This window comes from Acomys minous, assembly GCF_964271855.1.
Source record: "Acomys minous genome assembly, chromosome: 1".
Classification (NCBI taxonomy): domain Eukaryota; kingdom Metazoa; phylum Chordata; class Mammalia; order Rodentia; family Muridae; genus Acomys; species Acomys minous.
Window position 1 is genome coordinate 123,547,012 of NC_140483.1, and position 72,089 is coordinate 123,619,100.

Genomic DNA, 72,089 nt, shown 5'->3' on the forward strand with positions numbered 1-72,089 from the left:
GCACTGAGGAATTTGACTTTTTTTTTTTTGCTGGGTTTGCTATGTAGGCCTGGCTTCAAACTGTTCTTCTTTCTCAATTGCACCCACCCCCACTTCTGACAATACAAGGTGCATGCAACCATACCCAACTACTGCATTTATAGTTGATGAACAAGTAAGATATGAATTGGAGTATGTGATGGTTGTCTTGAGACCATAATGCTAGTCACTGAGACTGCTGATTCTACAATTGATACCTGAATTTCAATCGAGGTCCCCTGCATCCTTTGTGGTATAAGGAGAGGACTGCCTCTTACAAATTGTTGTTTGCTGCTCATGCAGAGAGAGAGAGAGAGAGAGAGAGAGAGAGAGAGAGAGAGAGAGAGGACTAAAGAGTTGAAAATACATGTCTGCTGCCACCCTCAATGCCAGAGTGTCCACTCACCTTCTACTAGCTTGGTGACCTCCTGTCATGATTGTCAGCAGCTGAGTGACTACAGGCCTTCATCAATAGGCTACACCCAGGGAACTGGAAATAGCCAGGTGTCTCATAATAAATATGCAGAGCTGCTGGCCATCATTGAAGAGTTAGGGAAAGAGATCAGACCCAGGTATACAGGGAGCAAGAGCTCCATGGAGAGACTAAAAAATAAAAAATAAAAAATAAAATAAAATAAAATAAAAAACAACAAAAACAAGGCACCACTCATGCTCGAAAACTGGTTCAGGAGTGCTTGGCTGAAACGGAACTTAATGCCAGGTCCTAGCCCTGGCCAATCTGAAGGCCCATCCTGCTACCACATGGAAATGAGGGGCTTTGTTGAAAATGGCAGTAGTTTTTCTACCTCGGTCTTTAAGCTCTGAACCTACACCCAAAAGATCAAAGAAAATGTTTTGCAGTTATTGACGATGTGCATTTTAAGTTTTAAGTAGTTAGGAATGACGCAGCTCTTTTTTTCCCAAGCACTGGAGAGAGGTTTGTGAAGCCACTTCACCACAAGCTATTGTTTGCCCCCAAATACCAGGGGCCCTTTAATCTCCCTTTGGATTCATTTTTCATTTGCATCACCCCAGTTGACTTCCATGAGCTCACCTGCCTCTGAGGACTTGAGTGCAAACCACAGGGCATTTGTTTAGTAGCTGGCCTGCCTATGGGCAGTGTAGACCCTGCTTCACAGAGCTTTCTGCTTAAGTATTTTCAAGACTGAGTGCTTTGAAGTCAATCTTTAAAATGCACAGGTTATAAATGCAGAAGAAAGAACAAGCTACCCAACCTACCAAGCACCCTGCAAAATGTTCACCCTGAGACTGTGGATCTCAGTTCCATGTTTACTGTGAGCCGATCACAACATTTGGAAGAAAACAGTGGGAACTGTTGCATCTTTGTATTTATTACTTGATGTAATAAAGCTATTTCATTAACAACAACAACAAAGAATTGAAAATGCAAAACTAAACCTGGTCAGGACCTTACCATGTAAATAAATGAATTCTAGAGGTTACACAGCTAGCTAGTAAAGGCAGAACATGAAAATCTATACGTGGTAACTTAGGATGACTTTTTTGCCACTGTGGAAATGATTTTATAAATAGTACCCAAGTTTGACTGAATATAAAAGAACTTCTTGATATTTTAAAGTTCCTGGTAGGAGACTTGGTATGGCCATAGTGAGGTGTTGGGGACACACATGTATATAATTGACTTAGCACTTCCATGCAGAACACATGAATATGTACAATCAACAATTATTCATGCAAAAAAAAACCTCACAGGTTAATAAAAAAAATATGGACAACATTCACACAAACATTTCCCCCAGGGGAAGTTTGCCAACCATCTTCAAATGTGGGATTTAGTCACATTCAGATCATGAAAAATATAGAAGCCACAGTAACTACCACTGCTCCCTACCAGATGACTAAAGTTCAAAAGACTGATGATCCCCACACTTGTGAGATGTGGAGCAATTAGACACTTATGTAAAGTTTCAGGGAATGTTAATTAGCATAATTAGTTCTAAAATCCATTTGCATACTTTCTGCCCCAGCAATTTCTTTCCCGAATATATACCTAATAGAAATGTACACAAATTTGCTCCAGAATTACAACGCAATAACACTCTGCACAGAGCTAGTCGTTAATAGCTGCAAAGGAAAACTGTGAGATGCTCTTGAGTAGAAGAACACAATCACAATAGGGACCATTAAGTGAATTATTATACAGCAATGAAATGTAAGCAAGCATCGCTGCGGGCAGCAGCACAGGTGAACTCCAGAAGGAAAGACGGAAGGTAGAAGCAGCAAAGAGTGAGCAGACTGGCTTCCAGGATTCAAAACTAGATGAAACAAATCTGTGCTGTTAGAAGGCAAGAGAATGCTTCTATAGGAAGAGGAAGGTTTCTGGGGAGCTGAGAATATCTTATTTCTTGACAGGCGTTGCTGGTATTTAGCAATACAAATTCCCATGTGAGCATTTTCTTCAGTAAATCTTTGTTTTGGGGGATGCAAGCATATCAAAAAATAGGCTATACTATTGTGCTTTGTGACCATATGTGCATATACCTATGCCAGGAGATAGAGCTTTCCTTCTTTTCTTCTTTCCTTCCTTCCTTCCTTCTTTCCTTCCTTCCAGTCTTCCTTCCTTTTTTCCTCTCGCTCTCATGTTTTCTAATTCATCTGCAACAGATATAATTATATAATAAGATAATTATTTCTTTTATAACAACAGCATCCATAAAAGACAAAAAATAAAATGAAAGTAGAAGACAGCCTTTCCTTTTGCAGATGGGTACCTGGGGTCATTGTGTACAAAACACAAAGAGCTGGGAGGCAGTAGGGTGGCTGGAAGATGTTCAGTATGTTCTGCTGTTCCGCAGACTTTGGCAATCCCTTCGTTTGTCTGTACTCTAGGGCAGATTTAATCTTTGGTTATGTGGTTTGCCGGATTCAGCCATAGACAAAAGCTGCTCTGTTCATTAGCTTGCTCTTCATTTCCAATATGGTCAGGAACTCCCAAACAGCACCTTTGAGAAACAGACTGGGCAAGGGATGAAAATAAATACTCAACAGCAAACTAAACCCGCCTCTGTCAGTGGTGTTTCCCTTTGCAGATAGCTTCTATGCCAGTAACTTCAGCACGATGCTCAAGTCCCTTGTACCACAGCATCAACTGTCTTTCCTCGTCCTGTTTTCTGTAATTCATACAAGCCCTATCCTGCAGTGGTTGTGGTGAGATTCTTGCTGTGTCTCCCACAGTATAGTGTGATCTAGCCCTCCTTCCTATGTAGCAAAATTGTCGTGGGGTTTTAGGTTTCATCTCTAATAACAGAAGTCTGGGGAAAGTTGGCTAAATCATCCTGTTGTACCAGCAATCATGTCTCTATATGCTACTTTTTAAAATATGAGAGTCACATTTACACACCAGAAACCAGGCTTAATATTAATATCAGTAATCTTCAAGTCTATCTAATAAGCATCTATGATTAGGCTTCTGTATCAGACACACACACACACACACACACACACACACACACACACACACACACAAACAAACAACAAAACCTGCCCAAGATCCCATAGCCAGTAAGTACATGACTCAGGATCTGACCTTGAGCTGGTATCTCGGAGCAAACATCTTTTCACATGGTGTATTTGAGAGCACATGTCAGTGTCCGCACAGCAGGCATGATAAGCACCTTCTTGGGCTGTTGACTTGACTCACTGGGTAATGGAGCTTACTGGGCAAGCCTGATAACCTGAATCCAGTCTCTGGTATCCCCGTGAAGGGAGATGGGAGGCCCTAACACTCCAGCAGTGTCTCCTGGGTTCCGTATGCATTCAGGGGCTTCCACTCAGACCCATCATACCCACATGAGCACATGATAAGAATACATTTTTTAAGTTTACTACCCTAGATAGTAATAAATGCTCACAGAATTTAACAGAATTAATTTCAATTTGGTGTCATACCAGGAACCAGTACCACGGGTTTAACTTTATCTCTCATAAATTTGAGTTTTGCGGTCTTATCATCTGCATCCTCAAAATGTGGTGATGCTGGAGAAAGAACCTTTCCAGAGGTAATTAAGGAAAAATTAAGTCTTCATGTGGACTCTTGGCTATTATGACCTATGTTTGTGTATGAGCAGGAAGCTGGGACACAGACATGATTACAGGGAAGGCGCATGAAGATGTTTAGAAAAGATAGCAACATACAGGCAAGGAAAGTTTCAAACAAAACCAACCCAGCTTTTGATTTTAAATGTCTAGCCTTCAGAAACACAAGGAAATGTGTTTCTGATGTGTGAGCTTCTGGCATGTGTGGTGTTTTGCACTGACGGCCCTTGCACAAAAGCACATTTGCTGTGCCTCTGTTGCCCTGTTATGTGCCTTGTCTGAGTGATTTTCTTCTCTTTTCTGAGTTACTTTGTACTTCCTGGTGTATGACGTCCTGTTTCTTACTTTTTATCACCAACCACTCCCCATGTCTGCCATACTTGATTCTCTATTTACAATTTGTTTCCCTGAATATAGCCCTTTTGTGGTGACCTCTGTCCAGTTTTACTTTTTCTTTTCTTTTCTTTTCTTTTTTAAATCAGCACTGTTTCAGATTTGGTAAACCAGTTTTGTTGTTGTCTTGTGGGTTGGTTTTTCAAGACAGGGTTTCTCTTGTCTCTTCTGGAGCTCACTTTGTGACAAGACTGGCCTCAAATGCACAGAGATCACCTGCCTCTACCTCCAACTGGTGGGATTAAAGGTGTACACCATCACTCCTAGCAGGTAAACAACTTTTGCCTTGTGATTTTTGTTTTGTTTAAGATGGCTGTCTGCTGACCAGCCACATGGCTCAGTGTGTAAAATTGTTCACTACCAAGTCTGGTGACCAGTTTGAGCTCCAGAACCCACATGGCAAAAGGAGAGGACCAGCTGAAAGTTGGCCTCTGATCCCATGCACAAACCTTGGCATAGTTGTGCTTACACACACACACACACACACACACACACACACACACACACACACACACACACACATAAATGTACACAAAGTACCTAGGGCCAGAGAGATGGCTCTGTCCTCAAGAGAGCGCATGCTGCAGTAAAGGATCAGAGGTCACATCCCAAAAACCATATACCTACCTATAAGCCCAGTTCTAGGGACTACAATGCCCTCTGTAGGCACTCGCGTGCGCATACACACACACACAAACACACACACACACACACACACATACACAAATACACACACACACACAAATACACACAATCTAAAAAGATAAATAAAAGCATTTCTGAATGACTTTTGTTTGGCTAGGGTCAAGCTTAGTAGCATATATATATATATATCATTTACTTGAAATTCAAATTCTCCCACGTATTTTGTAAGTTATCTGCTAGCCCAATGTCTGTTTCTTTATTAATCACTAAAGTTGTCAGGGCCTTTATGGAACAAGATAGTTAAGAAATAGAGGGCAAGTTAAATATGAAGTTTAAAAAGAAAAGACTACTAGGATTTAGAGCAAGACATTGTATTCATATCTTTTTCTCACCAGTTTTCCATATACTAGAACAAATTATTCTACTACTGACAGTCTTTTCTAATCTGGAAACTTTTAATGTACAGAGGCTCAAACCCTGTCTTCCAAGCTCAAGGAGACACAATCCCAATCTATTTATACATGTCCAGCCAAATCCTCTATCATTTTTGGATCTTGGTTATGCTTGAAATTCTTCACCATGCTTCCTCCATCTAGGACTGAAGCCATGTCAAAATGACAGTTGCTTTATTCTTCATCTTCCCAATCCCCATCACATGCAGTTCTGAGGAGCAGTTTTATCCATATTCATTCCTTCAGTATGAGCCATTGGAAACTTGTTTGCAAAGCATTCACAACCAGCACCACCCTCACAACCCTGCTCCTTACTCCGGCCTTGGCATCATCTACAAACAATTCTCCTGGAAAAAGAGACCAAACTGTTTACCAACTTAATAAAGCTCTCCTGTAAATAAGGCCGTTTGTGTTTTGCTTGTGCTCTGCTTTTTTATTCAAGGGCTGGATCAATAGTATGTTTTGTGACGCCGTTTAAAGCAGACACAGTTAAGAACACTAATGGAGACAACATGGCCATGCAGCGGTTGCCCAGGCTTGGTAGATGTCGATTAACTCCCCAATGTTCCTTTTAGACAGATGTTCCCCAAGACTCCTGCCAGAACACATGCATATTCTGTTAGCAGTGAAGAAGTTAAACACAAAGCCACTTCCTTCTTTCCCTGAATGCATGCCTGAAAAATCAGAAACCATAATTGAATGCATATGTGGCATTTTTTTTTCACAATATGTTAGGCTGGTGGTTCTAATTATTATCACATGTACCACATTTGATCTGGTAGAACATGTGAAAATGTTTATATACTTTTACATTATGGTTTTACAACACACATAAACATTTAGGTACAAAAGGATTATAAATTTTGTTAAAGGCATTGAATTACTGTCAAAAAGAGAGAGAAACGTTAGCTATTATCCCTGCGCTTTTTGCAAACCTTTCTTCATAGAAAAACCTAAAAAAGTAAGACTGCAAGAGAGCTCAAATTGGAGAAATGAGGCTGAGATTCATCTAATAAACAGAATCTATTTTTGTAGAAGCAGGGTTTTAGGACTCTACATTAACCTGAGAATTCAGAGCCTGGGTCTGGTCTTTATCTCATCTGTCTCTTGCTCCTTGCAAGATGAGGAAACGATGAGGTAAGGCATTGTCCAGTGTCAGGGGCAAAGTTGTCCCTGGTGATTACTGAGACACTGCTCTGGCCGAGGCACTCTGCATACAAGTATTCTAATCTTTGTAACAATCTGGCTCTCTCATTACAGATGAGGAAAGCAGTTCATATGCTTTAGGGAACTGTGCTGTTGTTTTTCTGTTGATTGAATGCAGAAGCTAGAATACCAGCCAAATCCAGAACTAAGGGTAAAGCTCTTTGCTCTGTATCCATTGGATGAGGTTGAGCTTTGTCTAAGATGTTCTTCTGCCAGTATCAGTGGGAAGACCAGAAACTCTACCCACCAACACTTCAGAAATAGAGCTGATATCAGCTCGGTGTTGCTCACTGGAGGGCTGGCAGTGTACGTGAATCAATGCTTCAGCAACTATGCCTGGCATCTGCTCATTAAATATCAAAGCAAGAAAGGCTGTTGAAGGGCATCTGGTTCGTCTTCTTCCTTTTAAAGATGAGGGGTCTGAGGTCAATTAGCTCTCTGACTCGGGACGAGCAGCAAAGAGAATTTGGAAACCCGGTCCTCTGACAGCCTTGTATTTCAGATTCTATGAGAAGGAAATGGGCAGACATAGCTAGAGAGCTGTTGGCCAGCTCTGAACTGTCATCTTCTGCTGTAGTCAATAGGCGTGAACTGGGTAGACAGCCCGTGGCTCCTGTAGAATTAGGAAGATATCTCTGCAGATGTGTGAACGTCTAGATCACCCAGCCAATTAGGGCTATTTCTCCTAATGTCTTTTTGCCTGATGCAGACCAGTTAATCAAGCTCCAGCTGCTCCAGCTCTGGTTAGCTATTTCCTCCCTAATTGGCAGAGCTGCAGTACCCACCGGAGGGAGCCTCTGCAATCCCCACTTGGGGCTGTAGATGAGTTTTGTGGTTGGAAGGAAGTTAAGATGCCCTAAAGTCTAGACATAGAGACTCACTTTTAAAGGTGGAATTAGGAGCCATGGAAGAGGGATAGTTATAAAAGCACAGGCCAGGAGTCTGATGGACTAATAATTTGTAGAAGTGACTGCCCTAGTGCTCCCTTCTGACTTCAACTATTAGTAGTTCACACTGTGATTTATAGAACCATGGGAGTAGGGATTGCTTCCTTCCTTCTTCCTGCCCATTCTTCTAATGCTGTTTGAAGCTGGAGATATAGGAGCTGTTTTTCCTTCATTTCCAGCTGTGAAGAAGATCACAACTGTTCATTATAACTACAAACAGCTTTTTTAAAAATCACATTTTCCTGAGGGATTTTTAACGCCAGATAATGGCGCATTGACAGAGTATGGCACAAAGACAGAAAAACAATGGTGGGGAGCAGAAAGATATTTGTTAAATACACCTTCCGGACTTCTACTCCCACTTTTGAAAGGCTCTTTAGAATAAGAATTAATGGGTCAGGTGTGGTGGTGCCAGCCTGTAATCCCAGCACACAGGGAGGCAGAGGCAGGCAGAGCTCTGTGAATTCAAAACCATCCTGGTCTACAAAGCGAGTCCAGGACAGCCAAGGCTACACAGAGAAACCCTGACTAGAAAAAAAAAGAAAAAAAGAAAAAGAAAAGAAAAGAAAAATGGGGGTGGGGTGCGGGTCAGTGCAAATGCCTAGGACAGGCTAGCACACTACAGATCTCTTGAGGACTGGATCCTATATAGCACAGGAGATCTGTAATATTCAGCACTGCCCCATCACAATAAAGAATGGCCTTTAATTTTCTTAACCATGCTGTTCTCCAGGCTGTTATTATTCCACCATCAAGGTATTCCCCCCGCCCAATAAATAGTGAGGGGAAGTTGATTAAAAAGTAAGACACAAGAAACTACCTCAGAAGGGGATTCACAGACTCTCTGAAGTCACCAAAGTGGATCTACTTAAGTAGCTTTTCACGGTTGACGAGAACATACTGAGGAGAAGTGGTCTCTAAAAAGCTGCGTGATGTACAAAAGAACCAGGCAACATGCAAAAGTATCCACAAGGACCCTTGTAGACATTGATTTGGAGTTAAGGGTCAATGACATGTGTACTGAAGAGATTCTAGAAGAATCTCTCCTCAGGCTACCAAGATGAGACTTGATAACTAACCTATGACCATATAGTCGGGGCGGAGGTTCCCCTCAGTCATCGACCTAGGGGAGGGGAATAGGGTGAAAATGGGAGGGAGGGAGGAATGGGAGGATACAAGTGATGGAATAACAATTGAGCTGTAATCTGAATAAATTAATAAAATTAAATTAAAAAAAAAGAAAATTATGCCACTGTTGGCATGGACTTTCGGTGCCTTGGCATTTCTCAGAAGCTATAGAGCAGTCCTACAAAGAACAGCACCATTTCTCTCAAATTAAAAGTTAGGAAACTGAGGATAGAAAGTGAGATGAACTCTAAAACTGTACCATCCTAATCAATGTAGAACCACAAGATCTGATTTCCCAAGTTATGATTCACAACTTTTGTTAATATGTGCAATTCTGAAGTACTGAGCAAGACACCAAGTAGAGTGCAGCTGTCTCATTATTCCCCAGTACCAAAAAGCACAAAAGGGAAGACCCAGGAAATGTGATGACCTTCAAATAAAGGAAGGAGGGGAAAAACAGATGAGCAGACCAAGTACCATATTAATAGGAAAATAGGACTCTCAGAAAACCATCTGGGCAAAGAATTTCTGCGAGGTTCCCTTGGGCTCCTTGTATCATCTGTTATGAAGCGGCAACACTTTGGATCAGAGACGCAGTTAGCTGCAAAGGTCTTCCAGTGTTTTGACTCACAGTCCCTTTCTATTGCCCTCACCCGCCTCCCAGCCCTGGCAACAAAATAGAAAATTTAGTTTAATTGAACCACAATAAACCTGGTTCACTCACCTCACTTGAAAATAAAAGAAGTGAACAGCAGCTCACAAGAATCTTAAGGTAAATTCTTTTGAAAAATCATTTTATCTTGGGTAAACAAAGACTGTTCTATGCGGGCATTAGGATGAAGGAATCAGTGTACTTCCTAACAGGCAGTTCTGAAGAGAGAGACAACCCCCAGGTTTTCATGGACATCTTTCTTTTAAATGTAATTATGCCGCAAAAACCTTTTTAAAATTTCTATTTAGGGTTAGTAAAAGAACATGAAATTATATGTGTCAATTTTCAAATCACATAGAGACAAGAGCTTTTGGAATAGAAAAATTATACATCAAACTCTTGAATTTATGATAAAATTAGTACTACGGTGTCTTTCAGTACCTATCAGATATAACAGAAAATATGCCTTGCAAAGCAGAGGCTAGACTGAATACTGTAGTATAGGATTTAAAGGAGCCAGGTAGAGGAACTCTCACTGAAAGGTGAGACAATGGGACCAGGTCCAGTTCATGTCATAGGTCATGAATATAGGCTTCTAGGTTCTGTGTGCAGCCACCTGGTATTTCAGATGTTCAGTGGTGTCAGAAAGCACACTGTTGTACTTTCCAAAAGTTGTTCCTGAAAACAGTTATTTGAGCACATGCTCTTACACATTCAGATTCAGATGAAGATGAAGACGTGGTATGTGGCCACAAGAATAGAGGTGAGCAGTGACGACACTTTTAAAAAGTACACTAGATTTTTGATATGATTATAAAACATAAGGAAAATGATGTATGAAGACTAAATATATAAACTAATAGTAGCATCATTTAAGTGACTTCCCAGTGGACATTTTATATATGCTAAGTGTAATTAGATAAATATACCCATCCACTTCAGTATCTGCTTCTAGCCATCTTGAGTTGGAATCCCAACTTTACCATTTGGTTTTGTGTGAGCATGGGCAAATGCCTTTAAAATATCTACATATACACACCCCTGAACCTACATGTACATTTTATGCACCTCCAAAGTCTAATAAAAGTTATTTTTAAAAAGCAGTTGTTAGCATTATGTAAGCAAAAATTTCTTATCTTACTTAATACATTTCTTGACTTACTAAAATTTGTAAACTGGGTATTTATGATTTTGATAGAAGAAAAATGTCATTAAGTACAAAAAAGAAGACACTAAAAGTTAAAATTATAGTGCTAGCTGGGGCCCTCTCCTCCTGAGCATCCAATCTGCAAGGTTAAGAACCTGTGTCGACTCTTAGTTAGATTCATATTATTAAGCCTATTATCCAAAGATGCCATTTGATGTTGAGATACAGCTTGGAATTTCAACGTGGCATCAATAGAGTTACCTACACAGCTGAATGTGTTTTTAACTAATAACATCGTGGAAATGTAGTGTTAGAGCTGCTGGGAGCATAGGCAGTACGCTAGCCCCTTCAGAATGTCTCCTGCTGTGTTCTTGCCCACCTTGATCATGTTACCCAGGATGAGGTAGACAACTTTGGTGCCTATCACTTTTCTAACCTGTAAACTCTTAAGGATACTAGTGGTCGTTGTATTGAGCACCCCAAATCTCCAAAATCTAAAACAGAAAATGTTCCAAGTTCCAAAACACTTAGGCAACACACAATAGCATGACATTATGGAAAATGTCATACCGAACCTCGCAATATAAATATGAGCAAACCAAAATTACTGTATGAAATTATCTTCAGGCCTTAAATATAAGATGTGTATGAAATGTAGTCAATTTTATATTTCCCTTGGATGTCACCCAAAATATTGCATTAAGTACATGCAAATATTCTGAAGCTCAAAACTGGGAAAACTTCTTGTTCCGAGCATTTTAAAGCTTCAGTGTGGGTCCACTGTGAGGAAGAAGCCAGCTGGTCGTCAATGGGCAAGGTTGGGGAAACTGAAGCTTGCTCTTGGAGTTAGAGCTGGCTGGCCCCATTGGCTCTACCTGGGCTTGAGGCTAAGACTCCTGTCATGTCTTCCTCTCTTTAACTAAACTGACACCATATCTAGTATTTTACTGACACCAGGGTCCTTCCATGAATTCATAGATCGTTTATGTGGGGGAATCATAGAAGATCTACCCAGGGCCCTTGTACCTACAATATTCTGACCTGAGGCTTTCTATTCAGGACAACAGCAATGCCTTCTGAATGAATTAGAGAGCAAATGTATGATTTCCGCCTTGCTCTCAGAGTGGTGTCATACAGACAGCTCCTCCTCAGGCTACATTAAAACACCCGCAATAGTAACAGACACTACATGCATAGTGAACAGACCTGTAGGAAAATGCAAGGCGAGCCCTAGTTGTGTCTGGCGCCCTTGGGGATTGTTTTGCAGCCATACAGGGAATATTCACAGTCCCTATTCCCTAAGTTTCTTTACCTCTTGCTCAAGTAGAAGCAAGTCCTGATACTAACTGCCAGCCAGTTTTAGGCTACAAATAGACGTAATTAATTTGAAGAGCAATCATAAGCCTAGTGTTATGAGATTGAGTTTATTTTTTATTTTAATTTTATTAATTTATTCAGATTACAACTCAATTGTTATCCCATCACTTGTATCCTCCCGTTCCTCCCTCCCTCCCACTTTTACCCTATTCCCCTCCCCTGGGTCTAAGACTAAGGGGGACTTCCTCCCCCACTGTAAGGTCCTTGGCTATCAAGTCTCATCTAGGTAGCCTGCTTATTCTTTCTTTGAATGCCTTGCAGCTATTCTTTCAATAATTGGGTGTATAACTTACCTGACTCAGATCAGGGAGCACCAAAGTCCCTATGGACTGTGTTAGTTGAAGACTTCAGTCTGGTTTTTCACTTAGCAGACACCAAGACAACCACTTTTCTCTTATTTTTGTCTTTCCAGGATCAACCAACTCCCAGGAACAATTAAATCCAAATAGAACTGGAAGAGGGCACGACAATTTTTCTCACATCAAAAACAAAAGAGTGTTATGATTGATCTTGATCATATAGGAATCACAGAATGCATACACTATGTTTAAAAAGAATAAATTTTATATCAAGGGCCTGCCTGATCAGATTTAAAGTTCTGTCATCTGTAAGAAGCACACCATCCTTACAATGTAGCTCACCATATGTGTTCACAGCATTATATCAATAGTTTTGAAAAATGATGAAATATGCAATCAGCAACAAAATATTCTTCAAGGACGTCCTCACAACAAGAACACCATATTTTCAAAGCTGAAACAGATGTGCAAGTACTCAAGGCACAGCTCCTTGAGGCCTTTTCTGTACGGTGAGGTATCACCCAGATGTTGCTACCTAAAGGCCTTCAATGACTTATATACTTTAACTAACATTATACAAGAATGACTGGGTTCCTTGGTTCATGAGGGCAGCACAAATGTAGCAGAAAATGCAATCGCACAGCATGGTGACCAATGACTTGTCTCCACTTTTACCTAAGTAATAAATGGAATCATATCATCTGACTAAGGATTGGACTCTTGTGCTCCATTTATTTTGGTCATACTCCAGTCTCACACAGTCAAGTGGACAGAAGTTCATTCCAACCTGTCGGCCCTCCAGCTCTTTAGTCCACCGCATGGAATTTAATCTCAGCAGGTATATGGTGTACAAAAGACTACCAACCCAAATGTTTGGAAAAAGGCACTGCTAGTTCTGATGAATTTAAGTTGTGGAGAGATGAACACCAAAAGTTTCACAAGATTGCTTCTTTTACACACACTTTTTTAGCCAAGAGCATCACATGAGGAGTGCATCAAAAGCAATGCTAACTACAAAGAAGAAAAGGGTTTGCTTGAAACACATTTCACAGCTTTGCCCTAGCCCCAGTTTTGAGAAGCACTTCATGTGCTCTCATTCTCTTCCTTGGCCTCAAGCCCAAACCTCTTTGATGATACCTTCTGTATCTTCCAAGCTTGAGATTCAGACTCAGAGACTGAAACTGAACATGGTGATGTGTTAATGTCTCGGCATAACCAAGACCTCAAAACAACCCATGGGGGTGAAGGACTCCTTTACGCTTCCTTTTAGAAAAGCACTTTGGAGTATTGGTTGATCTCCCGCTGACCCATAAATATTCTCTCCATCTCATTTTATAAAGTGAACGAGGTGAGAAAGGAGATGGGAAAAAAAAAAGGAAGAGGGGGAGAATTTTTGAAAATTGGCAGAACAAACTGTGAAGATTCAGTGGTGTTGATGGATAGAGAGGGGAATGTCACACTAAAGGAGTGGTTAGTGGTTAGAAAGTTTTATGGTGGGTGTGTGTCGATGCTAATTCCACTGAAATCTATGTAGCTTTCTGGAGGATGGATGGTTAAGGTTAGAGTCTGTGTGTTCTGCTAACCATATGTCACTGGTTTCTGACTAAAATAACTACCTCACTGCTTCCTGCATTCAGGAAAAGGGGGCTAGAGAGTATAAAGAGAGCATTTATAGATTTGTTATTTCATGAGGGGTTTTTTTTGTTTGTTTGTTTTTGTTTGTTTGTTTTTGCTGTTGTTTTGTTTTGGTGATCTTGTAGTTGCCGAGTTTGATTTTGAATTTTCCAAGTTTCCTTTCAATCAGTATTCACAACTCCTCTTATCTGTTGAGGAGAAAATCCTGTTCAGGCTCCTTAGGTAACAACAGCTGTGCTGGGTGTTATCATCTAATGGGCAGCACATGAGAGCACGCAAACACTTCATGGAGGTTTCGTAAGTTCACAGTTGCAGTCATCTTGTGTGGCACTTCAGTTTTTCCAACTTCTCCTTTGCTTTCTCACATCTCCAGTGATTCATGTGGAGATTCCAGTTCACGAGCAGGTCCAGTTGTGTGCTAGCCATGGGATTCTATGATGACCTACCACAGCAACTGGTGGGTAGCAGGGGCTCTTCACACTCTTGTAAACATGGGGGGATCTGTTTGTTGGTACTGCTGTTCTTCTGGGAAGCAAATCTTGCTTCCACTTGCAAGGAGCATCATCTTGCTCCTCAGATCCTTACAGCTCTGAATTTTCTTTCTCTCCCAAGAACTGGGAGGAGTTTTGGTTTTGTTTTCTTGTTTTGATTTTTTACTTTTTGTTGTTTATTTGTTTGCCAAGATTCTTCTCTAAGTCTTTTTCTATACCATGCTTTTGGAAACAAAATACAGTCATATTGGTCATAGTGAGGATAAAGTTTGATGAACATACTATTAATTTTATTAACTACATTCCATAAGATTCATTTGTCCCAGAAAACTGAGCTAGAAGTATATTCACGTGGCAGAAGATGTAATTAAAATATATGATATTATCAAAATTGCTACTGTTGGCGTTTGTCTTGCTCATTTGCCTGTTTTCTGTGAAATCTCTCAGCACTCCTAACAACATAAACTGCCCACCAGAGCTCTGGATTTGTAAGGAATACCTGCATTCCACCAGAAAACAGTTTCTTACATCTGCTCCTATACTCACCAAGTTTGTCCAGGCTATACCGAGAACTCTTTTAAAACTCAATCTATATTCGCCCCAATTTGAAATTGGACATCTTAATTAGACATTATAGCTTAATAGATTTGATAACCCTACATTGGCACCATTACAAAATATGAATTTACAAAGAAAAAATGAAAATCATCTTCTTGATCATTTATGTAGTCACTGAGCTTCAAGTTTAGATATAATATGACTACTGGGGAAGGAATTTTAAAAAGGAAATCTTTGGAAAGAATTATGGTGCTCTGTGAGCTCCACCATTCTGAACCCTGGCAAAGGGGGCTTCCGCAGAACCTCCAGAATAACTTGAATTGGACATCGTTTATAGTGGACTGACATTACAGCTTCCTTGTTTGATATTAGCACAGACAGCTAAACTGGTAATGCTGGAGTGAGAAGATGCTGCAAGCACAAAAAGGCTTATAATTCTATAATTGATTGAGTCTGAGTTTCCAAGGTCATATGAACTAAAGGGACATTTAAAAGAACAAACAGGTCTGTTAAGTGACTGAAGTAAGTTGACTAAATTGAGAAGACTCAAAGCTAATCTGCAGCATCACTGAGGAAACAAAAGCTACCCCTCAGCCCTTACCTACTCTGAGGCCACCTCTCTTCACTGGCCACCACTCTGAAAGTTGGCAACTACCAAGAGAGCCAAGAGAGGAGCCAAAAAGAGGGAAGGAGCTGCTCATACCTGTTTGCTGCTCACACTCAGAGCCCAGAGACTTACAGGAAAGATGGTTTGTCCTTGAAAGAAACACCTGAATATTATAACTTCTAAATTTAGACTGTCTTTTATAGCATGAATAGAGTAAAATGCCCCTGTACAAAGATTCTTGGAACTGCCAACATTTTTTTCAGAATTATGTAAATTTAATGCTGATAAGTAATGATACACTAGTGAAACTGCAAAATAAAAATAAACTTTCTTTTGAAAAGTGTTCACTGCTCATTTTGCTCACTAGGTATATCAATTGAAAATCCTATAGTATGCTTGTTGTGGTGGTGCACACCTGTAATCCCGGCACCTGGTTTGAGACCAGCCTGGTCTACAAAGCAAGTCCAGGACACCCAAGCTACACAGAGAAACCCTGTAGCGAGAAAAAAGAAAAAGGAAAAAAAGAAAAGGAAGGAAGAAAGGAAGAAAGAAGAAAGAAAAGAAAAAAAATCCTACATTCTGATAGGGTAAAGTGTCATTTTAGGCTCTCATGTCTTGTTGGATTATTTTTATTTGTTTATTTGCTTTTTTTTTAACACTATAATGTGATTATATCCATTATATCATGTGCCCTGCCTACTCTCTTTTAAATCTGTGGCCTCTTTTATTCATTAATTATTGTTACATCCACATATGAATAATCTACATGACCCCTCATGTTTCTACCCAGATGAGCTTGCATAGTATTTTTTAACTCCAGAGTTCATTCAAGAGGCTTGTGATTTTATATGTTTTAAAACTGGAAAAGAAAAAAAAACTTAGGAAGACCAGGTCCAGAAGTTGTGAATCCAAAGTGTACAAATGAATCACTTGTATGAAAACACAGATTCTAATTCAGTGTGTCTGAAATGAGTCTTGAAAGCCTGCATTTTATGTAAATTTATTTATTCATTCATTCATTCATTCATTCACTTTACATCCTGATCAAAATCCTCTCCCTTTCTCTCCTCTCCTCCTGGTTCCACATTCCCTCCCCTTTCTCCTATCCCCACCTCCCTTACTCCTCAGAAAAAGGGAGCTCCGACCACATACCCAACCCAACTCATCAATTCTCTTCAGGACTAAGCTCCTCCTCTTCTCCTGTGGCTTGGTGAGGCCAAAGCAGGCAAAAGAGTCCATGTCCCCATGCTGTCATCCCAGAAGAGTGTTATTGATAGTCTTAGGAGTTGGCTATCTCCCATCGGGTGGGTGACAGGACAGTCTAGGCACTGGTTGGACATTCCCTCAATCTCTGCTCTATCTTTATGCCTGCATATTTTGTATGCAGGGCATATTTTGAGTGGAAGATTTTGTGTGTAGGTTGGTGTTCCCCTCCATCCACTAGGAGTCCTGCTTAGTTAGAGAGTGTCCTCTTTGGTCTCTATGACCTCTGCTACTTGGAGTCTTATCTAGAGTCATCCCCACATCCTCCCAAAAGCCTAACTGTGCAGTCAAATAACAATGTGAATTCCACTTGTTATCAAGTAAAATTAACACTTGTATTCACACAAACACATGTATATGAAAGACCCTATTGTTTAATCTAATACACCCTGGTCACAGGATTGAGAACAACCAAGTTGGAATTGAAGTGGGAGCTTCCTCCCTACTGGATAACTTTCATGCTGCCAGAATGTTCTATACAGGGTACCAGCAGAGGAAAGTCATTTGCAGTCTTAGTGATCTACAACAATGATCTATCAGGCAAGATGTGCCCACGTGTGCAATGTAGTGGTGGCATGACTGCTACAGGGGCAACCAGCCACTCTCATTTTGGATTCAAGGTCCATTACAAAGGAGGGAACTCATGCCTCACCCTGTAAATCTGGTCAAGTGACTGTGATCATAGGCCATACAGGGGAACCTACTACTATTGTTTGCTAGTTGGACATGTTTTTAAACTGGTGTCTGCCCACATGGCTTAGTGACTCTCTCCATCTTGGTCAGAAAAGCTCCTTATTGTAGTAGTCTTTGATCAATGCAAAGATTCATAGATGGTCAATATGCCAAGAATAATGGATTGGAGAATGTTCAGCCCGAAAGAGGACACCTGCATAATCCATTCCAAATCTCAAAGAATTTCATATAAAAGGGGGTAGAAAGAATGCAAGAGCCAGAAAGTAGGAGACACACCATAAAAAGAATTCTGCTTGAGATATGATGACTATTGCACTCATGAACTTACTGCTGCTGTGCTTTGCTATATAAGACTGACAAGATTTGATAGCCAACCCTTCATAGTACAGAGGAGAAAAGGACACAACGCCTCACCACTCCCCCAAAAGACTAGTAGCAGTTAATGGGTGCTCAGTAAAAGGAGTGCCATTTTCTTTAGTGGTTTAACTACTGATAAGTTTCTCATGCTCCAGTAAATAATCCACACCCATGTTCATGAAGCAACTATAATTGAACTCAGCAAGTTACACACAGAACAGATATGGAAGTAGTGTGGCTTTGTCGGGAAGAAGGATTTCAGTGGGAACAGGAAGAACTGAGAGAGGATATTAAGGGTAGAACCAACTGGTGTGTGCATGTGTGCATGCCTGTGTGTATCTAAGATATTATTCCCCAAGGTACTTCCAAACTAAAATCAATACAAATATCCAGGAAATAGTTAATGAACAAATAAATCCCACAAAATAGAATAATATTCAACTACTACTGTGTAGCTTAAAAATATTATTCCAGTTAAAAGAATTCAGACACAGAATACAATACACTGTGTGCCTTGGCTTATATCAAGTGTTTAGAAAAACAATATAAAGACTGATATTAGATCAGTAGTTGCCTGGGGTAGTGGTGAGAACAGGAATAAATTGTAAATGAGCACAAGAGAAATTTGGAAGCTTAAGGCTTAGGAAACTGTATTGCACTGAGGTCACATAACTGAAAATCTGAATTGGGGAAAACTTTCAGGGGTAAACATACAATATTCAGATTGTTTGTTTGTTTTCCAATATAATATTTTTATTGATTATTTGGGAATTTCACACAATGCACCCCAATCATACCCACTTCACAATCCTCCCAGGTCTGCTCCCACGTTTGTGATCCCCCAAGATTAAAAGAAGAAACAAAACAAAACACAAACCAAAAGTCCAATTTGTGTTGCTAGATACTCATTGGAGCATGGTCAAATTCCCAGTAGCCATCCCCATAAAAATTGTGTCTTTCTCCACCTGCACTCCTGCCAGAAGCCTTCAACTACGGAGAGCTACACTTCAGCATCCTTGCCACAATTTTTAAGAGTTCTTTACAATGGTTCTGTCTAGGCTGTTGCTTTTTTGTGGGAGGTGGGAGGCAGGGGTAGCAATTGGTGCAGAAGCCCTTTATAACTCTTTTTCTCAACTGTGGGTCTACAGTCCTTGATACTACTACAAAATTAGCTCCTTGTCCTTTATAGTCAGTGGGAGCAGGGACCCAGACATCCACATGGCATCAGGTCTCAGCTCTTGCAAGACCCCAACATGGTCTCTCATGGCAGTAGAGACCAGAGGCCTCTGGGTCATGGGCCATGGACACCAATATAATCCTTTGTGGCAGTCCAACATGGCTTCAGGTGACACAATAGACCATGGACATCTACATGGCTGTAGGTAGTAACTAAGTCCATGGACACCAGGACAGCCCCTAGCTGTAGCAGGACCCCAGACCCAACATAGCCCTCAGCAGCAGATAGATCTCACACATCAACATGGCTTCAGGCCAGGCATCAGCACAATTTTGGCTTTTTTAAAATTTCAATGCTTCATCGTACTTTTATTACTAGACCAAAATATTCTTCATAATTATAAAAATATGTTGACTTAATAGACAAACAATTTTAAACCTGTGGTTTTACGCCAGAGTGAGTTAGATGCTTGCTATGTGTGAATTTATTTTCCATAATATTATGTGTGGCAGCTGTGAAAGCATTGGTATTTCTTGATGTATACTTTTATTGTTGCTAAGAGACTGCTGGTCTTTCCTTTTTCTATGGATAAGTGCAAAGGTGCAGAAGCTAGCGAGATTTAAGTGTTGAACTGTACCAGTCTCTAAGGAATCATCACTGCATCTTGGTACATCTTGAAGCAAGACTTTCAGTCACCTTTTGTGCTTTTCTGTGAGGCAGAGCTACCTATATTAGGTGCTAGATTTATGGGGATGGCTACATACATGACACCTGACACGTGATAGACGCCACTGTCCACAGACTGTACATTTCATGTACCCATTATGTAGAAAAGGAAGATGGATAACTCTACAGAGGCTGTATTTTATAACAGACTGAGTGATTAGAAGTTGGGGAAGCAGGCTTGGTAGTATCAAGACAAAGGAATGTCCGGGGATCCTTGGGAGGAGGAAATGAGTTTATCTGAATAACTATTGGTCAACAAGAAACTACATCTTGTTACTTGGGTATAAAGAGGAAGTGAACCTGGTATATTTGCTAGTGATTTTGTTTGGCTGAGGCTATTTCAGTCTCTGCCTATTTTACCAGATGTTGATGTATCCCATGATATTGAAGCTTTATTTTACTTCATAAATCATACCAGCTTAAAAACATGGAACACCCTTGTCTATATACTCTGAAAAATGAATCAACAGTCTTGCTTTAGTTTCCTCATTCCTTCAATGACCATCAGAACATCAGTCAGATATATAAGGTGGAAGAAAAACTACTAAAGATTAATTGCTAAGGTGTCAGATGTGTGTACCTTAAGGGCTTGGGAATTAAATCATTATCACTTTATATAGCAAATATTCTTATTTGTAAGAAGAGACCCTATTGCAAATGGGCCAGTTATGTCCCTACTGGCCATATGAAATTCCTTGAGAATGGAACTGTGTCTCACCTGTCTTTGTACCTCTAGTACCTAGCCTTTGGTCTAACAAACAATAGGTAATGATAACTACCAATTAATAAGAGTTTGCCAAGGATCAGACTCTGTTTTAAGCAACATGCATCTGCTATCCTATTTAATTTCACAACCCCTTTTATGTATACTACCATCATAGATCAATTGTTAGGAAATATTTTCCTGAAGGATGGTAAGTGAATATTTTCAACTTTATGGGTTATTCTATGTCTGGTTAAACCATGGAACCTCTACTCTTGCCATGCAAAAGCCAGAGATGTGATACACATGAAACGGAATGTGCATCCCAGACTGTCAGTTGGATTTTTGCTCACACGTTGTTGCTCACTGATCTCTGGTTTGAGTATACACTAATACTTTGCTTTAGCTCACACAGTAGACAAGATGCAGAGCAAGACTGCAAACCCCAGGTCCTCACTTGTCTGTTTTAAAACTTCCTTTCCTACCTACTCTTTTACACTGCAGTACAATTTTGTAACAGAAACTTTATAAATCCTACAATATTCATTTTGCTGGAGAAAAAAATAGATGAGTCAGATTTCATGAAGTGCACACAAATTCAGTCCTTTTCAATTTCAATATATTGAGTTTTAGTATAATAAAAATTGATCTATTTGGAATATCTTCACTAGATTCCGTCTACTTACTTAGTGAATTTTATTGAAAGGAAGAAACCAGCTGTCAATGAAAAAGAAATGAACTTGGGACTAAGGGCTGTATTTTTGATGGTTTGGATTCTTATCTGGTGTGGCCTCACCCAGTTCACTATAATTTCTTTCAGGTTTTAACTACAGTGGTGCATCTGACTTTCCCAGGTCTGTCCAATCCTGTTTACATTCCTATTCATGGGACTTCAAAATACCCTGGAAATAAGCTGATCTTCCCCCCCCCCCCCCCGCTCATGTTAGTTACAAAAGATTAACAATTGTTTTCATGCTTCATTGGAAAACACTTGTTTTACAGCTAGGACATTCTCTTCGAATTTTGAACAACAAAAATACATAGAAGGAAAAATGCCGATACTTTTTCCTGTACCTAGAATAATGGCATTTCTGTGATGGCTCAACTATTATTTTCAGTAAACTGAAAGAGTGAATAGCTACTGCACTGTTACTTATAATTCACAGCTAGCTGGTTAAAAAAAAAAAAAAAAGACATGCAGCATCCGGAAAATGTAATTAATTTGATGGTATAAGCCTTCCTAAATTATCAAGTATTCCCAGTAGCAGGAATGAAAATCTTAGAGAGAGCATGAGCTGCCTTTAAATTGCTTCCTTTCCTCACAACCAGAAATATTTTAAGGTGGTTGCACCACTCTTTGTATGAAAGAATGTTCAAGTCATTGTCTCTGATAACGGTCAATTCCACCTTTAAATAAGGTGATAGAGATTTGGAGTCACACATGAGCATTTGTGTCTCATGGCTGTCTTTCTTCTCCTTAATGAATTGCAGCTAACAGAAATTAATTATGGGGGAAAGGTTGCTGTTAGCCTCACCAGGAATGAAGTCTCCTAGCTTCCACATGGAGCAGGAAGGAGAGGGAAGTGCAAAGGGTTCCAGGGCCCCAGCTCCCAAAGCTCTCCTCCTGTTGTGTTCCTTCTGCCAGGCACAAGCCTCAGGTGTGACTGCACACTGGGAGAAGAACAGCAGAGGGAAGGAATTGGTAAAATTCACAAGAAGCAGAAAGGGCAACCCAAGAAAGACAGAGCAATGCTGTAACCCGACCAATTCCCAGGGACGCCTGAGCTCTGCATTCTGACGCAGGGTCTCTGAGAAATCATGACTCAAAATCAAGTAATTACATGTTATTTCCAAAATAAATAGACAGCTGACCTTGGTGACTTTTCTAGACATGAGTTAATTAACCTAACACATAGCATAGCTCCAACTTCGAAAATAAGAAATAGAAGGGATTTATATTATGCAAATTATTTACATGGAACCCGAAGATAACTTGTTTTAATCTTTGCAGCTCTGCTAGGGAAAAAGCAGACACAAAACAACAATAAAAACATGCTCTTTGTTGAATTTGTCCTCTTAGCATATTAAAGGTCTAAATTTTCTGCCCTTCCCTTTTTTCAGTTTATACGGAAGTTCCCAGTGTCTCCATAAAGTTTTGAAGTCCCTTTATTTTGAAATGTATTAAATGCATTGGGGCGTGGCTCATCCCTCAGCTTCCCTATGGAAGTCAGACGACAACTTTGTGGAATCAGTTCTTGCCACCTACCTTTGTATAAGTTCTGGGGATAGAACGGAGGTCACCTAGAAACAGCTTTATCCAATAGGGCCATCTTTCCATCCCTGAAGTCCTTTTTATTCCTATGAATTTTTTTATTATGCAAGAAGACATTTGTGAAAGACAGGGGGGAGTTAGAAAATTTGAAGCATAAATTCTGCCACTTTGGCCAAAAAAAAAAAAAAAATCAAGGTTACAAGAAGTCATTTTCAGAGTCATCTAAAGTGTGTTCTGAGTGGAGCTATGGGGATAACCTAGCCAGCAGCATAGCTGAAGTTTGAGGCTTCCCAAGTTAAACTGGTCAGTAGCATAGTTCCCTAAGGCTGATTTTCAGGCAATTTTACAAAAATACCCTTCCTGAAGTTGAGAGGAAATGGAAAGATCTATGGATCCTTTCTCAACGTGGCTGCTGAGGTCAGGAACGTGAACGTTAGCGGAGATGGCTTGGTGAGCACAGTGCTAGCTGTGCACATGTGACGATCAGGACTTGGATTCATAAAATACACTTGAAAGCTGGACAGGCCACCTGTATCAGCCCCTGCAGATCCAGGGAGTCCTAGGGACAAACCAACTATTCAATGAGAAGGCCCAGCTCTATAAATAACGATGGGACTGCCTTGCCAGGCCACAGGGAAAGAGGACACACTCAGTCCTGATGTGACTTGATGAGCTGGGGTGGGGAGGGAGGAACTCCCCTTTTCTGAGAATAGAGGAATGGGACCCTGAAGGGAGGGTGAGACTGGGAGGAGTGGGGGGAGGGGGCTATAACCTGGGTGTAAAGGGAATAAATAAATAAATGTTTTAAAATGTAAAAAGGAGAGAAAGATGAGGAAGATAACTGGACATATACCTTAGTCCTTTGCACTCACATACACATACATGTATACGCACATGAGCACCTGCATAAATGTGTACATACATACAGATACCACACACATGGAAAAATGTTATTAGCATGTTCCTGACTTACTGGCAACATCAGAGTGACGGAGGAAGTATAAAACTCTTAAAACACTTTAAGAATATCTTCATAAAAATGCTATAAGCACTGGCTCCTGGGGATTGAATGAAAGCATTTTGGTTGTTTGTTTACTTATGGTAATTATAGCATACATCGAATTGGATAGTGATGTCTTCCAAACTAAAATTGCACGTTGAAATAGTAATTTTTAAAAAATGAAGATTTCTCAACTAGAAGCTGTTTCCTCTATGAAGATGAGCTGATGGCAGTGTGTTATAATAGCCTCAGCTGTCAGTCAGACAGGCTTATTGTGGGCACAGGTCCGTGACTATAAACAGAAATATTCTTTGTCTCAGACTCTGCCAGGATGGTGACACTGTGATCAGCAATGGCTTATTGGTGGACCAGCTTTAGATACACATGCGGGAAACCACAAGCAGTTATCTTTATCAAAGGTACTGAATAATCCATTATCTACCTACCTACTTACCTACCTACCTACCTACCTACCTACCTATCTATCTATTTATATCAATCGGTCATCTGTCTATCCATCAACCTATCTTGTATCTATCTATATCTACTGATCATCTGTCTATCATCTATATCTCTACCTATCCAATATGCCTATCTATCTGTCTATCTATCTATCTATCTATCTATCTATCTATCTATCTATCTATCATCTTTCTATCTGTCTCTATCATCTAGCTCACCATCATCTATCATCTATCATCTATCCATTTTGTCTCATCTCTGCCTGTCTCTGTCAGTCTCTCTCTCTCTCTCTCTCTCTCTCTCTCTCTCTGTGTGTGTGTGTGTGTGTGTGTGTGTGTGTGTCTTTCTCTCTCTCTATCTATGTGTCTGTTTCTCTCTTACACACAGACACACACACATGTTGACCAAGATCCTTCAGCATTGGTCACTTACCAGCTAATTTTGTCTCATAAGTGTTTATTAACAATTGCCAATCAAAGCCTGTGGAGTTACCACAAGAAGCCAGGAAGCTACTGATGACGTACAAGCTTTCTCCGTTTTGTAAATATGCAGTCCATTTCTTTTCTTTTTCAGAGAAAATAAAATGATGCCCATTGAAAATCTGGGGGAAATAATAGAATACCATCTAAAAAGTAGGAAGTAAAGGCAGCCTTCCTGGGTTTCGTAAGACATGTCAATGCAAAAAGGCCATTCTACCCTGTGTTGGAGGAAGAAGCTACTTGATAAACCATGTTAACTGAAGATACATTGACCTTAATAGAGACATGTTTAAATAGAAGAGGAAAATATTTGAGAAGGGAGCTATTGGTATTCTTTCAAATGTTGTACAAACAACAAATCCATTAGAGATTGCCTGAATGTCTCAGTTTAGAAAGACTTGAAGGTTTTATTTCAAACATTGTGGGGATTTTTGTGCCTCTACAAGAACTAGCTAGATTTGATGTCCCATCTCTTCATATAAGTGATTTGGAAATGGATGTGGATAGATGAATTTGCCAGGTACAAACAACAGGAGCCATGCTTGGAAGTGTAGATTTGGGCAGCCACAGGATGGCGCTAGGGAATCCAAGATGCTGAACTCACAGATGAAAATACTGATGTTCAAGGGAACCAAAGGACATGCTTCCCAAACATATATTCATAAAAGCCTTGAAATCTTTCTGAATTGATAATTTAGATATCCTGGAGAGGAACTGGCCCCTGCATTTCTCAGAAGACCATGGTGCTGCTGGGGTGGCCTTGTGGACTTCACTCGTTGTCAGTCAGAGGAGTGAGCTACAACCATAGCTCACACAGAGTTCACCTGATACTACATAGACTGTCATGGTCACTAGTCTCATACCGACAGACAGCAGCTTACCTCATTCTTCTCAGAGGCAATCTTCACCCATTTGGTAAATTCTGAGTTCTTCAACAAGCTTTCTGGGATGATTTCCAATTCTTCATTGTTCATAGGACCCAAAAGAATCTTGTGTCTTCTTGTACCTCAATTCCTTCATATGTAGAGCAGTGATGACTCTTTTGCCTGCCACAAAGTCTTTGCCTTTATTTTATCATTTTGTTGTTTCCCTTGCTTACCCTATCATGAGCAAACATTCAAATGTTAGACTTATTATCAAATGACATTGAAATGTGATTGGTTTGGAAGAATTATTTTTACTTTACGGATATAGAACCTGAGACCTAGAAGCAAATAAGAGCAGAATCGAAATTATCAGTCTGTTTTACTGTCTGGGACACCGAGAGACCTGTTTATCAGATGATATAAACATGCCGTCTACTTGTTCTAAAGGGGAGAAAAGCTGCAATGAGCCAGGTAAGCATTTTACCTTGTACTGAACAGTATCTCCATTTACTCATTTGTGGTTGGTTAGTTGGTTTATATTTGTTGTGCTTAGAACCCAGGACCCAACACATGCTAGATTCTACACTAAGCGCTACCCCAAACCTACCTTTAATTGAGAACAAGGTCAATTGAGAGCAACTGCCTCTTTTCAGTGTGCAGTTCAAGACTCAAGTTAAATCATGGCCAGAGGCCTTCCAGCTACAAGTCTGTCAGCTGTAAGATTTGGCCTCAGGCTTGGCTGACTTCAAAACTTGCATGAGGCCACCAGCTGCAAGCATTCTGACATGGGGAAGCAGGGGTTCTGTGCTCCATTCTGTAGAGCAAAGCAATACCCTCCTCAATGTATCTGTGTCCTAATACCCCAGCAAGTGAGCATACGTTAGTAATTGTTCATCTTATTGGCCAACATCTCAAAACTCAGAAATATAGGACAATGCAATGATTCTCTTTTACTTCAAAGCAAGCTATTTTTCTTTGATGAGGTGGATTTTTTGTTTGCTTCTTTCCTTGTTTGTTTGTTTGTTTGTTTGTTTGTTATAGGAACCAGAAGAAAGAAAAATGAAAATGTTAGTATCACCTTCCCCTCTGGGGTTTCAGGCTCTATCTCTTCTCTCTCCCTTCCCTCAGTTTTATATCTTCCTCTCTCGAAGGAACCTGGGCATCACGTCCCCATACCTCATATTAATCTCCATTCTTGCTTGAGCTCTTTTGTGATCCACTATAAATAAGCAAGTCTCCTAAGGATTAGTGGGTGATTTACAATTTTCCTATAGTTTCACTGGGGAGATGAAGAGAGGATTTGCATTGGAAACACTTCAGCAAACTACTCAAGAAATCGTCCTCAAATTTCCCTTTTGGCCCCCTGTTCACTGATATCATTGGTTCCCCAGATCGTATCTCAGGGGAGCACTCAGATGGGCAGGTTTCTGACTTCCTTTAAAGGCACCCACTCATTGCCCTCCCACTTCACTTTTTTAGAAAAAAAAATTAAATTACATTTGTTTAACATGTGGGTGTAATGGGCATACCAAGGCACACATGTGGAGGTCAGAGGACGATACAGAGGAGTTCTCTCCTTCTACTATGTGGAAACCAGAAACCGACCTCAGGTCTCCAGGCTTGCTAGCAGATGCTTTTATCTGTTGAGCCATTTCACAGGACCTCTCCAGCTTTTCTCAAGTAGTATCACGTAGAGATCGTATCTTGCATGCGAGCTCTCTCTCTCTCTCTCTCTCTCTCTCTCTCTCTCTCTCTCTCTCTCTCTCTCTCTCTCTCTCTCTCCCCTCTTTGTCTGAACATATGTTGGAGGTGCAGTTATCAGGACCTACTTCTTCTGAAAGATGCTTAAGTTCTGGCTGTTTGTTTCCCATCATCCCTCCTCTGCTTCTGGCCAGATGGCATAACGCATTAGAAGGGCCGGCTAATCCCCCAAACATGCAGCAATGCTTACATATTATTATACTAACATGAGAGTTTTGGGTTGGCTCAAGTACTGAACATTTTCCTTGTGTAAGCAAAAACTGTTTATAAAGAATTATAACTGTGTTACTTGAGCCATGAGTGTGTTTCACTACACAAGTGCTTATCTTCACTTCGTATAGTGCCTTGGAACATTTTAAAACAAACTAACCCTAAGATCGTATTTATTGTTCATATATATTCAATTAGACACATCTGCCTTAGACCATGTTGCCTTCATAGTGTGCTTGCATGCTCTCCATTTGCTGTGTAGTAAACACCTTGACAGGAAGCGGTTACTTCTGGTTTAATTCCAGTTCTTCATGTGTGCTGGAACAGTGCCAGGAACATTGCAGATGGCAAATGCTTGTTGAATATGTGAGAACAAAAGCTCACAGCCTGAGACAGGGTTAAATCCAAGCATCAGCTACGCCCGTATCTTTCTATTAGGCCAATAACACAATCAGTGTCCACCCTACAGTTGCAAGCTATTCTGTGCTCCAGAAACACTGCAGGACAGGTAAAGATTTTCCTTCTGATGGCTCAATAGTTGTCGCTTCTGCTCCCAGGTGGAAGAAGGGCAAGCTACAAAGTGACCGGGCTCCCTCAGCATTGATTAGCAATCTCCAGCAGCATAGCTCGTTCCCTGGGATGGCAGGTGCCACAACTGTTTTGCTGCTCAGCAGGAGGTGTTGTCTCGATGCCTAAGACCTCTGTAACACCAGCAGAGCAGAAGGAGAGCTGGCTTTCTCCACACAGGTTTAACTGATTAAGCCGTGAGTCCCCACAGCGCAGTGCGAGAAGGGCCCCTGGGACCCACCGCAGCCAACTTTCTCCTTTATAGGCTTCCTTTTCTGTGGTGCTTGACGTTTTTTAAGGCTGAGCTGGAAAACAGTCTGGGATGCCAACCTCCACAGATGAGGCTTGTATTAAGCAAGGGTAGTAAGTTGAGTGTGGAGAATCCTGCCCAGCTCTCAACTCTTGTTTTATCCTAAATTCCCTTCCTGGGAAGCACAGAGCCATCCCCGCACCTGTGGAAGAGACTGGAACACATACAGATCAATTGTGCCTCTGTTTAAATAAAATTAAAGTCCACCTGTTCTGATTTTAGGTTAAAGATGGTCTCAATGTAACATTTTTGAGGAATAGAATTGTAAGTCAAATTGTAGGATACTGGGCAACATTCTAATATGTACACTTCCCAGGTCTGATGTAGCTCTTTGCCGAATTCTTGTTTCTGATTAGTAAGCATGGTTTTAGAAAACCATATAAACATGCCAGCTCTTAGGATGTGTGTGGTGAGTTGTCTTGACACTGCACTTCCCCCAAAGATGTTAGATTTATTATTGGCCTTACTTTTTGGCATGTAGGATTTTTTTTCCCATTTTAATTCTGGTAAACACAGAAAGTCACTATAACTGAAATTACCAATTTACAGGGCTTTTCTAAACTTTTATTATAGTATGTTTACACTTTCCAAATGTATTTACATAGTACAGTGACAAGGAGAATATACTCTACCAAAAAAAAAAAAAGGATCAAACAACACACCATGTCTTAAAACAAAATTTAAATTAATAATGGTCCTCCATGCTCTGTTGTTTCAATACTTCAGAAACATCAAAATCATCCAGTTTTCATTTATTGGTCATCTCCCATTTTCATCCAGGAGTTGATTTTAATTTCTATCCACTGCAAAGTACAAGACACAAGGAGAAGTCAAATTAGAATGAAATTGGTTGTCTAACGCCCAAGATGAATCAGCTGAGCATCAAATGCATCTTCCTCCCATAAGGCTTTAACCTCCAGAATCAGCCATGGCTTTGCATCACAGGCAGGGAAGCACTAATCGGTTCACTGTATAGGCATTTAAAAACATCTGTAGTGTATTCATTAGGACTTTTCTATCAAATGATCCTATACTCGATACAGGTAAACATCAGTTCTACCATCTCACCTGCAAAGACAGCATTCCTCTTTTTTGCTACTCTGATAAAGTGTCTCTTAAGCACTCTGGGATTTCTTGTTTGGAAATGTAAATTTACTATTTTTTGCTTTCCTTGGTCAACCAAGCAGGTTTGTAAATTCACTCTGTGCACTACTCCCCGCCTGAGGTGGGCTTCTGTCCATGGTGCTGTAAACATAGATCCCTTGCTGTGTATTTCTGATCTTTGAGCTGTGCTAATTTTGCTGGCCAATCCTTCTCTTGTGTTTAGCACTCCACTATCTCATTACCTATGCACCTGCAAGCACTTCCAGATGTTCTTTTTTTTTTTTTACAGGCAATATTTCATTGATTCATCATCAGTTTTGTGTATGTAACAAAAGAAAGAATTGATATCAGCATTTAACTCCACAAGAAACATTTTTTTAAAAAGACAGGCAGGGTCTTATTTTGTTTTGTAGAACCTGCTTGGGAGTTCTCCTGGGTAGCTTCTGTGTGTGTATAGGAGCTGCCCTTCCCGTAACACGTGGCTCCAAAGGAGCATTTTGTATATGCTACCTAGAATATCGCAGCCTTCTAAAACCTAGTATAGAAAATACTTACTGAAGAGTTTCCTATTAACTTGGATGCTTGTAAATTTGTTATGGAAACCAAATCACAGTGAGAAACGTGCTTATCATAGCGAATGGGCAGGTTTTACAGATATATCAAAGGCACACAGATGTGACTGTGAGAAATGCTTAAAGCAGTGATGACATCCTCTGCAGCAGGAAATTAAGCCCCAAGAAAATCTTCACTATTATCTTTAAAATAACCATCAAAAATAACAAAAATGTTCATTCTCAGTGACTCACACAAATCAACCTGAGGAAAATCCACCACTCCGATCCGATCAGACTTCCTGGGGAGCCCTGGGCAAACCTTCGCAAGTTTCTTAAAGATCAATATCTAAGCAGCATCAAGAAAACAAGTATAGATATTTTTCCCCTCTTTTCTATTTGTGAAGTCAGTGCAGGCCTTCACAAAACAGCGTAGGAAATAAAAGGAAAAAAATCATTTCCTAACATGGGGAGAAACTAAGGAACCGCGTAGGGAGGTTGGAGAGGGAGGCAGGGAGATTTTTTTATAGATCATATTAGTAAGTTTCACTAACATCTAAGAGGCGGGTTTCAGTGCTGTTTCCTATGGGATTTTAAAGTATGTCTGTAACTAAAATGGCCTTGTGATTCTCTACCTAAAATGTCCTCAGTGAGCTCGTGGGTTTGAGCCCTTGGTCCCCAGTGGATAATGGTGTTTGAGGAGGTTATAGAGCCTTTAGAAGGTAGAGACCTGACAGAGGAACCAGGTGTCTGGGGAGAAGCTGGCAGGGGGCAGCTGGAATTTGAAGTTATAATCCAACATTGTCCAGTTCTGCTTCCCCTGCCATGATGTGACCAGCCACCTCATGTTCCATCACACACAGAACCCCTCCTGCTCCCACGCTGCTCTTGGGCATGAGGGGGTTAATACCTCAAAACCTGGAGCCAAGACAACCCTTGCCCCTTCCTTAAATGGCTTCTTGTGGCTGTTTTGTCACAACCATGAGAAACTCCATTAAACCGTGTCTCATCACTAACTCTGGAGGAGTCGAAACCACAGCTCCAACTTTTATGTTCAGGGTCTAGAAACGAGCAGCAGCTGGTCCTGACTGGTACTAAGAAGGTGGGATCCTTCGAGGCACCATACAGCCATGGCTCCTTTTTAGTGAAACGTCTTCCAGAATACAAATCCAAAAAGGATGAGAGATTTTGTGCTTCAAATGAAGTCTGAGGGTAAAAGATCTTCTAAATTTTTCCTTTTTTATGGATTCTTCTATGGATTTCTCATTAACCTTAAAAAATCATTTGACTGTGATAATAATAAATAAAACCTTGATGGGGGGGGGCAGAAGTGGCACAGGATAAGGCTCCCAGGCAACACTGGTTCCACAATTCATAGCCACAAACTGAGGAAGCTGACAGCCCACCTGAGCTAAGCCAGGGAAAAGGCCCACAGAGAACCACAGGAGATGCTGGCCAAGGAAGCAACTAGCCTTGGATAGTAACTTTTACTACAGAGAGGAGTGGAGTCAGTGGTTTTGAATACCAGTCTCGGCTTCACCCTTCTATGACTTAGTTCCCTCGTAAACATTGCAAATGCCTCCACTAAAGAAGAAGCATTACCTGGTATTACAGAGAACCATAATTGGTCAATGTGGAAAGAATAGATGACTTTGGAGTGTTCATCCTCCAATGGAACATCTATAGCATAATCTCTCAACCATGAAAGAAGGGGAAGACAACCAGAGAACTGGGAGGACTGCTACAAAAATAGTCTTCTAAACAAAGACAAGATGTCATACTCATGAACTCTCAGTAATATGGTTGCCACACAATAGCAGGCTAGTCAATACTCTACCACATGTAGATGAAGGGTTCACAAGAGCCTTCAATTTGGCTGCTGATAAAATTAGTGTTTTGTAGGGACAAATCCTCTGACAGGTTGCCCATGCATCAGTGGTCAGTCCTACACCCAAGGACATATGGGTGACACTAAATGGACTTAGTAGGATACACACACACACACACACACACACACACACACACACACACTATAGAAAACGAGGACATAAATTTAAGAAAGCAATGTGTGAGAGAGGGGACAAGGGAAGAGTTAGAGAGAAAGGTGTCATACTATGAAAATGTACCGTATACATGCATAAAATTCTCAAAAACAATGCAATTGTTTTAAAAAGAGAGAAAAACAACAAGCTAGCCCTGGGTAATCAAATCCCAACACAGAAACAAAGACAAAAGAACATGTTCTCTGCACAATTTACTAATACCATAGTAGGGACACCAATCAGAACTTGAAAAACTTCAGGTAAAGAATTTAAAAGAATAATTATGACAACATTAAACCAACTCAAAGAAGATATAAATGTACTTAAAGAGAAGAAAAGCACAGAGCAGAATGAAATGAAGGTGTCCACTCAAGACATAATAACAGAATTCAGTAAAGAGAATTGAAGAAAAGCAAAAATGAAATGGTTCTGAGAATAAAAAAAAAAACCCAATAAATCAAATAGAAATTTAGTGGAAAATTTCACCAACTAAATGAGTTGTGTGGAAAACAGTATCAATGATTGAACACTAAATAAAAACTAGGTCATTCAATAAAAGTCAATGATAATTTTTTTAAAGTATTAAGACAGCATAAGTGAAATTGTGACATCACAAGAAGACAAAATCTTCAAAATTATGGACATAGTAAGCAAAAAATATCATTCCAAGCATAGCCAATATTTTTAATAAAATTCAAAGAAGAAAATTCGCAAAGCTTAGAGAAGTGATAACCCATGCTGGGACAGGAGTCCTACAGAACACCAAAAGAACAGCATCAAAAAACAAAAACAAAAAAACAAAACCACTCTCAGTTGTTAGCTCATTTAATTCTCTCTCTCTCTCCCTCTCTCTTCCTCTCTTTCTCTCTCTCTCTCTCTCTCTCTCTCTCTCTCTCTCTCTCTCTCTCTCTCTTGCTCTCTCCCTATCTCTTCCTCCACTCTCTCTTTTGATGCTTCTAACTTCTAATTCACTGAACCATGACTAAATGAGAAGCATTTTTTGACACACTTGCTAATTTACCATCAAGTTTATTATGACGACAGAAAGAGTCTTTACTTTATTAGTACCCTTGATTACCACAAATGTTAGCAATGTGTTTCAGGATGACAAGAGTTCATGTCATCTTCTGAGACTGCTCCACAAGAGGGCTACTCCACAGGACTGAATTTATGCCTGGTGCTATCTATAAATCTGATCCGAAGCTATTGCCTTGGAAGTCATCAGCTCTAGGAGAACAACCTAGCCCTATTTTGCTGCTAAATGGACACACCAATCTGTCTTCTACATATTTCTATTCATGCTCATAGATCAGTGCTGCTCTCAGTCTAAGTCAAAGAAACGTCTTTTGTAGTAGGCAGCTGTACATGCAGAGGTTCATAACTGGTCAATGTCATGAGACTAAGTAGCCACTGACTGCTCAGCTATAAATTAGTCATACATATTAACCTCCACAAGGCTTAGCAACCCGAGGAACAGGGAGTAGAAACAATATAAGAGCCTGATCAAAGAGGGATGTTGTGACATGCTGTCTCCCAGCCATGACACTCATGAAGTCACAATAGCTGCAGTTACTTTAACAAAAACTTGACAAGATCAAGACAGTCAATAATATCAGTATGGATAGGAGTTGGAACCATGTACTTGAATCTCTAATTAAAGAGCCATTGGCAATTGTTGGCTGGTTTGGAAGGAGGTACCATTCTTCCTTGGGGATGCAGCACCTGGTACATCGTCTCCTTGTGGTCAGGCAGCACTAATTCAGCCTTCAGTGGGATATACATAAACACATACATACATACATACATACATACATACATACATACATACATACATACATACGTGAGTGGGGGCTGTACTGGGGGATAGTTTTTATGTGAACTTGACACAAGCTAAAGTCATCTAAGAGGAAGGAACCTCAACTAAGAAAATGCTTCCATAAGATAGGGCTATAGGCAAGCCTGTAGAGCATTTTTGTAATTGGTGACTGATGGGGGAAGGCCCAGCCCATTGTAGATAGTGCCATCCCTACTATAACAAAGCAAGCTGACCAAGCCCTGGGGAGCAAGCCAGTGAGTAGCACCCGTCTAGGGCCTCTGCCCCAGCTCGTGTCTCAAGGTTCTGGCCCTGTTTGAGTTCCTGTCCTGACTTGCTTTGATGACAAACAGCAAGCAATATGCGGTAAAAGCCAAATGAACCCTCTGCTTACCAACTTTCTTTTGAGCATGGAGTTTCATCATAGCAATAGTAACTCTACAGCAGGGGATGTTGTTGGGGAGGTCTGGGGGAAGTGGGAGGGAGGTGAGGCGGTTGTAACCAAGATACATTTTATGTATGCATGAAATTGTCAAAGATTAAATAAACATTATTGTTAAAAACTCGATTTAGTTGCCCTCAATGGAAAATTCTGTTGTACTATATTACAAGAAATAGCAAGTAGGATGGGCTGGTTGTGTACAACACTGAGCTCTCTGCAGCTCAGGTTACTTTCATCTTTTTTTAAAAAGATTTATTTATTAATTACGTATACAATGTTGTGTTTGCATGTACACTTAAATGCCAGAAGAGGGCACTAGATCTCATTATAAATAGTTGTGAGCCACACTGTGGTTGCTGGGACTTGAACTCAGGACCTCTTAACCTCTGAGCCACCTCTCCAGACCACTTTCATTTATTTCATTTAGTCATCCTTGCTGAGTCTTCTCGGTGCTCAGCTGGCCCTGGCCCTGCCCTGTCTTCTCAGTGCTCAGCTGGCCCTGCCCTGTCTTCTCAGTGCTCAGCTGGCCCTGCCCTGTCTTCTCAGTGCTCAGCTGGCCCTGCCCTGTCTTCTCTGTGCTCAGCTGGCCTTGGCTTGTCTTCTGTGCTCAGTTGGTCCTGGCCCCACCCTGTCTTCTCTGTGTTCAACTGGCCCCTCTCAATATCTATCAGTACAAGGCTGCAACAATTCCAGACAGAGTGAAGGAAGAACGATTTAAGTTTGTTTCTTTTCAGGAGTGAGGAAGACTTCTGAAATCAAACCCAACCAAATTTTACCACATGTTTAACTAAAACTAGTTTATTTTTCCATCTCCAAACCAGAGTACACTGGATAACTTACCCATGATAACAGAAAGACTCTTAGAAGCTCTTGGATTTGGGAGCAGGCCTGGTTCTTAATGGTCACTCTCCAGTTCTTGCCAGGACCCTTACTGTCATCTGTCCTTATTTTCTGCTATTCTTTTTGTTCATTATACTAAAGATGTATTTTTTCAAGCTTGTCAAGCAAGTTTCCATCTCAAATTTTGCTTACACTTTTCCCTACTTCATTTGGATCTCTTCTTAAATGCCATTTCTTCAAATATTTGTCTATTCCCATGTCTCACCTGAAAATAACACCCTGACACCTTCTGCCCTCACTTCCCAAGGTGTTCACCACTAGGAGACATTACACAATAGCATGCTTTTCCATCTTCTTTTTTTTTTTTTTTTTTTTTTTTTTGGTTTTTCAAGACAGGGTTTCTCTGTGTAGCCTTGGCCATCCTGGACTCACTTTGTAGACCAGGCTGGCCTCGAACTCACAGCGATCCGCCTGCCTCTGCCTCCCGAGTGCTGGGATTAAAGGCGTGCGCCACCACGCCCGGCTTCCATCTTATTTCTACTGGAATATGACTCTCAGCCAGGGCTTTCATGCTTACTCCCCTGTCAGATTTCACCAGAATTGGGGACCTTATTGGCACACAGTTAGTACTCAATAAGTAATTATAACTAAATGAAGATTTTTCTCAATCTCAAGTTTCAGAGAGGACAGATGTTACCTACAATGGAATAGGTGGCTGCTGACAGTCAAGGAAACTGGAGTGTAGTAAGATGTGCCTCATCTATAGGTTCTAGGTAGTTTGTGTTGGAATATTGTTTTCTATTTTTTGAATTAAATGGTTACCTATCACCTTAATATACTGTGAGTTCTATTTACTGGTTTTACACATATTGGCTTATTTAATCCTGTTAACAACATAAGCGGTAGGTATTTTATGATCTTCATCCTCTGTTAAGAAGGAGAAAGTTGCAGCGCCAAGAGGGTGAACAATATTGTCACAGCAGATTGATGAGTCAGCAGACTTAGCCTTTATGCTGGGCTCTGAAAGGGCTATCTGCCATGACTTAACGCTTTTCTCCTTCATATAACCCAACAAACAGTTGGTAAGACCTAGAATGCCTTAACATGCTATGCAAAGACTTTTATTATTTAAATTTGCTTCTTATTCTGCTCTTACTTAACTATAGCAGCCTACTTTCAGTTCTTATAAAACTTTTATAGAATCAACTTCTTTTTTGTTCTTTGTTTTGTTTTGTTTTGTTTTTGAGACAATGTCTCTCTGTGTAGCTCTGATTATCCTGGAACATCATTCTGTAGACCAGGATGGACTTGAGCTCACTGAGATCTGCCTACCTCTGCCCTCTGAGTGTTGGAATTGAAGGTATTCACGACCCGCCCAGCCTTGGAGCCAGCCTCCTTTTCCTTAAGAGTCCATGCTTTTCTCAGGCCTCTCTCCTTTTGCTCACCCACTTCCTTTTACCTACCTTGTCACAGTGCTGCCCCTTCCAGGAAGCAGGTCTGCTCTTCTCCCTATTTTCATAGCACCCTGTATCAAAACACATTATAAATCCTCTTAAAGGCAGAGTTCATATCTTTGTCATTTTTTATACTTTTCTTTAATAAGGAAACGAGGTAAAAGAAAATGTGAAAGTTAAACATTATAATTATAAAATAAAATGCCCAGAAAAAAATATTCTTCACTGACCCATGATAAAACATAAGTACATATTTACTCTCTGTGATGGGGGAGTAGGTACATCATGACCATCACCCCAGACCCATTATATTATTAAAGCTTTATCTGTATCCACACAAACATGTTTATTCATCTATGCACAGCTGATGACTTCTTTGAGGCTACAGTTTCAGATCTAAGCAATTGTGACAGAGACCATATGGCCTACAATGCTGAAAATAGGTAATACCTGGTCCTCTGCAGGTAAAACTTGGTGACTCTGGCTTTACAATATAACGTTTAGTGACTGTCATACAAATTCCATTTGGTGTTCTCCATTAGCATCTGTCAGTCAGCACACTCCACCACTGGGTAGGTTGGAGATTCCTGTAGAGAGCAGAGTGGGTGAAATACACTGTCAAAGCATCATGCTTGTTTCCATCCCAGATGACAAAACTGTCTCCATACTTCAAGAAGCTAATATACGCCTATTCTATTTTTAGGATTAATGCCCGGATGTAACTAGGGCACTTCTACAGACGCATGAGTACTTAACTCCAAACCCTTAAACTGCACTAGGGCTTATTCCTGCTCCTGCAGAACACCTTGTCTTCTACGTGCTGTGTGATGACACTGGACCATAAGGGATGACCTTCCTCACACTCTCCTCATAGGCACCATGTCCAGCTTGAGCTCTCCACCATACCCACTGGGCATGCCTAAGAGGGAAACCACATAATTATTGCTTTTCTTAAAAAAAAAAAAAAAAGAGGCAGCTATGTTCAAACAGAAGATTAAAAATTTCCCCTAGGGCCAAGAGAGTGAGAAAGAGTAATAGGGAGACAATCTGGTCTTGAGTTTTAGGGAAGATGGTTCTGGAAGAAGAAAAAGATAGTTATTATGAGGAGTTCTTTTTTTCAAATCTGTATTATTTCTTTGAAAATAAAGAAGGTTGGACTTTCCTTTAAAAAAAAAAAAAAAAAGAAGAAGAAGAAAAGAATGCAACCCTTCAAGGTGAGTGGAGTCTTTTCCAGGTGCTGGACATACGGGTCGCTTGGCTGGACCAGGCTGAGGATGTTCAGTGGCGATCTTTTTAAACCAGATCCCACAGAGCGCTTCCTTCCCTGCACGGCCTTCACTTCTGGCCAGGCCAGTTTGGTATCAGGAACCTCAGGCTCGGGCTCTGGCTCCTCCCTCAAGGCTCCTGGTGGGGAAGCAACAACAATGGGCCAAGGACCACATTCCCACTGGAATTCCACTACACGGAGTCTCTTCTTATCGGCCAGGAGTTGGTGGGTTTCCTGGCAGGTAAGCCCATGGAAGAGGCCCCTGGTGAGTGTCATTGTGTTTGTGGACCCAGTGACCCTTGCATACATGTCCTTGACGCCAATGATGCAGATGGTGATAATGACCATAACCTCTGGGTTGTTTCTTCATCCTGATCTGTATCCTTTTAAATCTTAATGAAATATCATGGAATACCGTACGGCCTCATATCATTCCATATAAGGCAAATAATGATTCGCTCTGTTCTGTGCCTTTCTGAAAGCGTCTACCCGGTCGGCAGCTTTTCCAATAGAAAAACCTGCAGCCTTGTTTCCGTTCTCCACAGCAACCAGGACATAGACAGACTTCGTTCTTCCCTCTTTTGCTGTCATATTGAAAACATTTCTTACCTTGAAAATCCTGGTACCAAAGTCTTCCTATGTTTCTCCATTGGGTCCTGGGTCTAGGGGGCCAATACTGACACACACACCCTCTATGTGTTTTCACTCCAACCGCATTCCCCTTTAATTTTTGTCTTCCTCTTCCGATCCCACTCTTCTCTCTGCTGGGCCATGTCGGCCTCCACCTTCTCCTGCTCTTCTTTGCTTCTTTGGCTAATGTTCTGGACTACTCGACTTCATATAAGAGGAACAGTCAGACCAGGCCACAGGAAACCAGAACGCCCTTCACCAACCATCTGGCCACTGCCCAAATCCTTCTTCTTCTTTCTCTTTGTTCTTTTGCCTCCGCCTTTTCTTGCTCCAGCGCCCGTCTCCGCTAACGCACCTTTCCAGAGCTCTTCTGCAGTCAATTTGGGGACGGAACTATACGGTCTACACTGTTGGCCCACCCAGGTGCTGGCAGAGGAGCTGCAGCCGTGTGTTTGGAGTGTATGACTCAAGCTGGACAGACAGTGGTTTTGTCTTGTTCCACTTGATGACAAAGAGCTGGGGCTGAGAGCTGTCTTCACTGCCAAAAAGGAAGCTGCTGCTGCAGGAAAGATGTTTAAAGAGAGCACCCTAGACAGGAAATTACCTGCCGGCATGCTACATAGCTAAAGGAGACAGCCAGTAGCACGCCATGCTGGAGTGGGAACAGCCCCTTATAATGACTTCTATTAAGTCCTTACATCCACTGGTTAACCAAATCAAGGTCTATAGTTTTCTTAAAGAGAAAATTAAACTCTTACTTTGTTCTCTGATGTTTTGGTGTGGGCATTGTTGCACAAACATAAGTTTCCTCGATGGACCCTTGCCAATTTTTTTTCTTTTTCTCTTTCTTTTCTCTCTCTCTCTGTCTCTCTCTCTCTCTCTCTCTCTCTCTCTCTCTCTCTCTCTTTTTTTTTTTTTTTTGGCCCTTGTCATCTTAATGTGGAGGGTACTATGTTATTAAAATAGGAGTCAATCTCTTTTAGGGGAGACTTCTTTTGCAATAAGAAATGAGACCTTTTCATTCCAATCTATGCTACCATCCCTACGCATTTGCCCAGATCACAGAACAAGAAGAGGACTGGGTTTGGCATGCCAACAAACTTTGTTCACTTTCAGTCCTGTGGATATTTGTGTTTTGTGTGCAGTAACATCTGGACATATGTGGGCAATGCTAGCAGGCCTTTGCAGAAGCAGATGTTGTGCGAACCATTTTTGCAGTACTCACCAGTAAAACAGGCAGGCAAGCAGGATGGTGCTGTTCTTTGCCTGGCGTTTGGCAAGGAAAAGAAAAGAAATTCATCTCTGACATCTGTTCTTCCTCTTTACAGACTGGCTTCTGCAACCAAGACCTGATCAGGCACAATTGACAATTATTGACGGCCTCTGACAAGGGGGCCAGAGAAAGCTCATGAAAAGGGGAAGGAGTAAGTGATTCTTGTCCGTAGGGTGCCTTGAAGGACGAACTATGGGACAAGGCACTTTCTTTTTAACTTGGGGATGCTTTAGCAAACTCCAGCAGTGTACCACAAGAACTAAAACATAAATAACTTTGTTCTTCATGTCCCCCACCCCCCCCACACACGAGTCATTAGGAACAGCCTGAAAAGTTAAATCCTTCCTGTTGTGAAATAATAACAGCTATAATTTATTGAGCACTTGGCAAGCACTGTATAATTTCTAAAGCCTTGACAGAAATTATCTTCATGTTCACCTTTGGGACAGCACACACAGAGGGACAGACCAGGAAACTGACCAAGGGGGTTGTTCTAGAGTGTGAGAGCAGATTGCATCCCGCTGCTTCTGCCAGCGCGTTGTCCCACATCGATCCGCACAGAGTTGCATGTGCCTTTAGAGAGTCATGGCCTAGGAAGTGAGAGTTGGCACTTGGAGCCGGAGAGTTTTGAATTTCCTCTGGGAAATTGCAGCTACTGGATTTGGTCTAGTTATTGACCTTTGAAACCTCACTTCCTTTGTCTGTAAATGAACAGAAAAAAAATGATCTTTTTGGTCTTCTGTGTGAGTTAAACAAAAAAAAAATACTATGTACCTATACATATACACATACATATATATGCTCCTTACATGCAACAAAAATGTATGTTCCTTTTCTATTTTCTATTGAATCATGCCTTCTGAACGCACCTCAAACTGCCATACAAAGACCTCTGTGCTTTATCCTTTATGGCACAACTTTAAAAAGCATATCTTAAGCTGCCACATTTGATAGAAGATGTAGCATGCTCAGATCATGCAACTTGTCGTTGGTCACATTGCCAAGTTTACTAAGCATCTTGACACTATTGTTCTAAAGTGGGTTAGAATTTTCAAACCATTGTTGTAAATAAAAAAAACTTAAGGCCAAAGAGCAGAGCAATAGGAAGACCTCCATATTCTGACAAGGGTACAACCACAACTTGGACAGATATCACCTGCCATTTATGCTGCTTGTAGGAAGAAGCTCCCATAACATGCTTTTACCTTCTGTCTCACTTTTAATCCTTTAGAATTAAACATGCCTGTTTTAACTATAAATCCACAAATATAAAAAGTATTAAGTAATTATTTGTTGACATATGAGAACATTCTAATACTTGAGTTTCTAAGAAATTACTCTTGAAAGTTAAATTCTCTGACCATCTTGGGCAGGTGGGAAAGAAAAGTCCTAGGAGCGAGGTTAATTATAAGATGAATTTTACACTTCAACCTTCTTTTAGGTCAGTTGGGAAACACTTGTACAGTGTTCCCTTGCCTGTGATAACATCTGGGATGATTACCACGGAACAAGAAAAACATAATTGTAAATTTCCCTCCAGCAAGGTGACATTTGGCAATGTGATGAATGTTAGAAAAGAAAACAACTGAAGTCAGAATCAATGTGCATAAGGAGTCTGGTGTGGTTTAAGTGTGAAACGTCTGCCATATTCCTGTGTGTTTTAACACTTGGTGCCCTGTTGGTGGCGCTGTTCTGTAATGTTGTGGCGCCTGTAGGAAGTGGGTGGAGCCGTAATGGAGGAAGTAGGTCACTGTGGGCAAGCCTTGAAGTTTTATAGCTCACCACCCCCTTTCTGTCAATTCTCTGATGTCTGTTATACCAAGCTATGAAGAACTGAAGAGAGCTGGCTGCACAGACTGCTACCGTAGAACCCACTGCCTCCATGCCTTCTCCTCCAAGATGGCTTGTAGCCATTTAAAGTGTGAATCAAATAAATCCGTCTCCGTTAAATTGCTTCTTGCCAGGTATTTGGTAACAAAATTGAGAAAAATAGACAATACAGACATTTTATAATATGAACTGGTTCCTTTATGTTAGGATTCTGTTTCAGTCTGCCTACCTGCCATGGGCTGTGGCCCTGCCCAGTATAGGACAGATCTACCTCGCTCTTCCCTCTCTTACCCCCCCCCTCCCTCTTTTCCTCTGTCTCTGTCTCTGTCCCATGCCTCCTCTCTGTGGGGGTTCCCCTCTCGCCTTCCTTCTCTCCCCATGCTCACTTAATAAACTTCATATAATCTAACATCTGTTGCCTGGAATCTTATTAGCTTATATGTCATTATTATTAAACTTTTTATTTTTGTACATTTCCACCATTTTTTTTCTCATAGCAGCCTACTTAATTCATTGGGTATTTAGAATCGAGTTTTGAACTGATTGTTGTTTTTTATTAAAATTAACATTCCAGGAAAGAGGGCCAAAAGATCCAGACCAGAACTTGTAAATTATTTGTAGCTAGAAAACAGAAATTATCTCATAACCCTGGCAATCTGAAAATATTTTCTTCTTTCTAAAAGCCGTGGAATTTTATTCCCATAAACTAGTATTTCTTAATAGAAACTGCACATTAAAGATTTGTAAGGATGTCTGAGAAGAGACAGACACCACTATAGGCCCATTTTAATATCTACCAAATATCCAGAGACACCTCTTTTTAAAAAGATTTATTTATTTATTATGTATACAGTGTTCTGCCTGCACGTACATCTGCACACCAGAAGAGGGCATCAGATCACATTATACATAATTGTGAGCCACCTGTGGTTGCTGGGAATTGAACTCAGGACCTCTAGAAGACCAGCCACGGCTCTGAATCACTGAACCAGCTCTCCAGCACCTATACTTTAATGTAGAGGGAAAAAATGACAGATTTTAGGGTTACATTTTATGGCCGACTAGATCTGTATCCTTTGTCCAATATGTGATGTTAGGGGGTTCCATTGCTTTATCTTTAATAAGGCATAATAATTACCTGTTACTCTGAAATAGATTATCTCACTCAGTAATTTTGTTCGGATATCCCTATTTAGGGTAGACCTACCAAGGACTGTGTGTACCTACACCATGACATATCATGTGGGTGACAGGGGGCTATCGATAAATCAACATGTGGTACTGAAGCCAGCTGAAGCCTTACAACTCTTTTGCAGAGGTGATGGCTATGGAGTGTGTACATTGTCCTTTGTCTACACAAAACACTGCCATATGGTACTTCAGTTTCCTGATAATGGAGGTGCCTTGCTATAAAAGCAAGTTCTCCCACAGAGCTCGGTTAAAATGAACACATTTTAAATAAGAGCCTCAGGTACCACTATACTTAGGTACTATAGCAGTGCCTGCTATAGTCAGGAGTTTACTCATATACAAAGGGTAGGAAATAACCTCACTACTCCAAGGAAGAAATGACCCAGTTCCATAACAAGAGGAGTACCCAAGGTGAGCGCTATTGCTAGGTCCTTATCACAATCCACCACACTGGTAAAATATAGCATTTAAGATAGACTCCTTTTCCTTTTTCCTCCCTCAGGGAAAACAAAGTTATGTACCTTTACACATGATTTTATAAATTTCAACCAAATTCTCAAATAACAGTTTGAGACAATTAATACATTAAATTTAATGTGTTAAAACAGCACTGAATGTATTTTTAAGTTGTGTATCTTGGGCTTTTTAGAGTCTTCTGAAAAGCCACACTGTTGCTTTAATGCAGTATCGGGCAATCAGGAAAGTGGCAGAAGCACCCTTTGCTGTCGTTGCCTTACACTGTGAGCACACACTCAGTGGGAACAGAGAGGAGTGGAGTCCATTGCTTGGCCTGGGGTGAAGCTGAGTAGGGGCGCTTCTGCCTGGCATGTGTGAAGCCCAAGTTTCAATTCAGCAAAGACAGTGTTAATAGACTATCGTTATTTAATGAAGACATCTTAGATATAAAATAACCCCCTGTTTGGCATCTCTCCTTAGTAGACCCCTTTGTTTTTCATAAAATAAGGGCATAAGACAAGAGTTAGAGAAGCTGTCTTCTTGAAACTATTTTAGATAGGATGAGTTATGTGAAGTCTTCTCATGACAACCAAATCTCATGCAATTACCAAGAGACCCAGGTTTGAATATGTGAGATCGTCAAAGCACCTGAATTTCATGACCTAAGCTCCATCGTTGGGACCCACACAGTGGAAGGAAAGAATGTACCCCCATAAGTTGTCCTCTGACTTCCAACCCCCCACACACATACACATAGTCAAAATGAATTAAGATTCAAGTTTACACACTGGCAAGTTAGCATTGCAGTATGAATTTCCAGCCTAATAGTCTCAATTCTAATCAAGGGACTAACATGCAAGGCCAGTTGGGAGAAATATGAAGCTCTGGCAGAAACTTTCACCAAATGTCTCTAGTGTTTCCCCAAATGTTGTGGGGAGCCTACAAAGAGACCTTCCTAGATGTTTGCCTTCCCATCAAAAAGCTGCTATTATAATTCTCAGTGCCAAATACTCAAAAAATAAACCACCAAAATTATTTATAATTCCACAATTTTCCAGCTCCAAGATACTTAACATCACAAAGACTCAATTAAAAATCTGTTTACCTCCAAGTTTTATTTTGGCATTGATCTATTAAACAAAACAACTGAGAAAAATCATTGAGGATTCCAGAAAAATGAAGTGTATTATTGAACTGTCAGTAAAAGTGCCAGGCATGTTTTCTAATTTGTGGGAAAGAGAAAAATACTAATATAGTAAATAGAGTTTTCAACATTTCTCTTTAACCGTTGCTTTTATGGCAAAGTTTTCCACAGGGAAGCAGAAAGCCAGGAAGAGAGACTGAGGCTTCGCCATTAAACACCAACTACTTCCCAACTGCCTTTAACCACCTTCTCTTCTGGTTACTATTTCTGCCATTTTTACAGCAATAAAATCAGCAATTGGTTTTCTGTTACTGTCAACAAAAATATGGGCCTAGACATTTATGTTGGACCCTGGAGATCAATTTTGGTTTTGAAAAAATACATTTCAAACTCACATGGAGGGAGACCCCCTTCCTGCTAAGTGCTACGTTCATGTTATCCAGCTTAAAATAGCTGAGCACAGCCGGGCGTGGTGGCACACGCCTTTAATCCCAGCACTCGGGAAGCAGAGGCTGGTGGATCGCTGTGAGTTCGAGGCCAGCCTGGTCTACAAAGTGAGTCCAGGACGGCCCACACTAACACAGAGAGACCCTGTCTCGAAAAAACCAAAAAAAAATAGCTGAGCACAATTTACCCGTTAAAATATAACCACTGTGTTTCACTAATGATAAGGCAACTAAAGCAATTAATCCCTATAAATATTTTAAATCTCTAGATTAAAGACGCCACTTAAGTGAACAGGTCGCCGTTACGTTGTGAGAATGTCGACCTGAGACACAGCAGCTCTGAGATGCTCAGAGTCTCCAGTGATATGCAATGTCTTCATGTTTTAACTTTATGGTTTCAGATTGGCATCTCTACCTCTGGAACAAATGGAGGACACAAAATGATGGTCTTCAACTCTTTCATTTTTTTTAAGTAGGGGTAGGAGTATGGAAAGCAAAAAGTAGAGGCAATCTAAAATCCCTTCCGTAGCTGTGCCTTTTGGGAAGGAGCATCAGCCTCAGCCAGAAGAGGGAAATGCCTTCTGGAGAGCTGCAGGAATTTGGTCCATATGCATAACAGAGCCCCTAAAACCCTCTGTTGGGAGGATGTTAGAATTAGGGTAGCACAAGTACTATCTCACGTTCACCATGGGTTGGAAATGTGGGTAGAGCCTCCCCGAGGCCTCTGCTTCAGTCAAGTACCAGGCAGGGATGGGATTTCTTTTGAAGGATCAAGAGATGAAACATCTATTCCAGAGTCTATTAGTCACGGCAGGGGGTCTGGTTCCTTGCCCGCTGTTAGTCATGTAGCCTTAGTTTTCCTCTGACCAAAGCTATTCCAGTTTCTCGAAATGTGGGTCCTTCCACATCAGTTGCTGCATCCAAGAATTTAAGCCAAGGAGATAAGCTTAGCCAGGAAGACGGAAGTCATGATGATGCGTACGCCTCAGCATGGAAACAATATCTCTCGGCCTTCGCTGCATTCCATGGTCCTGAGGCATCCTTGGTAGCAAACAGGAAGGCAATTATATGTATAGCCACTGCCAAGAGGTGGGGATTTTGAGGGCTATCCTCAGAGTGGTTTTGACAGTGGGATGGGAATTAGAGCAGTGCACTTTGTCTCCCCCAGGAGACTGATTTCCAAGGTCTGTGCTAAATTTTCAGTGACCAGAAATGGGCGGAGATTTTACCGAGAAAGATTTACTGAAACACTGAAAGACCAGAGGAGTGCCATTCTGCCCTTCCTTGTGATAATGCATGACCATGTGTGGGAACACATATGTGCACCTTCTTCCCACATGCAAAACTGTATTGTCCTGTCATTACTGAGCAAGTATTTGTTGCAGTAACAGCAGAGGTTACAGCATTGTCCTCTCTCTCTCTCTCTCTCTCTCTCTCTCTCTCTCTCTCTCTCTCTCTCTCTCTCTCTCTTCTGTCTCTCTCTGTGTGTGTGTGTGTGTGTGTGTGTGTGTATGTGTGTGTCTGTACTTCTCTAAGAAGAAAGGAGAGGTGGGAGATGAGAGGGTGGTTGCCTTTGTGTTTCTGTTCACCTGTGAAAGAGAATGACGTCACACACTTAAGAAACTCCTGCATCCATGGCAGCTTTGTGCATATGGCCCTGTAATTACATGGCTTTTCTTTTAAGGAATGTATGGGCTACTTAGCAATTCCTCTATGTTGTCCCTCTCCTTTATTCCTCTGATGCAGTGAACAAATTTTCCAGAGGCTTTAGCATTCTACTCTAATTTATATGCAAAAATAATAAGAAAAGCCAAATATAAGCTAATTCTTCAAGTTTCACAGCAGAAGACTCGTGGGATGGTGTTTGGGGAGGGCTGTTAATCAGACCATACCCAAAGATAGGTCTGGAACAATGCTTGTGGTATTCTCACATTATTTGAAATGAGTAGGTGGGTATCAGCATATTAATTCTAAATTTAGAGAAGAATTTTCTGGCCACTGAAGTGTGTTTATCTATCCATGCACATCCTAATATGCAAAGAGGCTGTAAGTATTGATGACTGTCAAGTCACAGTAGACTGAAGAAGAATAATGTAGAAAAGAAAACAGACAGGTGGAAGGAAAGCAAGAGAAATGTGAAGAAAATGGTTTTAAAAATAAACCTTATCAGATTTCTTCTGAGAAATATACCCCAGGCACTGTTACAAAGTGTTCACACATTTCCTTTCTTTTGAACAATGTACCTCAAACTCTTCCTGGAAAGAAGGGAAGCCAACAGGAGACCACAGTCTTAAGCTTTGTCTACTGAATTGGCCTTACAATTTCCTTAGCAAATAGTTTTATAACGAGCTTACGATGGGCTATTTCCTCTGAAAACCTACAGATGTGGGGACGGAATTGCATACCACCTTATGTCTAGTATTTATGGAAACAGGACAGACTAAAGGATTAAAATGTCTAAACGTGATCACACATTTGTGTCTGCAGGCGAGACACAAGAACAGTTGCTAATATCAAAAATGAGATGAAATATGTTCTAAATTTATCTTATCAGCACCTCTCTCAACAGAATGAGAGTCACTTGACACTATCACATTGTTTTAAAGCCAGTTGAAACAAGTCTGAAGAGACACAAATTCATTCAGGAGCCATGGTTTGGAATACGGAATGACGCCAAGTAAAACTGGTCCTTCACCTGGGAACCGTATTCTGACTCACATTATGATGAGGTTGAAAAAAAGAACAGTGCTCACATCAATTTACAAATCATACTTAAAAGACCTCAGATGGAAACTATATATTTTCCTATATCCATATATAAATTAATATGTGCCATCTGGGTTACATCTGGCAACATAAAAATGTTGTCTTATGAGCATTAAAGGTGTGAGAAGCATCAGGCAGCTCTGAGTTGATTTGGCACATTTGTTCCCAAAGGATAAAATTATTTATGTGGTTAAGACTTAACCGAGACAGTAAGGAGAAATTTAAAGATTCATTCCAAAACGCACTTTATAAAATGTACATAGGGTCTACACTAGTGTGATGAGATACACCAATCTCATTCTACAACTTAAAATTATAGACATCAAAAGAGAATTTAAAAATTACATTCATCACTTTATGACAGGCAGATCTGGGTCCTGGGGTCCTCCTCAAACTAAGGCACCAGCCAAGGAGAATATAGGCAGTAAACTTCGAACCCCTACCAAGACCTAGCCGACAAACATGATATTCTCCACCGTTGAGTGGAGAGTGAGATCTGACTCTCACATGAACTCTGGTGCTCCTTTTCTGACCACATCCCCTGGATGGGGAGGCCTGGCAGCACTCAGAGGAAGGATAACAAGTTACCAAGAAGAGACTCGATATTCTTAGAGCATATATAGGAGGAGGAGGTCTCCTCAATCACAGACATAGGGGAGGGGAGAAGGGGGGAAGTGGGAGGGAGGGAAGAATGGGAGGAAACAGGGGAAGGGCTAACAATCAAGATGTAATATGAACAAATTAATAAAAAAAGATAAAAGATTACAAAAAAATTACATTCTTCAATTTAGATCGTTTAATCAAGAGTATGCTGTGGTGTGAAAGGGTTTAACTCAGTTATATAGGGCTTGTTTGACACACAGAGCCTTGAGTATGATTCCCATTAACAGAAGGAATGTGTTCTACCCAATTTAGAGATACAATATAATATTCAGAAGTTATGATTCTTTAAAATTAGAAAACAGGATTTTGTTCTCTATCTTTTTGTCATTAGGTCTTTGTTCTGTCTTAGAAATTCCAAGCTAATTCTATAGTTTGAATCTTATACCTCACTCTAAGGCCCATGTTTTAAAAGCTTTTTATCCTCAAGGAGAATAACATTGAAAAGTGGTAGAGCCTTTAAGAAGTACAGTCTATATAACCCTACTCTCAAGGATCATGGGTCATTGCAGAAGAAAGAATAGAAAAAGTGTAAGAGTCAGAGGTATTGGCAAGGAAACACTGTCATTTGGACACAGCAGGGCAGCTGCACATGTGAACTTACAGCAGCTGTGACAGCACAGACACTACCTGAGTACACTCAAACCAGGCCAAAGCCCAGAATGGAGAGGGGAGATGGCACAAAGACCCACCTCTACCCCAAGAACAATAGGTAAAAATTAGTAACTTCTGGGAGAGATAACTAGTACTTCTTAAGGTTAAATTTATTTTCAGTCAAAATAAAAATAGAACATGTGTCATTGATAGCCACAGTCAGGGCAGTAATATTTTACACTACTAGGAATTTTCAAATGCCACTACTAACTATAAATGTTGATCGATTAAATGATCTGGGGAAAAAAAGAATAAAGCAAAGGGCGTGGGGGGAAACTGAGATAGCCTCTGGTGAGCTCCATTCCACAGTGGAAAGCCACTTATCAAATATATGAACAACAAATATTGAATTTGATGGTCTACCCTACCCAGATCTAGCCAATGGTCAGGACATTCTCCACAGTTGAGCAGAGAGTGGGGACTGACTTTCACACAAACTCTGGTGCCCCATATTTGACCATGTCCCCTGGATAGAGAGACCTGGTGGCACTCAGAGGAAGGACAGCAGGTTACCAAGAAGAGACTTGATACCCTATGAGCATATACAGGGGGAGGAAGTCCCCCTTAGTCACAGTCATAGAGGAGGGGAGTAAAGGGAAAATGGGAGGGAGGGAGGAATGGAAGGATACAAGGGATGGGATAACAGTTGAGATGTAATATGAATAAATTAATAAAATATATTTTAAAAAGAACACAGACTTGAGTAGCTTAGAAAGAAGTAGATCTAGGTGGAATTGAGAGACGATCAAAACTTGTGTAGAAATCACAGAAAATGAGGAAAAATATGGTAACAACAGAAATGAATGCAGGAAATATTTAGGTTACAGATGACATGGCATTGTGTGGACTCAGAGACTGTCTTTTTCCTCTTTATTTCCTCTGAGGGGCAGAGGGTGGCTGGGTTTGCAGAATGGTCTTATGCTGACACGCTGCCTTGCCTAAAGCAGCTGATGGAGGAAGGGAACAGTAAAACTCTAAGTAAATGTGGACTTTTCAGCAACAGTGGGGATGGAAACCAAGGCTTGCCCACCCTGCATGTGGCACACCACTTAGCCATGTCTCGAATCCTTAGCCTCTGCTCTTCATAAAAATACTATCTTCGGCATTTGTTGAAGTAACAGAAAGGTAACTCTCACATGAGCCCATATTTAGAATATCATGAACTCAGACTAGAGAGCTTTGATGTTAGCTGTTGCCTTTATATACTAACACCAAGATTAAGGGAAGTGTTTTGACCCTCCATGAGTTGAAACCCATATCTGACGCTTCTGAGGTAACCAGAGTCTAGATAGCCCAGACAACTAGAGTAAAACTAAATACTACTGGTATAAAAATAAAAGTAATAATAAAATTACACTTAATTCTATTCTGCTCTACTCCAGTGCCTTATCAGTCCCAGAGGCTTCATCCTGCAGCAGACGGGAACAAATACAGAAACCACAGCCAGACATTTTGTGCACACACACACACACACACACACACAGAGAGAGAGAGAGAGAGAGAGAGAGAGAGAGAGAGAGAGAGAGAGAGAGACAGTCCTTAAATGAGATGTCTCCATCAAACCATCCCCTAACCCTGCAGAAGGGCCTACACTGTCTGTACCAGATCCTCAGCATATATACTCTAGTGTGTGTAAAAAAAAAAAAAGTGGGTCTCTTATTTTATTTTTTTAGCAGATCTTGCTTCAGGTTTATTTGTAAAAACAGCGTAGGACACTGGTCGTCTGTAAATAGTATAGGTGTGTCACACCGGTCCATCTTCTTCACATTGGCAGAAGCCTGTTCTGTGTGGCCTTCACAGGGGCCTGGGCTGGGACGGAAGCCCGGGACTTAGATGCAGCTGTGCCCTCTGCCTTGGTTTGTACCTTGGGCTTTGGTTGGCAGAGCCTATGGCCCCTAGCCATGTAGCTTCGAATCCACTCCCCAAGCTTGGCATGCGCGATGAAAACAAGTCTGCTGAGTTTGTGGCTGACACCCTTTGGCATCTTGGGCTTAACGGCCTTAGGCTTCACAAGGGCCTTAGTTGCCTCGGAGTGCGCACTGATTGCTTTCACGTTGTTGGTTGCATTTTCTTCAGGCTTTTCTTGCTGCGCTTCTTGGCAAAGTGCATGTTCCTCGGGAAGTTGGGGTCAACCTCCTCAAGAGATTCGTATCGTTTCTTGATGCCATTTCTGTGCCATTTGCAGGGCTGGTTGTGTGTGCTGTGGCTCCTGGACTTGGCCACGTTTGCGTGATAACCCGCAGCTCCCACAGCGCCTGGGACCACAAGGGTCTCTGATTCTTGTATCTATTCTTGGGTTCTTTTTTTGTCCTGTTGGCTTGGCTTGTCCAACTTTGATATGATGGTTTTTCATTTCATTTTAATTTGTTATGTTTTGTTTTAAAAATAAAATTAAAAATTTCTACTCCTCATTATTGCTTGGGAAACATTGCTTACAAAGATTTTCTTTAAAAACAAAATAAAAAATTTTACACTGCATTCTGTTTGTTAATAAATATTTGAGCTAAAAATAGACATGCTTAAAGAGTAAGTAGTTTTTGTCTTCACTAAACACAATCGACAAATAAATAAAATAAGAAACAAATAAGCACTCAATTTGATATATTAGGGAGAAGGATTGACACATGACGTTAAGTCATAATTTTTTTCATGGTTGCTGGAGTTTTGAAAGGATATATCAGACTATAGATGGGCTGTAACAAACATGACTGTCTTTTATTGGAAACACTTATACTACAGAATTGACAAAATTACGAGAAAAGCAATAAAGAAGGTTATAGATTATTTTCAGTTCCTTGATCAAATAGAATAAAAACTGCCTACTGGCATATGCCTTAATCTCAGGGTTAGGGTGACTATGAGCAGCAGCAGGAGCTGGCCATTATCAGTGAGAGGTAAAGAGCAAAGGGCAAAAGGCTGCAGAGCTAAGACAACGAGGCTCCTGAGGTTGGGTCTGTGAATTGATGGGCATGATTGCATTTCTGAGACCCTCAAAGCATTCTCAGGCCAATGCCGAATATGGGGTTGAGGCACAAGCCCCCCACATCTTCTCTCTTCATTCTGTCACTTCCGTTATCTTTACTCAAGTTAAATCAGTTCAAAGTAAACACCAATGGAAATGTCAAAGAAGCATAACGTAGAGGAAGGCAGCCATGACAGTCTGTGACAATAGCTAACAGAATGTTCTATCTAACTGCCTCTGTGAGAGTGGTGTGTGTATAGGGGTGTGTGTATACCACACACTGTTCTTTCCTTTCTTTTATTCTTTTTTCCCCTTATCATGATCTGCTAGTGAAAAGGAAAAAAAGAAAGGAACTAGGCTAACCACTGAGAATGTAGCCCTAATTGGTATATGCTGTGCAAAAGGCCAATTCAGGAGGAAAGGAAATACCCAGTAATGGATCACCTTGACAACACAGCCAGAGGGTCCCCAAGGCACCTTGAAGGCTCACAGGACTGTGCAAAAATGGTCATAATCTCAACCCTGAAACAGCCACACTGCCTTAAAAGTCTGGTGTGGGTTGCACCTTGAAAGAAGATGTCTTCTTAGACAGAGTAACATAAACTAAATCCACAAAGCCATATGAAGACGGTCTTTTCAATAGCTGGCACTCTCTGCACTATTAGGCATTGTCTGAGGTGGTTTCCCACTGACCTCCCATTTGTACATGTTGCTTGGACCAAGCTGACCCCATGCTCTTTCTGAAATATACCAGATATGCTTTCCGTGTCTAGGGCAATCTGGTCTCATTCGTATGAGCCATTTTTACCTTCAGTTCTGTTTGGACTTCTTGGTGACACTTTATTTACCACTTTGTTTAAATTTAAACCTCGGAACAGTTATATCAGGAAGACAACACAGTATGCAATCCAGGCTTCACAGCTCCCCAAAAGTGTCCGTCTCTGGCAACTATCCAGACACAAAACAACTCAGAGAAACTCCTAAAACTGGGGAATGAGATAGATGCCCATGTAGGTCACAGATTCAATGTAAAATGCTTTAAAAGAGTAGGAGAGGTAACTTCTCTTTGGCTAAGTTCTCCTTCCTTTTTCAAGAGACAGCCCAGTGAGATAAAGCAGATGACCAGGGCGCATGGTTCTTTGGACAGTAAGGAGAATCAGACAGATATCAACATTCCTAGCATTCAGATTTGCTTCCCAGGAAGCCTCTCCTACCTTGTCTCATAGAGAACTTTCGAGGTAACAGGAGGTGCTACAACAACTAACATTGACAGAACAACAACAACAAAAAAAAAAAGAGCATAAGGCTTTTGATGATGGCTTTGTTTCTACCAGTTGTGATTTGTCCAAACAGGTACCATCCAAGGGCATAGCTTACTCAAAAAGCCAAATGTAGTGTTCCTAGGAAAAGCCTGGTAGGAAGATCAATCTGGCTGATGCTTCTAGGCAGCCAGCTACTGGGAACAGAAGCACAGATTAATTTGTTTGTGTTTAGACAACATGGCACTGATAGAGATATCTGGTATGAACCAGTTAAGATGTGTCTGAAAACAATACCTGGATCATGAGTCAGGTGATAATGACTGACACCGGGTATTGGATATTTGGATAACTCCGAAGTGAACAGTGATGAAATTTGTTGTATAACTATTTTGAAAGAATGCTACTTTTGTGTAGGTTTTATATCAATATGACCTTGAAGTCTGAAGCCTTAGCCTGAGCCTTAGTTATCCGATTGCTTATGGTTGTCTTATTTATATGCTTGCATACCTAGCCACATGTGGCCTGTGTGCTGGTCTGAGTGTGTGCCCCATTCCCATCTGTGTGCAGCCTGTGTATGCTGGCATCTGCCGCCTAGAGGTCTACATGGCAATCATTTCCTGGGGTGACTTAATATGTCTTATCTGTTCAATACTCCTCACTATCTCTTCAATGTCCTAGACCCTTGGGACCGTCATCTCTTTCGGACACCAGCCCTTCAACTTCACAACAGTTTTCACACCTAGATTATACTTGTAGACTCTGAGCAAAAAGAAATGCTGGCCAAACCACATATCTATGGAACAAAGTGGCTGCATATGTCTGGTCTAAACGGCAACAGTAAATTCCTTCAGAGCACAGGTGCTTGAGTTGCTCCCACTAATAGGCAAATCAGTGCCTGAACACAGCCCCAGATCCTATTCTAGGGTCCCAGTTAGACAGGGGATGTATTTTTTGGTGCACTTTGGCAGATATTAGGGCTTATAACCTTTTGATCTGATTTCAAAACATTACCTTGACCTTGGCAGCACATTCCACGGCACTGCTTAAACCAGTGGTTCTCAACCTGTAGATATTGATCCCTTTGAGGGTTGCATATCCGATATTTACCTTATGATCTATAACAGCAAAAAAAACTGTAATTATAAAGTAACAACAAAGTAATTTTATAATTGGTGGTCACCACAACATGAGAAACTGCATTAAAAGTTGGCAGCTGGGCCAATGTGGTAGCACACACATTTAATCCCAGCACTCCAGTTGCAGAGGCAAGTGAATCTCTGTGAGCTCGAGGCCAGCCTGTCTGCACTATAGAGTGAGTTCCAAGGCGGCCAGGACTATACAGTGAAACTCTGTCTCAAAAAACAAAAGAAATAAAGAAACAAAAAAGTCACAGCAGTAGGAAGGTTGAGAACCACTCACTTAGACACTAAAGTAAACATCAATCAAACATTTCTTCTGAAAGAGGAGTCCTTGGCCTCATCTGCTATGAGAGGCAATACCACCTACCTTTAGAATCCTCCCAAAGTCCTGCCCATCTGCAGAATCTTTGTAACTGTACTGCCTAGCAAATGAATATAATCCTTGCCTGATCTATGTAATTGCAAAGGCCAGCCAGTGGAGGCAGTAGACCCCAGCCAGCAGTCTTATTTAGCTAAGAGCAAAGGCAGCAGTTGTGTAAATTAGAGAAATTGAGAGCAAATTGTGCCTGCTTTGTGTCTCTACAATATGACACCTCTGCAGTCCCAGCTTAGACTAGTGAAGGTGTGTCAATCACAACCAGAGATAGCTCTCTCCTTAACAGACACAGGGACTGATAAGAAAAACCTGCAAAGCCCCATCATAAAACAGCAAAGAATTCAGAAGAACCACAAGAAAGGTGTTCAGTTAGTTACAAGGATATAAAGAATGCTAAATGAGATATGGAGCACATTACAGGAGAAAATGAGCAGGTAGCCACCCAACACCCCCTAAAAGATAGCAATATAAGGAGAAATCGGAGTGAAAAAGAATATGTTTCATTGAGGAATTCAATAGACAATTTAAGAGTAGTTTCAATCAAGTAAAATGTTCAGTGATCTCAGAAAGAATGCACGGAAGGATTCCATTAGAAAAGAAAAAATACAGAAGAAAGGTTGAAAGAGTTACAGACCATCACCGAGAGATCTAGCTGAAAAAGACACCAAGGCTAACAAAACACAAGACTTACAGAAAAAACTTACCAGTAATGGCGCGCTTGACATATGTGTGGTGATATCGTTGTAGTTGGTGTTCTCGCTTCTCTAGAGATCAGTGGTGCTGACCACACTTCTCATATACCTGTGTGATTGATTACTTTGGGATATTTTGAGGAGTATGTATTCTATTATTTGCCTACTTTAAAAATCTTGTTATTTGTTTTCCTTTTACTGGCATGCTTTAATTTAGTCCCTTGATTATTCTGGATACAATATATTAACAAATGTGGTGTACAAATACTTATGCAAGTTATCCTTAACCCTTGACTTTGTCACTTGCCAAACATAATGCTATATATCACTGAAATGTGTAAATATAAGACAAACAAATGGAAGGAGATTCTGTGGTCATGGATTTGAAGATTTAATAATGCTAAAATGTTTATGGAAACAAATAAATCTACAACTTACAAATCTAATATAACTTTTATTAATATTCCTATGCCAGTTTTCTCAAAAATAGAAAAAACTAAAATTATTATCAATCACAAAAATACCTAGATAATCAATGTGATCTTAAGCAAAAATAATAACTGCAATTGTCACACTTCTTGATTTCAAAGTAAACAACAAAATTATAATCATTAAATAGCATAAAAGTAGATACAAGGACTGGTACAACCAGTATGAGCAAACACACTTGTCAAATTCCAACAAAGTATCAAGAACTCATGATGAGAAAAGGGTATTCTCTGCTGAAGTAATGTTAAGAAAACATGAAGACAAAGAAAATTTGATTCTGGTTTCGCAACACAAATAAGAACGCATGAAGAAAATACTCAAAGGAAAAAAATGGAAGGAAAATTACACAGGTTTGATCTGGGCAGCTATTATTTTGGATTTGATCACAAATCCTCAGACAATAGAACTAACAATAGACACGTAGGATTAAACCAAACAAAACAGCTTCTGTGCATTCAAGAAAACAACTGGCTGATAGAGCGACAGCCTATCACTTAAGAAACATGTTCGCAAGCCACACGTCTGATGAAGCATTAATATTATCTTACATACAGAAGCACTCAAGCAACTCAGGAAATAAAACAAATTAGCTGAATCAATATGGGGAAATGATCTAGATAGCTACTTCTCAAAAGACCCACAAATGGATAGTAGGTATGTTAAAGTATACCCAATAAGAATCATTAGGAAAATGTGTATTAAAGCCATAATGTGAGCACTAGGGATCTGCCATAGTCATCCGTGGTTTCCCTAATGTGCTTTAAGCCCGGATTCACCTCTCAGCACAAAAACTTAGCAGAACCGCTTTCACTAAAATGAACAAAAGCATATTTTAATGATAGTATTTTTAAAAGAGAACTATTATATATTTAGTGCCAGTGACAGAGATAGCAGTAAAGCCAGCCTTATCCTGTGATCAAGCAATCTTGCTTTTAAGCACATAGCCAATGAATGTGAATGCAGCATTTTTTTTAGATTTATTTATTTTATTTATTGTATATGAGTGCCTTACAGAAGAGGGCTGCAGATCTCATTATAGATGGTTGTGAGCCATCATGTAGTTGCTGGAAATTGAACTCAGGACCTCTTGAAGAGCAGCAGGTGGTGCTCTTAACCACTGAGCCATCTCCCCAGCTCTAGTGAACTAAGCATGTTAAAGTCATATCTGTGCACTCATGTTCATTGTCTCTATGAAGCCAACCAATGAAAAAATAGATGACATCAACAAAAAGAAACTATAACTCAGATGCCTATTATAACCCCATTCAACCTTTAAAAAGAAGCTTTCCCCTTTGTGACAATAGAGACAAAGATAAAGGCTATACCACTAAGTATAATATATTAGGTCCAAAAGCAAAACTACCACATGATGTCATGCTATATGTGGATCAAAAACAATCTAAATGATAAGTAAAGATTAGCATTGTGATTGTCAGTATCTGGGTATGGCAGCTTGAATAAGTTTGGCCCCCATAGACTCATGTGTGTGAATTATTGGTCCATAGAGAGTGGGACTATTAGGAGGTATAGCCTTGTTGGAGTAAGTGTGGTCTCAGTAAGGAAGTGTGTCACTGTGGAGGCAGGCTTTGAGGTCTCATATATACACAATTTATGCCCAGTGTGACACACAGCCTTTCCTAGGCTACCTGTGGATCAAGATGTAGAATTCTCAGCTCTTTCTCCAGCACCATGTCTGCCTGCATGCTGCCATGCTTCCCACCACGATGATAATGGACTAAGTCTCTGAAACTGTAAGCCAGTTCCAATTAAATGTTGGAAAATTAGAACACTGTTAGCTAAAGCAAAATTATTTTCAGTAAAATAGGCGTTAGAGTAAGGGTGCTTAGAGATATAGTGTATTGTATGACTGCAGTCAATAATTTCTTACATATTTCAAAACTGTTAGGAGTAAGCCTCAAATGATTTTTAATCACAAAAGTAAGCAGGTGAAATAATAAGGTATCTTGATTTAATCATTCTGTATTGTGCACCTATAGCATCACTGTAAAACCCAAAGTATATACTATCATAATTTACAATGATAATAAATTAACAGCATCTAAGCAAACAATAAATGAAATGTACTGCCTCCCCTCTCTTATCTAGTTGATGATATTAGAGAAGTTCTCTTGCCAGTTGATAGGAAATGATTAATTTAACTCTACACTGGAATATATAAGAAGCAGGAATGCCTTTTTACTTTCTGATCTCCCCCTTACGCTACTAGATGCTGCAACCCTATATGAATGAGTCACAAGATGGAAAGGACTTGGTCTCCTAAGTGAGCACTTGAGAGAAAGATGCTCACTAATCATTCTAGCCCCACTGGACCATGCACTAGTCCCAAATGCTTCCAAATGTGATCACACCAACTGGCACTTTACTAATGACTGGGGTGGATAGCTCACCTGACTTGAGGCAAAGAGCAGGCACATGCACGGCACACATATTGGCACCTTGTTTCATCTCCCATAGGTTCTAGAACTATCCCAGGGAATCTTCATCTATTCCATACTAGCAGGGGAAAATATTTAGTCTTCTTATGAGTAATGTCTTGTCCTCTGAAGAAATCAATCCTGGTCTTATTTCAAAAGTGTGCTGTGACTTTTAAACATTTACATATTTAACGATGAGTCTTGTGTGGATACCTCCACTTTGTCTTCTTGATGCACTGTTCTGGGATGAAGGGAAGTGAGAAGGACACATTACTGAGATCACTTCATCACCTTCTCATACTTCACATGCTTTGTAAAACTCTCTGTCACCAGCGGAACTTTGCCTTGAAACTACAGCTTATAAAGTCTACAAACCAACATATTTTTCCTGTAGAGTGCTCAGATGCGCTTCAGCAACATGGACCTCGGCAGTCTTTCTTTCCTTCTTGACTGATACATCTATCCAATATTGACTTCTTTAAAAATGCTCAGCACTGGGATCAGAAATATTCTATGATGGTATCTTCAAGTCTCTTGCATCTTTAAACTGACTCTGGCGGCATGTTTATTCAATTAAAAATGTGTCTAAAAAAGCCAAATACATTTTATTTTCAGGTGTTTGGAATAGTAGTTATCTATCTTGTCCCACATTTCTATAATCCTCACTTTTTTGAGAGTTGTGTCTTCTCTCTTAGGTTAGCATTATGGCATAGCCAATCAAGCATGGAGATGACAAAAACTCTCTGAAGTTACACACCATACATTTCTTCCAGGAGAGTTGTTGAGACATATAATAAATGATGGACAAATAAAACATTTATGGTTTTTTGCCTTCAAAATCCCTGCACTTATAACACTCCTCTATTACTGGTGGAAGTACAAACTTTTTCAGACACTATGGAAATCAGTAATCAATTGGGCAGATTGTCAATAAATTGGAAATCAATCTATATCAAGACACACACACACACACACACACACACACACACACACACACACACACACATATATATATAGAGAGAGGGGGGGGGTGCCAGGGGGAATGCTCTGCCAGGACGTTTGCTCAACTATGTTGTGTGTAAATGTTGTTTGTTTGTTTTTTTCTCAGATGGGGAAGAATGTACCCATCTCAGATGAGAGCTGTGCCAAGCTTTACTAATGCATGGCTTGTTCTGTGCCCAGAGCATTTCTATTTAAATATTCCCAGGCCTAGGCCCAGAAAGATCTAGCCTCTGTATAATCTAACCTTGTACAAGCATGGACCTTGAAGGCTTCAACTTCCAGACTCCATCTCCTAACCTAGGCCTAGGATGTTTTCAACCTCCAAGATCTACTGCTGAATAAGATCACCCTTTCTAACTCTTTCTGAACTCTGGCTGGCTGGTTCAACTCAGCTGTTCTGGCTCAAAACTCCTCTCCAAGATGACTGACTCAAATTGCCTTCTCTTGGTTTCTCGTAGAATTGCTCTGCTTGAACTCCACAAACTGAACTGCACTGAATTGCCTGCACCAAACTCAACCTAACTGCAACAAACTGTACTGTACTGTCTGCTCAAACTCTCCCTCTGTGCTGCTCTTAAGTAGCTTTTTTCTTGTGAGAGTTGGCATATCCCATCTCTGACTCATTCTGTCCAACCTTTCTCTGATTCATCACTTTGTCTACCCCTCAATTAGACGTTATTGTTTAGGATTAAAGATGTGTACTAATGGTGTGTCAGTATTCCAGCAAGAGGAATTAAAGGTGTGCTGTGTCTATAATCCAGCCAGAGATTAAAAGTATATATTTCAACCAGGGGGATTAAAGGTGTGTAATCAAATCTGATCTTTGGATGTGATCCTTTGCCAAAGTAGCCATGCTGCTGGGTTAAAATTCCTCTACAAGTATGGCTTTATACATAATTGCCAGAAGCTGGAAATAACTAGAAGTTCCTCAACTGAAGAATAGATAAAGAAAATGTCATACATTTACACAATCAAATATTACGGTTTAAAAAATGGCATCATAAATTTGCAGGCAAATGAATGAAACTAGAAAAATTATCCTTAATTAGGTAACCCAGACCCAGAAGCAAATGCTAGTTTAAAATGCTGTATTGGACCGTTGGCACCATATAAACTGAGAATGATTACATATGCCTATAATTTCAGTACTTAGGTCATGGAAGTAGTAAGATCAAGTTTAAGATCATTCTTAGCTACCTATGTCAATCTGGGATACCTGACTTTGAGGGCAATTTGGTGAGGCATGATAAAATCACAGAGAAAACTAGGGGAACATGAGATGTTGAAAACAGCCCCTTGCCCTGGAATCTGATAGAAGTCCTTGCCAACAAGGAGGGAAGAATTCCAGCATAGTGGTAGGTATTCTCTTGTAAGTGGATATTAGATATTAAGTAAATGATATTCATGATACAATCCACAGACCCAGAGAGACTAAATAGCAAGGAATTTGAGTTCAAATATTTATATTTGGATAAGAGAAGGTAATGTATTCTAAGTCCTTATGTACAAAGAAAGTAGTGTTGGTAACTGATAAAAAACAGTACTGTGCATGCTACTCTACTGTTCTTGCTACATCTGGAGTCTTCCCATGCACTTTTGAAGGACAAAATAATTTAATATCATTACTAAGGATTGCTCAAACTGTTTGCATGAGTAACCTCATATTAAGCTTTACTGACTTTATGAAATGGGATACAGTTCTTTTTTCTATAACGGGGAGGGATTGCCTCTCACAATCTCTAAATATCACAGATATGATACTAAGACTCAGAAAAACAAAACACTTCCCTAAGGATATTCCTTTTTGTACAGAACGAGAGAGAAATATGAAGAGGAAATGCATCCCAACTAAGAACTATAAAAAGAATCACTGTCAATAACGGGAAATGTATTTCTAATGTAATGAATAATGCTCATAAGCAAATACAAGTATACATACACATATATGCACACAAACATACATACGCATCATGTAAGTACCTATACACTGTCTTGATAAAGTATGTGCGGGCTTGCTCTTTCTTCTTTCCTTCATTCCTTCCATCTTTCTTTCCTTTCTTACTTCCTTGCCCCCCCTCTCTTTTCCCACAAGTACACATACGCATTATTAATCATAAGATTATGAGTAAATGTATTAGAATGGATGGAACAACATATAATTTTTCTCTACTTTTAGATTGTTATTTTATTTGGACCACAGTCAGAGGCCTTAGCAACTAAATCATCTTTAACTAAAACAAAGTAAATAAAAGAGGCATCCAACTATACATACTAAAGTCTTCTGAACATTCAGGTGAAAAGTGATGATGGCAAAAGCTGGGGCTGGAAATCAGTTGAGAGAATGCTAGTCTACAGTTCTGGACTCTATCTTGGCACCACACAAACTGGAAATAATAGTACATGCCTATAATTTCAGTACTTGGGTAGTAGAGGTAGCAGGATCAAAGTTCAAGATCATCCTTAGCCATCTAAGTCAGTTTAGGGATATATGACTTGGAGGGCAAGCTGGTGAAGCAGCATAAAATGACAGGGAAACTAGGGGAACACGGGATGGTGAAACAGCCCCTTGCCCTGGAACCTGATAGAAGTCCTTATCAGCCGGAGGGAAGAACTCCAGCATAATTAACAGCTGCTTACAGTTTTTTTTTTCTTGCTCCAGCCATAAACCTGTAAGTTTCTAGGAATCTCACCAGGTTCTAATATATAGGAAATTCTGTGTACTAAACTCCTGTAGCCCTGGTGGCTCCTGGCTTCACCTTATCAGATTATAATTAGACCAAAGGTGTCTCTAGAGCTCCTCTTGCAAGCCCTTTATCAAAAGACACACAGGAAAAGATGATGTTAAGGCACCATTTGGAGATGTCACTTGAAAACCATCAAAAAGGAATATGATAAGGCAGATCATTGCTTTTTTCACTGACGATTCCTTGCACATGGGTGTGTCTTACTTTTCTGGATTTCTCAGAAACCCTTACTCATTCTCCAAGGTGCACCTGGTATCCTTCCCAACAGTTGTGCCCAAGCTTATATTAAAATGTCTTTAGGAAAGTCTCAGACTCCGCACCATGACCTGACTGCATGTGAGATTCTTTTCATTACCAAAGCCAAAAATCTGGCCTTGATACCTTAGTGAAGTTCCTAAAACTCTGGGGAATTCCTCAGACTGCTAAGCATGGTGTTATGGTTCTGAGTCTTTGTGCCATCCCCTGTGAAACTGAGATTCATGATAACGTGTCTCAAACAAACAAACAAGAAGAAAGTTGTTTAACAACACATCAACTTACAGCAAGAGTTACAACTCTGATAAGGATCATTCACCTGTTGATCGGTATCAACAGTTTAAAGGGGGCAGGAGTAGGGACCAAATGATGCTAATGAATCTTTTATACAATCAACCCAAGGTTAAAGTAAAACACAACTTCCCGTACTCCAAATCTCTCTCTTTCTCTCCCCCACCTCTCTCCCCTCTCTGTCTCTCTGTCTCTCTGTCTCTGTCTCTCTGTCTCTGTCTCTGTCTGTCTCTTTCTCTCTCTCTCTCTCTCTCTCTCTCTCTCTCTCTCTCTCTCTCTGTCTCTGTCTCTGTCTCTTTCTCTGTCTGTCTCTTTCTCTCTCTCTCTCTCTCTCTCTCTCCCCTCTCTGTCTCTCTGTCTCTCTGTCTCTGTCTGTCTGTCTGTCTGTCTCTCTCTCTCTCTCTCTCTCTCTCTCTCTCTGTGTGTGTGTGTGTGTGTGTGTGTGTGTGTGTGTGTGTGTGTGTGGTGTGTGTGTATGTGTGTGGTGTGGTGTGGTGGTGGTCATGGTGGGGGTGATGATGTATGTGTGTAAATTTGTTCCAAACTTATCCTCTTTCTAAGGGAACTTCATTGACAGCCCTGTCTAAATATTTCTGAAGTCCCTTCTACTACTTTAAGGAGTAGCTAATCATTCTACATTACAGGACCTGAAATAAACAAGGGATCCATTCCTCTGTAAACTAGAAGTTCGGCTCCCAATGCAAAGTAGTACTCCATTATAAAAACTCCCAAGGCTCTACAGTTCATAAACATAGGAATTTCTTCCTCAAACACTCTCCTACTGATCATCACAGACCAACAGCAAAAGGGTGGCCACCAGTAAAACAGTAATCAGTACAAAGCCATCACTAAAATTGTCTTTAAAAGATAGATTTACCAATCTATCACAACTCCCTTGCTTTTCCCTGTTTTCATGAGCGTGCTATATGCAGCTCTACAAACAGTGTTAGAGTCTAGGGTTGGGAGTGTCAGGTGAAACCAAACTGGGCATAAATAAAGTTTCCTGACTTTGTTTCCACACAACTGCATGTATCAGTCTTCCCAAATAATTCACAGGTGTCTCAATGTAGGTGGATGGAGGCAGAGAAAGCTATACCAGGTCCATCCTTCCTTCAGACTTTTTGTGCAGTCCTAGCTAGGTATTATTAGCCTTGCTAACTCAGGAAATAAGTAGAATGACCACACAAGGCAGCTGGTCTCAGGAGCTTATAATTTTTAATGTCCTTTCTATTATCCACATTTCAATAGTTGAATTTGGTTTTCCAAGGTAGCAGCATTACAAACTTAGGTGATTAATCCGATGAAACATGTGACAGCTCGACATTCCAAGCAAGACAAAGTGGTAACATGCACATAAGTGTCCTAATTGAAACACACCAGCACTACCAAGAGTCACATGCACACAGCCAACGGCACCCTTCTGACAGGCACTCAAGCGTTCTGCATGCTGATGATGTACACTGAGAGATCAAAAGATAGACTTTCAAGTTTATTATACCCTAGGACAAATACCACTTCAGACAGGTACTGATACCCAAGTTTAGTTTGGTGCCTTCATTCACCTGTAGGCTTAGGTTATCTTTCCAGACCATCTATATGATGTTTCTTATGCAAATATCTGTATTAGAAAATAGGGCATAACTTTAAGAACTGATCCATTTTCCATCTCTGCCCATAACTGGTGTCTTCGACTTCCGACTGCATACTTCTTCCCCATCCACATGTCACACCCCCCCCCATCACCATGAAATAGAATCTCTGAGCACATGAATGTCAAAACAATGTGCTAATGTGGAATCCAGCCACCCAAGTTTGCTCTGAGCATAGCTCTTGCAAAATCCAATCTATTTTATCACTCTGTCTTCACACTGGGTTTAGCAGCTTCATAATTCCACACCTCTGTCAACGAGACCCTCATTATGCAGGCTTCTAAACATTTTACTTGAGGAAAGAATAAACAACATATTTAGTACTAATGAGGTGAGATATTGCTTTTATATTTGCATTACTGTTTAATGATTGTGATGGCTCTGGCACTCTGAGCTGGGGGAGCCTGCCTTGATTGATGTGGTTTTGCAGCAAACAGTCCTTGCAGACAGACAGCCACTTGCACAATGTGCTGCATCACATGGGTTAAATGTGTGACTTTGGAGCTATGGCGGAATGGCGTGCTCTCTCTCTACTTCCCAGGGAAGGAGTGCAGGTTGCATTGCCAATCTTTCAGCTAATGTTTCATCATTAATATTGAAAATGAAGTGTTCGACAACCAATAGAATCCAATGATAACTCATTGCCCAGGATTTTCCTCCACCTCCCATTTGCTTCCTGATAGTCATAAAGCAGCAATTTCATTTGCTTTCTCTGACCTATATTCCTAAAGCCTTCCTACTTTGTCAGGCCTTTCAAAGATCATTAACTTAAAGAATCTGTTGTATCTTTTTGTAAAATAAAGATATAGAGTCAGCAACTTTTGTCTCTTGATGGTAGGGGAGTTTAAAACATGGAACTTATGACAAAACGACCCCAGTATGACTCAAATACAAAGGGGGAAAAAATGAACCAAAAGGAGCCCGTGCAGCTAGACAGGGCTAGATCTGAATCCGAGCTGTGATACTCATTAGCTTTATATGTTTGGGCTAAATAATAAGCTAAGTGCTCTAGCTCTTCACCTGTGAGTTGCTATTTAAATGACTAATTTCCTTGAGTTCCAGGCATTAACAAGATGATGTGTGTCAGATATCACACTGCAGGGCCTGGGGCATATTGTGCACTCGGTGCAAATTTGCTCTGATTACTATTGAAACCTTCAGAACAGAGAGAGGCAGGTGAGCAGATTGTCCTGCATTGCAAACATAAGCAGTGTGAGAGTTAAGTTCACAGACAGCGAGCATCATGCAGCATGCTGGATCTTTAGTCCCTAGACCATGATATAAGTAATACTACCATGCATCAGATGTTTATCCAAAGAAGAAAAACAGCCCTAAAATCAGCCTGGATAGACTTTAAGGAGATCTGCTTACTTCTTTCAATAAGTGCCATTTTAGCCTCTATTCAGAATGCTGGATGTGGAGATTGTGTACCTGGATGCAAATACTGGTCTCACCACTCACCATTGGAAAAGGTAAGCACTGTGCTGCACATTCCAGGCACTTCCTATAAGAATCCCATGGGAGATGAGGTAATAACCTCAAACACTCCAAGTATTCTGGGTTCTATGCTCTTCTGCAGAGGGCAAACCAAGCTTTGTTTTTATCAAGCACCCCGTTGAAGCTTGCTTGTGCCTTTTTTACGTAATGGATGCAGGTCTTGTGAACAATAACATTTCCTTTTCTTTTATGAATGTGTGTTGTATGATGTCAACACTAAGATCCTTAGATGCCCCGTCAGAAGACAGAGCCTCAAGAGTACTGTATATACACATTTGCAGATTTCTTTAGTTATATTCATTCAAAACACCTCTGCAAACATAATTATTAAATATCATAGCAAGGGGCTAGGAATGACATAAAAGACAAACTTCATAATGAATTATTGGAGTTTCTTTCTTTCTTTCTTTCTTTCTTTTTTTCCCAGTGTTTGGCTCTAATCCAGGGCTGTGGTCCATGGGAACCAAACACTCTACCACTGAATAACAACCCAAGGCCATATTGTAAATTTCACATAAATAAAATTTACTAGGTTTGACATCAATAAGATGTCAGACTCCTTAGTTCTAAAATAAAATGCATTTTTCATTCATATCTAATAAGAAATAAGCCAAAGTTTATCATGCAACTATTTTGTTTTCATTTACTTGTGAGATAATTATATTCTGCTAGGTAATATGACAATAAAAGGGGTTCATCAGCACAGCTGGCATAGAGCAAGCACATGCGTACTGACTTGACTTTGCTCGGTCCTTCTGTGCATATCTTTTCTCTGTCTAAACATAAATTTTAGTAAGGTGTTATAAAGCACGCTGATTTGATTTTTAAATCACATTGGAAATCATTTCTAGAGTAGAATAAGAATTATTTGTATAATATCTCTTAACTTCAGAAATTCCAAGAGTCTAGTTTAAGTTTTGCTTCTGATTAAGTGGTAAGTTCCCTCATTTGCATTTGTTTACTGAACCCCATCAGCATGCCAGGTATTGTGTTAGGGGACTGTGTAGCCCAGGGCTGCTTCCTTGGGCTCTGGCTGTACTCAGGGGGCACTCCCCTGCATGTGCTGGGAAGGGGGAGCAGAAAGTATTAGGTGGGTAAATGTTGACAGATGTCTGGGGCTGAATGAAGAATCAGGAGTGATTTGAGGGCCCCCAAGTTCTCCCTGTCAAAGAGAGTCAGATTGTCACTTGCTTTCCATAAGTAATTGTTTATAGGTGAGCTTTAAATTTTTATAACTCCAAGGAAATGCCAAATTTAATGCTTCATATTACAGGATACACAACAAATTGCTCCTTTAAAATGATGATTGGCTAGAGATTTGAAGTTGTAAGAGACTACTTTCATTTTTTATTATGTTTTTGAATGTAGCAGTTATGGTACATGAAAATGGGGCAAAGCAAACCTTTCATAAAGAGAAAATTAAATAAAAATTTAATGCTCAAAACTATAATTAAAAAAATTAAGTAGGTATTTGAGCTTGGGGACTATGAAGAATTGTTTTCATTTGTTCTTGGTTAAATGCATGCAACGATACTATAATTTCTTGCAGTTAACCAACAAGGTTGCCATCCTATAAGGTAGAAATAGGGTTTGAAGGACCACTCCACTTGAATCTTAGATTTTCTTTTCTAAATCGGTGCCAATTGCCAAGTCTTACTTAAAGAAAGGTCAAGAATTATTAAAAGAGATTGCTGTTGCTATTTTGTCTTAAAAACACATGTCAGATATTTATTCATTTTATGGAATTCACTCTTTTCTCTATAATGTTAACAAACTACAGTGATAAGATCTAAGCTTCTTTAATAAAGTATCATGTGTATAACTACAAAAAAATGTGACACCTTAGAAATCAACCCTTCTGAGAAGTAATTCTGTCTAAGCCCTCCAGCTTTCCTGCACACTCTTTTTATGAGCCATCCTTCTGCTCCTGCTTGAGGCTGCGTTGTAGAAGGGAAGTGACCCCCATGAGCAGAGTGGCAGCACTGCTTTTGGGCAGAACATTTTCCATCTTATATAAGAATGTTGATGAATAGAGATACTTACTACCCTAGTGTGTCAACTCTCCAACAGAATGCCATTTCTTTTCATGTCTGTGGTTCTCTGACCTCTTCTATTCTTTTTACTAACAGTGCCTACCAGGGCTTACTTAAACATGTCAAATTTTCTATCCAAGTTTGATATGCACACTTTCTCTCATCCCACTTTCTCTATGATTCTGTAAATAACTGGGTAGATACACATGAATACATGTTGCATTTTGCTTATTGTAGAAAATAACCAAAAGGTGAAAGGCTCATAGAGAAGTGGCAGGTATCCTCAGAAGTTAATATGAAGTCTGTTTTCTATGGATGAATACTTACATAGGATAAATGGTGAGGAAGCTACTGACATGTCAGGAGTCAATGGCAATCTTTTCAGTTCATGAAATGTACCATGAGTGTATTTCCACTTCATTCTCTGAAGACCTTCTAGGTTTAGGAAAAATGTCTACACAGAAAATGTTTATAAAGTCTGAATGTGATCCAGTTGTGGTGGCTCACATCTATATGCCCAGCATTTGGGAGGATAAGGCAGGAGGATTGCTTTAAATTTGGAGCCAGTCTGGGCTACATAGTGGGTTCCAGCCTCCAGCCGAAGCTACAGAGTGATGGCCTGAGTTTAAAAAAAAAAAAAATCAAACCAAACACAAATGCAAAGGAGAAGAAACTGGCTGTGTATTCCTGTTTTTGTTTTGTTTACATTAAAACACACCATTAGATGGCTTTAGGCTAAAGGTTAAGACTTATGTGGAACTGAATATATAATCACTATGTGAAAATGCTATTTCCAATTTCAGTTGTTTTATCTATCTCCCTGCCCTGCAGTGCCAATGCTTTTCTGATATGCAAAAGTCCTCAGTAAGGGAATGGCTAACTATGTCTACAGTCACAGCTGGTAGGAGCTGGGACTGGAGTGGAAATGGAAGATCCCTACTTCAGACACTACTCTTTCTAACCTCAAATCACTGTAAAGTGCCATGATTTGAATAGTAACATCATCGAGTTCAAACACCATCAACAAGAAAAAAAAAATGGTTTGTTTTCACTGAGGCAAGGATTCAGTGAAACTAGAGCAAGTGAGGCTAGGGAGGCTAACATTGCTAAGACATGATGACCATGTCTCTACCATGTGTTGGTGTTGCTGACATCACTTAGTATCTTAAACTATGGCTACTGCTTCTTACAAACCATAGTATTCCATATCCACCACCTACTGTACATAAAACTAAAAGATGCAAGAGTTCATGGAATGATCTAGCTGGAGTTAGAAGAGTAGAATGAAACCAAATTGCAAAATAAGTAATGAACCAGTGGATTCCTCTGGAAAAGTGGGTGCCTCGTGTTGTTCGCTTTTTGTGAGTTTTGAAATCTCCAAATTCCTACATTCCATATCACTCACTTAGAATGTGTGAAAGGCCCAGATAAAATAGACAAGCCCCAGCAAAGGCCCCTGAGTCCTAGAATTCAAATGCAACTTTTAAAGAAAAGTAAGGGTAAGTCACAGGTTAAGTTTTTAAGATAAAATACTATAAATGAGGTTAAAATTCTACTCCTGGAAAAAATAATCGTGTTAATTAGACAACATGGACAAAAGGTTTAGTCTGGGGCAAGCACTGGACCCAAAGTTTCAAGCACAAAACAAAATCAAGAGACTTTTTGTCCTCTGTGTCTATAAGAACATAAACAACCTTCCTCTCTCCCCATGAGTCAATAAACAGTTCAGGCCAGTTAAAGAATTCCCAAGACTTCACTAGCTCATCCTGGTCTTCCATCAGCTTCCTCTGGTTAATTGTGATCTTCTGCCAGGACACCGAAAGTCTGTCTCTGAGACTTCTTGCTGGCACCATCCCTTTGCCACACTAGCCTTGGATTCTTCTAACATCTTTACTGTCATGGTTCTCTCTGACTTTTCTTCCTTCAACCCTCTTGGTAAAATTGTGGTATTTGGAGAATAATGTCTTTGACAGCCTGAGTCCATTAGAAAAACCAGAGAATGGCAGTTCTTACATAGTAACTCTTTGGGTTTAAGAACTGCAGAATGTTGGCAAGCCTGAGCAGTAAAAAACAGCATTTTATACACAGTAACAATGCAGGAGGTTAGTTAGCTGAGACCTAACTGCTAAACATATGCTGAAAACATTGTGTAGGGGGAAACAGGATTCCTTGTGTTTTCTTAGAGCTAGTGAACCAGAGCTCAGGATAGTAATATCACAGACAATAGACAACCTGCCTTTTCCTTGTCAGGCGGGTCTTAAAAGATGAGTCTAAAAGAAGATATGAAAATAGAAAGAACTCCATCTTCAGAAGTGTTTTCAACAGATCTACTAGATAGTGCTTGAAGTCATGTGTTCTAAATGTTACTTTCAGAAAAGGAAGAGAGAGGGAGGGAGAGTCACCAAGAACTTCAATATGCTTTTCCCCTCTTCTCCTGAAAGCCTACAATCTACCAAACTCACAAATTGAGTTTAATTGACTTATAGTAGAGAACAGGAGGGAAAAGAAACTCCCCTAAAGACATTTATTTTTGCAGGCTAGCCATATGTAGTTAAAGACCCTAAAGGGGTTTTTTTTGGGGGGGTTATTTGTTTTGTTTTGTTTTTTGTTTTTTGGTTTTTTTTCTGTAGATTCACCTAAAGGCTTATTTTTAATGAGGTGCTTTTGATGATATTGTTTCAATGATACTTTCTTCCACAAAACTGTAGTCATAGCTTTACCTTCAATAGCTATGAAAACTCCCAAGGCAAGTGGCCTTAGGAGAGAGAGGGAGACCAGTATCAAGAACAAGTAAGCAATGATCAATAATAGATGAGCACTTTTAGTCTGGGAAGAAAAATAAGTGTCATCTATCTCTAAAAATTAACAGGTACCCTTTAATTTATTTTGAAAACCTGGTGACTAGTTGTATAACTCCATCACATCTCCCTAAAAGTATTTGTGTTCTCTGGACTCAGTATGGGGTACCTCAATCTTTCTAACACCCCTCTTTAATTACACAGCAGGCTGTTGTGTACTTCTCATCCACAGGCACCCCAACTATCACTGCCATTGTGCTGCACACAGTATGAGGCCTCTCCATTTCTTCAAAATAGCTTTCTCAGAGAAATTTCCTCTCTAGACTAATGGTTTCACTACAGATTGCCTTCCTTGAGTGGAAACACTACAGTCTGGCTGTAAGGCATTTTCTTCTCTTTACCTAAGCCACAGTCCTTCCCTCTGCAGGAAAATCCAAAAAGCAAGAAGAAAACACACACACACACACACACACACACACACACACACACACACACACATACACACACACACACACACACACCAAATTCCAGAAGTAAATACTGTATTTTTGTTACATTGGTATCCTTGTAAGAAAAGCATTAAATACATTAATCTTTCATTTATCGGAAATTCCACATCATTTCTTATCTTGGCATAATTTCTTCAGAATTTACTCCTTGAGAAACCTTTTTTTTTTTTTTTTGAAAAATAGAAACTCATTTAGGAGTCTCCTTATTCACACTTGACTTTGCATTGAGCTTTATTGATGTTTGGAATCAAGTGTGAGTCCTTTTTATCAAGAAATCATAGAAAGGAAACACTTCTTTTAAAGAGCAATTAACAGGCTAGCCTAAAAAATAGGAAGCTGTTTACAAACTGGTACTCAAATCAGCAATGTACATGACCTCAATTTATCATGAAGAAAAGCATTGCCCTTTCAGAATAATGTACAGTAATAGTGCTTATATTTTTACTCGTTCCTTTCCTTTTTCCATTAACTATCAGCCCCTCTAAAACAATATCTACAAGTACCCTCAGATGATATAATACATGCAGGACTTCCGTCTCTCCCTTCAGAGCTCCTTGCAGAAGCTCAGTAAATTGATAACATCGCCACACGATGAATATCCCAAGAGACAGAGAACTGGTGTACATTTTATCTTCATAAATAGACCAAAGAAGATTCTCTTTTTCGCTTACTCACTCACCAGCCCTGCCCATCATCGTGAGCATAGTGAACAGGGAGGGTGGAAGTGGTAGAAGTCTCCTCTAAGCAGATGCCATGTTTGTTTTTCTGTGGAAGAAAATTACCTTTCCTCTAGGGAGGCACAAGTTGGGAAAAACAAAAACAAACCATGGTTGCCACCCTTCCTCTCCTCAGGTACCTGTGGGCCAGACGTAAGCAGCTCAAGGCTGGCGTCCTCCCTGAACAGATGCAGCACAG

At 40.3% G+C, this 72,089-nt stretch overlaps 1 pseudogene across 1 annotated transcript; it reads right to left on the reverse strand.

Annotated features, from left to right (window-relative positions):
• Positions 1-10,975: 10,975 nt before the first annotated feature.
• Positions 10,976-39,235, reverse strand: LOC311606680 (small ribosomal subunit protein uS5m-like; annotated as a pseudogene). Its single transcript has 2 exons — positions 37,972-39,235; positions 10,976-11,159 (listed from the first exon to the last, which is right to left on the reverse strand). The product of its transcript is annotated as a small ribosomal subunit protein uS5m-like (transcript).
• Between the last annotated feature and the right edge of the window lie 32,854 nt (positions 39,236-72,089).